At 42.7% G+C, this 72,089-nt stretch overlaps 3 protein-coding genes and 1 pseudogene across 10 annotated transcripts; 3 read left to right on the top strand and 1 right to left on the bottom strand.

The window, feature by feature from the left end:
* The first annotated feature begins 13,092 nt into the window (after positions 1 to 13,092).
* LOC135552134 (myocyte-specific enhancer factor 2D homolog) lies at positions 13,093 to 45,071 on the top strand. Of its 8 annotated transcripts, XM_064983553.1 has the most exons (13): positions 13,094 to 13,277; positions 27,046 to 27,427; positions 32,740 to 32,943; positions 33,347 to 33,490; positions 33,760 to 33,973; positions 34,671 to 34,727; positions 36,528 to 36,709; positions 37,103 to 37,132; positions 38,011 to 38,137; positions 38,599 to 38,752; positions 40,329 to 40,397; positions 40,885 to 40,932; positions 41,516 to 45,071. In XM_064983553.1, the coding sequence occupies exons 2-13, from the start codon at positions 27,374 to 27,376 to the stop codon at positions 41,940 to 41,942; spliced, it is 1,710 nt and encodes a 569-aa protein (XP_064839625.1). In that variant the 5' UTR covers positions 13,094 to 13,277; positions 27,046 to 27,373; the 3' UTR covers positions 41,943 to 45,071. The 8 variants fall into 8 exon arrangements, with proteins under 8 accessions (XP_064839629.1, XP_064839625.1, XP_064839630.1 ...); XM_064983557.1 differs by lacking the exon at positions 34,671 to 34,727 and having other exon boundaries at positions 13,093 to 13,277; XM_064983558.1 differs by lacking the exon at positions 37,103 to 37,132 and having other exon boundaries at positions 36,528 to 36,670.
* Positions 45,072 to 50,299: 5,228 nt separating this feature from the next.
* On the bottom strand, positions 50,300 to 58,185 carry LOC135552133 (transmembrane protein 79-like). The gene is made up of 5 exons (XM_064983552.1): positions 58,008 to 58,185; positions 56,629 to 57,480; positions 55,726 to 55,920; positions 55,274 to 55,502; positions 50,300 to 51,742 (listed from the first exon to the last, which is right to left on the bottom strand). Exons 2-5 carry the CDS (start codon positions 57,290 to 57,292, stop codon positions 51,550 to 51,552), a joined length of 1,281 nt encoding a protein of 426 aa, XP_064839624.1. The 5' UTR covers positions 57,293 to 57,480; positions 58,008 to 58,185; the 3' UTR covers positions 50,300 to 51,549.
* Positions 58,186 to 61,707: 3,522 nt separating this feature from the next.
* Positions 61,708 to 67,842, top strand: LOC135553322 (protein misato homolog 1-like; annotated as a pseudogene).
* Positions 67,843 to 68,947: 1,105 nt separating this feature from the next.
* Positions 68,948 to 71,847, top strand: LOC135551409 (leukotriene B4 receptor 1-like). Its single transcript, XM_064982627.1, has one exon. The coding sequence runs from the start codon at positions 69,052 to 69,054 to the stop codon at positions 69,937 to 69,939; it is 888 nt and encodes a 295-aa protein (XP_064838699.1). The 5' UTR covers positions 68,948 to 69,051; the 3' UTR covers positions 69,940 to 71,847.
* Positions 71,848 to 72,089: the final 242 nt, after the last annotated feature.

The following is a 72,089-nucleotide window of genomic DNA, read 5'->3' as shown; positions in this document are numbered from 1 at the left end:
GAAGGAAACAACACCTCCGCTTCTCTGATCCTCAACACAGGGGCCCCACAAGGGTGCATGCTTAGCCCCCTCCTGTACTCCCTGTTCACCCATGACTGCGTGGCTACACACGCCTCCAACTCAATCATCAAGTTTGCAGACAACACAACCATAGCAGGCCTGATGACCAACAATAACGAGACAGCCTACAGGGAGGAGGTGAGGGCCCTGGGTGAGTGGTGCCAGAAAAATAACCTCTCCCTCAACGTCAACAAAATGAAGGAGCAGATCATGGACTTCAGAAAAAAGCAGAGGGAGCACGCCCCTATCCACATTGACAGGACTGCAGTGGAGAAGGTGGAAAGCTTCAAGTTCCTCGGTTTACACATCACTGACGATCTGAAATGGTCCACCCACACAGACAGTGTGGTGAGAAGGTGCAACAGCGCCTCTTCACGAGGTTGAAGAAATTTGTCTTGGCCACTAAGACCCTCACAAACTTTTACAAATGCACAATTGAGAGCATCCTGTTGGGCTGTATCGCCGCCTGGTACAGCAACTGCCCACCTAACCCTAAATGAAAGGAAAATACATTGTGAGCAAAATTATGAATCATATCACTTTAGTAAATACTTTTTAATGGGTTAATGACCTTAGATTTGAGCATCTGTGGCCTCCATTTTAGAACGTTCTAATATACCTAAAATGTATCATCGGTGTTATCATCAGTAGTGTTACTACTCCTACTGGTGGCACAATGTTATCTTCATGGTGAAAGAAAAAAGACAAATCCAGGTCAAACCATTTTGAATCATATTAGTCAAATACAATATTTTGAAGGAGTAGGCTGTCATTTCCCGTAAGTCCATGACATATCATTCTACTAGCAATGCAAAAGGAGAGGGTCTTTGGCAAGTGCACAACAAAAGACGATTAGGATAAGGTTTAATATAGGCATAATCATAGTCGATGACGTGGTCAGATAAGAATTGTAGCAACCAAATAGGCTTCAGTGAGAAGTGGCTTTTGCTATGAGCACAGGGACCCAAAGTCCCATAAAACATGCTTCCCAGAGAAGTGAGGTGTGACAGCCTGTGAATTACAGGGGTGTGGGGGTAACACATCAAAGACAGTTTTAATTTGTTGAAACCTTTAAATGAAATGTTGAGAGGCCATTATAAGGGTTTATTATCCTCATAGACTAGACATAACATAGTAAGTGTAAATCTGGGACACTCAAATTAGTATGATGTTACATTTGGTATGGTTATATAAGACAGATGGTTACTTAGGGTGGTTGGTCGGGGTAGATGGTGGGCGTATAACACGAATGGCTAGCAACCAAATGGGTACAAGTTTGAATCTCATCACGGACAACTTTAGCTAATGAGAAACCTTTCAAATGACTTTTTAGGTACTTTGCAACTACTTAGCATGTTAGCTAACCCTAACCTTAACCCTTTTAGCTAACCCTAACCCTAACCTTAACCCTAGTAGCTAACCCTTCCCCTAACCCTAACCTTAACCCTTTAACTTAACTCCTAAATTAAATTAAATGTAACATAGCATACTAAATGGAGTGTCTCGGATTTATGTACAGAATAATACAAAGTGCTCTGAGACCAGGTTGAGTTTGTACATGCTTATTACACTTTTTATTTTGCAACTGTTGGTATTGAGTAAAAGGTCCCCCCTACACACACATTGTTTTCATGGCATTGTGAGTTGTTGTCCCCTGTCATGTCATTCATCATGAAAATAAATGACACAGTGGTGTGCATACATCCATTATTTCTCAGGTACTGTGTAAAAAAGACCTTGGTTAAAATAATATCAAAATATTAACCTCAATTTGACTGACTGGCCTCTCTCTCTCTATCTCTCTCGACACGAAAGAAATGCCAGTTCCTTGTTATGGCAAGATCCCCATAGTAATGGAAAAGAATATCAGTACTGGAAGGCGAAATTACAGGGTATAGGACAGGCTATAGAGGTCAAAGAAGGCGGTCTGAAGGCATCTAACCTCGGTGATTGAGTTGCCAGCATGAGGCCTTCTTTATTAGGACCGTTTGAACAGAGAAGCAACGGTGTGGATGGAAGCTCGAGCTAATGAACTCAGGCTGGAGCGCACGGACAAAGCGCTGAATTTAAAGGTTCCCAACCTTTGCCACTTTCAACTAACGTTCGGACAAATGTGAGAATCTATGGCTTTGTTCCCCTGTTCAAATGGCGTCCCGCACTAGGAAATTAGAATTGGCGTCGCTCTCGTAATATCTGATTGAAAGGTGAAAAACAGGTGCCCGTTGACGAGATTATGATATTAATACGTTAAATACATTGGTTATATTATTCTTACGGTAACTATAGATTTCGAATGCCTAGCATATACACCTCTCACTCATATAATAATTGATTGAAATGACCTAATTATTATTATGAAATTGCCCAATAAATTACTTTTTATTTTACTTTTTTTAATGGAAATTTCAATACATGACAGTGAAATCATTTGCGGGAGAATATTTAGGCTCATGATAATAATAGCCTTAATAACAATAGCCTTATTATAATAAACCCAGATAAAACATTCATAATGTTTGGTTAATTGAACAGAACCAGCATGTTCTCATGTTTATAAGCACATATATTTCGAAGTAGGTTACACAGTGCCAATTAGCCTAACAAAAAAGTTGCAATGGAACTAACATTGCATTGTGTTACGCGACGAATTTAAAAAAAAAATCTCTAATTGTAACAGAGAGTCTGTAACATAGAATATCGCCTATAGGCTACACAACTAACCACTAAGCAAACGCTGGTTTATTCAATATAGGCAATTTAAAATGAATTCCGTTTCAAGTGATTTTTTTTGTCTGTGGTATTTTACAACCTCATAAGTTACCTATTTGTATCTAGGCTACTAACTTTTTTTCTGTCAATGTTCCAAAACGCAAATAAAAATCACTTACAGTTTCATCCCATGTTGAAACCTTTATAGACTTTTGTATCACTGTAAGCGTGATATTGCCTATTTTTTCTTCACTTTCTGTCCATATCAGAAGTTTATTGGTAAGCTATGGCTCGTTAATTCGATCTATTCGATTTTAGTTATTTTGTCTACTGAGAATTAAAACAAATTAGCCTGGTTCCTCTCTAGGTTTCTTCCTAGGTATTGGCCTTTCCTGCATTACTTGCTGTTTGGGGTTTTAGGCTGGGTTTCTGTACAGCACTTTGGTATATCAGCTGATGTAAGAAGGACTATATAAATACATTTGATTTGATTTGATATTACGGTGGCATATTTGACAATCCTTTATGGTGGAAATTACAAGAATTCCAGTGATTCCTTTGGAAACGTAACAACGGATTATAAACACCATATATACAAAAGTATGTGGACCCTTCAAATTAGCGGAATCGGCTATTTCAGCCACACCCGTTGCTGACAGGTGTATAAAAATCGAGCACACAGCCATGCAATCTCCATAGACAAACGTTGGCAGTAGAATGGCCTTACTGAAGCTTAGTGACTTTCAATGTGGCACCTTCATAGGATGCCATTTTCCAACAAGTCAGCTGGTCAAATTTCTGCCCTGCTAGAGCTTCCCCTGTCAATTGTAAGTGATTTTACTGTGTAGTGGAAACCTCAAGTAGCAACAACGGCTCAGCCAGGAAGTGGACTCTGGAGCAGTGGAAACACATTCTCTGGAGTGAGGATTCAAGCTTCACCATCTGGCAGTTTGACGGACAAATCTGGGTTTGTTAGATGCAATGAGAACACTACCTGCCCGAAGGCATAGTGCCAACTGTAAAGTTTGGTGGATGTGGAATAATGGCCTGGGGCTGTTTTTCATGGTTCGGGCTAGGCCCCTTAGTTCCAGTGAAGGGCAATCTTATCTCTACACAATGACATTCTAGATGATTCTGTGCTTCCAACTTTGTGCCAACAGTTTGGGGTAGGCCCTTTCATGTTTCAGCATGACAATGCCCTTGTTCACAAGCAAGGTCCATACAGAAATGGTTTGTCGAGACCGATGTGGAAGAACTTGACTTGCCTGTGTAACAGGGTTGGTTATGTTTCCACTTGCCTCTAAATAAATGTGTATTTAATGTTCAAGCATTCTTATTGGTTGGTTCAACTCTGATGACAATAAGGTGTGTTGTGATTGGCCCCGCTTGCAGATAGGGGGAGATTGCGAGCGTCAGGTCTTCACAGTATGAAAATGCAGAGCAAGGGGAACAACTACTTCAAGGCCTCAGAGCGAGTCACGTCACCGATTGAAAACGCTATTAGCGCGCGCCACCGCTAACTAGCTAGCCATTTCACATCGGTTACACTTGCACAGAGACCTGACCTCAACCACACCGAATTGGAATGCTGACTGCGAGCCAGGCCTAATCGCCCAACATCAGTGTCCGACCTCACTAATGCTCTTGTGGCTGAATGGAAGTAAGTCCCCGCAGCAATGTTCCAACATCTAGTGGAAAGCCTTCCCAGAAGGCTGTTATGGCAGCGAAGGGGGAACCAGCTCCATATTAATGCCCATGATTTTGGAATTAGATGATCGACATGCATACTTTTGGACATGTAGTGTATTTTGCAAAACCACCATGTAAATGTGTGGCAGGTAGTCCAAAGGTTAAGTAACAGAAAGGTTGCTGGTTCGAATCCCCGAGCCAGAAAAGTGGAAAGATCTGTTGCGTTTATTACAACCACATCTAGCCGTAACCTACTGACATAACCACGGCTCTACGAACCAATTGCTATTTCGTTTAATATGAGATTTTCTCTAGCGACCCCATTTTCATAAAAAGCCTCCACTCGTTTGGGAAACCGTTGGGCAGGGGGACCATTGGGTGATGCAAGTATGTGCGAGGAAGCATGAACAGGGTGAGACTAAAATTGGTGAAATCTGAACTGTAGTCTGCGACATCGCTTTGCTATTGAGCAAACAAAGATCATTATAGTTTTCAGCCCGAGCAGGCGTTCCAGTCTTTCTCTGTTGTATTTTTAATATGTACAGTAGGTCTACCCATATGTGTCATATCCCTTTCTTGCAAACAATTTGGTATTTACATACATCAATGAGAGTCGATTTATTTTTTTGTAATTTTGAGGCAAAGTCTTCGACATGATTTCAGATAGAGATTATAGGAAACATGCGTTCTCACTATTTTACTATTAATTTTATGCTATATGTCCAATACAAGGCATGTTATTTTTACTATCCTGTCAACACAAGATCTTATCACTTGAAATTAGATACATCTGAGCCATGTATTTTGTTAATATATAATATATGTATCTGGTTTAAACTAGAGTTGGGATTAATTCCGTTTCATTTCAGGAAATAAATTGACAATCAAGTTTAAGAATTGAAAATAGTTTTAGAACAAATGTATTGTTAATGAGTAATATAATCAATTTAGGAGATGACTTGGACAAATACATGCTTCAGTGGAATCCGAAAATGCCAATACAATTTTGTCAGTGGCTTGTATAACAAAACTACAGTGTGGATTGCAGTCACTCCATAGACTGCTTTAAAAGGTAGGGAAACAAATATCTAAATATTTAAAATTGCTGAACTATCCCTTCAATTGAAACTAATTGACCCCATCCCTGGTTTAAACCAAAAGTATGAATATATCATTAATTCCTTATTGTGCATTAATTTGGTGAACTAAAAAATTCGCCTAAATATTATTATTTTTCTTATTTGAAATAACTCTTCTTGTTGTTTTTATTTATTTATTGAATCTCAAATGAGGTAGGCTAAATAAAGTCTAATACATTTGGTAATAGAGGTAACCTCAATTCAGTCAATTCTTCTGTAACTGTTACAGAACTGTTAAGCCACTACAACTGTCACTACTAATTTGCTTGCACTAATGACAATTTGATGTAGGAACAATTGTGAAACGCCTCCACTGTATACAATTATTATCTGTGGAGACGGAATAAAGATAATCACCATTCTAAAGACTATGCTTCCATCATGTGGTGTTTATGTGTATTTCACATGCCACCTGCTTTACTTATGCTGGAGGCTGACAATAGGATAGGATTCTGCGTCCCCCAGTTGTTTCCGAAGTTGCACTACACATATTTTGAGTTGAGACGTTCTCTCTTTACAAAAATCAAGAGTCAATATTTATCTGTTGGGTGGGGAATTCTAATGTGTCGATCTGTAAAGGTAGCCTATAATCTGCAATATTTACAGAATTTTCAATGGTAATGGTTCATTCGGCGAAAAAACGTACAATCGAAAGAGCATTAGCCAATTGTGACTGCTGAGGCCAAATGCAGTAATGTCAATCTACAGTTGAAGCCGGAAGTTTACATACATTTAGGTTTGAGTCATTAAAACTCGTTTTTCAACCACCACAAATTTCTTGTTAACCAACTATAGTTTTGGCAAGTCGGTTAGGACATCTACTTGTGCACGATTATTTCACTTATAATCCATTGTATCACAATCCCAATGGGTCAAAAGTTTACATACACTAAGTTGACTGTGCCTTCAAACAGCTTGGAAAATTCCAGATAATTATGTCATGATTTTTCCATGATGTCATGGCTCATGACATAATTTGAGTCAATTGGAAGTGTACCTGTGGATGTATTTCAAGGCCTACCTTCAAACTCAGTGCCTCTTTGCTTGACATCATGGGAAAATCAAAAGAAATCAGCCAAGATCTCAGAAAATAAATTGTAGATCTCCACAAGTCTGGTTCATCCCTGGGAGCAATTTCCAAACGCCTGAAGGTGGTACCACGTTCATCTGTACAAACAATTTTTCGAAAGTATAAACCCCATGGGACCACGCAGCCGTCATACCGCTCAGGAAGGAGACGCGTTCTTGGAGAACTGTCCTCTGGTCTGATGAAACAAAAATATTACTGTTTGGCGGGTTAGAGGGAAAAGGGGGAGGCTTGCAAGCCGAAGAACACCATCCCAACCGTGAAGCACGGGGGTGGCAGCATCATGTGGTGAGGGTGCTTTACTGCAGGAGGGACTGGTGCACTTCACAAAATAGATGGCATCACGAGGGAGGAAAATTATGTGGATATATTGAAGCAACATCTCAAGACTTGGTCACAAATGGGTCTTCCAAATGGACAATGACTCCAAGCATACTTCCAAAGTTGTGACAAAATGGCTTAAGGACAACAAAGTCAAGGTATTGGAGTGGCCATCACATAGCCCTGACCTCTATAGAAAATTTGTGGGCAGAACTGAAAAAACGTGTGCGAGCAAGGAGGCCTACAAACCTGTTTCAGTTACACCAGCTCTGTCAGGAGGAATGGGCCAAAATCCACCCAAATTATTGTGGGAAACTTGTGGAAGGCTACCCAAAACTTTCGACCCAAGTTAAACAATTTTAAGGCAATACTAGCAAATACTAATCGAGTGTATGTAAACTTCAGACCCATGTGATGAAAGAAATAAAAGCTGAAATAAATTATTCTCTCTATTAGTATTCTGACATTTCACATTCTTAAAATAAAGTTGTGATCCTAACTGACATAAGACAGAGAATGTTTACTAGGATTAAATGTAAGGAATTGTGAAAAACTGAGTTTAAATGTATTTGGCTAAGGTGTATGTAAACTTCCGACTTCAACTGTATGTCATAGTATAAAAATAGATAAGAAAGAGCAGCAGAGCTTCAATAGCGGTGTTGCCAGTGAGTTACTTACAGTATTATCACAATACCCCCAGTCTACATCCTACAATATCATTAAATAAGTACTGTAATTTCAATCTTCTGTCATGCCATCTATGCAGTTAGTAGTACTATAGAAAAATGATGTTGAACCCTGTACTTTTTTACATCCCCATTATTGTTGCTCTCATTTCCTCTGTCTGTCTGCCTCATTTGCCTGCCTGTCACACACACACACACAGCACGCATTCCCATCCCTATGTGCGGGTAATGTGGAAGTGGGCTGTGGGTGGGTGCTTTTGTTGGTTTTGTTGCCATGGTGACAGTGTGTTGCCAGGCAGCAGGCGGGATGCGATGGCCCTTGGGAGCAGCGGGTCACCGCACACTAAGGGTTCTCCGCCCACACACACACACACACACACACACACTTCAGAGGAAAAATGAATAGAGGAAGTGAGGCACCCAGGAAAGCACCCAGGAATGGTTCAAGAATAAACACTGGACTGTTTTGGAGTGGCTAGCAATAAGTCCATATCGGAATTCCGCAGTTGATGGAAGGCACCACTCAAACATTGAAGAATTGGAGCAGTTTGAGCTGAAGAGTGGGATATATTACCCGTAGAAAGGTGCAGCAAGCTCATTGATAGCTACAATAGGCATTTTTTGCAGTTACCTTCACCAAAGGCTGTTTAACCAAGTATTAGCGCCTGGGTGCCAATCATTTTTTCATTGTAATCTTAAGTTTGCCAAAACAAAATTGGTTCTGCAATGTTGACAATGTACAAGCAACGTGTGGAGAGCAAAGTTTTTTTCAATTTAAACTTATTTTATAAGAAATAAGAAAATTTCTAAGGTGCAACATTTGTCTGCCACTGTATGCTTGATACATACTGATGGTGTAATGGGTCCTAGGTGTAGCTGGTGTAGAGAGTCAGGCGCAGGACAGCAGATATGAGTAAGCAACATACTTTTACTCAAAATGTCAAATATACAAAGTAACAAATACACGCACACCATGACAGACCGAAAATACAATAAACAATCACTCACAAAATACCACATAGGGAATAAAATAAATATATATATCCCATTTAGCAGACGCTTTTGTCCAAAGCGACTTACAAGTCGGCTGGGGCCACTACTTTTGCATATGGGTGGCCCCAGTGGGAATCGAACCCACGACGCTTGGCGTTGCAAGCGCCATGCTCTACCGGAATCGAACCCACGATGCTTGGCGTTGCAAGCGCCATGCTCTACCGACTGAGCCACACAGAGGGAACAGAGGGTTAAAGAATAAACAAGTAATTAGTTGAGTGAAACCAGGTGTGAAAAGACAGACAGAACAAATGGAAAATAAAAAGTGGATCGGCGGTGGCTAGAAAGCCGGTGACGTCGACCTCCGAACGTCGCCGAACCAGGAAGTCGTGACAGATGGTGACTTGATGTGACATTTAAAGGCAAAGAGGCAGTCGAAGCTTTAGAACAAATGTAGATATTCCCCCCCCCGCTTTTTCACAGATCAAATTAAATCACAGATTATGTCTGTTTACATTATGAAATGATGTTCCCAGTCATAAACCCAATAAATATTACAGGAAATGTGAAACAAGTAATCCGTTCAACATGTTACATAAGGTTTATAAAAGCATTTAAGGAGGGCAATCCACCAACACACGCTGGTTTATCTGGGAATTTAGTTAATATTCCTTGAAACCCCATGATGCTAAAACAAGATAAGATTGGAATATCATCACTATTAAATCCATTGACTCATCAATTCAGTTATGAAGGTGAATCTTCTGGTCCCACAATACAGCCATAATATAGGTTTCCTGTAATAAGTGTACCAAATACTAATATTTGTTTCCATGTTTATTCTGAATGTGTAAAGACCTCTGTCCAATCTGACAGAGGGGTTACATGTTGGCAGAAGGGGACCCATCTGTTTGCAGTGTATTTCCCCTGTAGCCTACATAAGCTTCTTACTTAAAACACACAGTAATCTTCTCCCCCACCCCCGGACTCACTCTCTCTCTCTCCCGCTCTCTCTCTCACACACACACAAACTCACACACGCATGTCACACGGCACAGACACCACTCTATCTCAACTTTATCTCTCTCTCTCCTCTACACTGCTCCCTCCATATTCAATTAGTTAGGTTCCATTATACACTGAGTGTACACAACATTAGGAACACCTAATGTTTGCATTAATAGACTGTCCAGGTGAATCCAGGTGAAAGCTATGATCTCTTATTGATACCACTTGTTAAATCCAATCAGTGTAAATGAAGACAGCTTAAAGAAGGATGTGTAAGTCTTGAGACAATTGAGACATGGATTGTTTATGTGTGTCATTCAGAGCGTGACTGGGCAAGACAACATATTTAAGTGCCTTTGAATGGTGAATGGTGTATGTCAATAACCGCAAATGCTCCTGGGTTTTTCACATTCAACAGTTTCCCACACTCAACAGTTGGGTATCCTGTGGTTATCAAGAATGGTCCACCACCCAAAGGACATCCAGTCAACTTGACACAACTGTAGGAAGCATTGGAGTCAGCATGGGCCAGCATCCCTGTGGAACACTTTCGACAAGTTGTAGAGTCCATGCCCCGATGAATAGAGGCTGTTCTGAGGGCAAAAGGGGGTGCAACTCAATAATAGGAAGGTTTTCCTAATGTTTTGTACACTGTGTATTTTCATGACAGGTTTTAATAGGTTATTGTCACAGGACAATCCGCAAAAGGTCATGGTCATAAACCAAGAGTTTAAGCACAATAAACTGTGAGTGGATCTATGCCTGCAAAGGGTTTAAAGATGGCAATTTGTTTCTCCAGGATTGTTCATCCTGAAAGAAGTTGATTTGCAAATGCTTCATAAAACCTCATCAAAATACATGCACTGTCATGTGTTCTTAAAAACCTTGTGGTCTATAAGTTACAGACCCAGCGTACCCTGATTCACTCTGAATTCAATACTTTTCCGTCATACAATTGCCTTTTCTTTCTACTGTATTATCTACGACCTTCCTCAACTGTAGTGTGATTTAGAAGAATAGAAATTCTTGTGGCATCTTTAGAATCAGACAATCAAGATGCTTCTGCCCTTGACATCAATGGAAGTGTCGCAGATGGGGATCTGTGAAACTCACTCTTGAGTCTGAAATGTCGCCCCTTGCACAGACTTCTTCGGACAGGTAGAGACGCTTCAGGAGGGTGGTCACTAGAGTTGGGTGGTATCCAGGTTTTCATACCATTTCTTTACCATACGGGGGTGTACACACAAGGGGCGCTACAAAAATTAATGCTACACTACAAGGTGTCAGAAGCGTTCGACATGGATGCTGGCCCATGTTGACTCCAATTCCTCCTTCAATTGTGTCAAGTTAGCTGAATGTTCTTTGGGTGGTGAGCCATTCTTGATACACATGGGAAACTGTTGAGCGTGAAGAACCCAGCAGCGTTGCAGTTCTTTACACAAAACCGGTGCGCCTGGCACCTACTACCATACCCAGTTCAAAGCCACTTAAAACTTTTGTCTTGCCTTTTGTCACTCTCTGAATAGCACACATACACAATCAATGTCAAATTGTCTCAAGGATAGAGAATCCTTCTTTAACCTGTCTCCTCCCCATCATCTACACTGATTGAAGTGGATTTAACAACTGACATCAATAAGGGATCATAGCTTTCACCTGGATTCACCTGGCCAATCTATGTCATGGAAAGAGCCTGGCTGCTGGCTTTAGTCTGGCGAAAATCATAGCAAGCTAGCTAGTCTTTTTAGCTCCCCACATCTCCATGTGAAATAATCATTCTGATATCAGCTAAAAGTAGAACGTCATCATGTTTGGTCACAGAGGGGAAAAAAAAGCCCATGGCTAGCTAGTTGGCAACAGCAGGTTCTACCATTTCACTATAGCCCGGGATCAATCCTTATTGCTTCTAAACAAAACACCTTTTTGGGCAGATTCTTGTTGTTTGGTTTACTGTTTGAACAGTCACTGAGATTATATTTGGTTGGTTATTAATGCAAAATAGGCTACTCTTACAAGGAGCCGCCCCCTTTGTGACTAAAAACTACATTGCAACTCTGCTCCGTACCTTCAGTCTCTGTAGTGTGTGAGTTTACCTATAAAGCAACCAACTGTGGACAAAATCGAAGGTGTGATCCCGGGAGAGGTGCATCTGCAACAGCCGAAAGTCAAGACACTGATGTGGTTTTCCAACAGAAAGGCAGTGTTGCCATTGTTTGTAAAAGTTGTTATTTGTAATGCCGAAATAAAGATGTACTCAAGCCCCATACCTACACTAATAAACTTTAAATATACTTTGTATGTACATTGTACAATCAATTGGTGGGAGAGATTCAAATATCACATTAATTTGTATATATCCTCTGTATACATGAATTGCGGCAAAGTTGGTTCCTGTTTCAGGCATTTTAATTGTTTTTTTCCTGTTTCAGGCATGTCTTTGGTCACGTTCACGTGGGTGAAACAATAACACCCTAATAATTAGTTACAGTAGAACCTCCCACAATACAGGTGATGGTTGCAGGATTAAGATGGCGAAGAGCAACTGCAGAAATTTGCTGTTGACTGCAGTCAAAACTTCATGACCTTCCATCCCACGATTTGTGTACATTTCATGCAGTCGACATGTAGGCACAAATTGAAATATATTTATCCCCATATTGCAACACACTTTGAAAGGCGGTGACCATCTTGGATAAAGGGATCTGCTTGAATGCAATTGAAATGCAATTTGTTAATGAAGACAATTAGAACACAAATCCTGCTGCCTGAAGAATAGGCCTATACTGTTGAAATTGCTCCCTCTCCTGATCATGGAGGAGACTGCACAGATTTGTATTTATTTTACAGGTCACATATCCACTTTATTTGGCGTAAACTCTAAAACTCGGGGAGAATCTCCTTCTGATACTCTTTGCGTCTTCTCTCCTCGCCTCCTTCTCAACACCCATTGGAGGAGAAAGTCAGATAGGCGGGACCTCTGGCTTTTTTATCCAATGGGTTTTGAGAAGGAGCCGAAGAGTATGCAATTGAGATTCTCCCAATAATCTGAAGATATACTAACGTCCTATCTGCTGAATACATAATTGTAAAACAGCTAATGGCTCTTCTCCAGGAAAACAGGGTGGTAGGCCATTCGACCGTAGGCCACACAGTGACATTTGGAAAAGGTAAATACCAAAGCGGAGAGATACAAACACCCTTTTAGAACATGGCCGTCATCTCATCTCTTTCATGCCCTGCCCATGTACAGTAACTTCTACTGTGATTGGCCTTGATGTTATAGTATTAGCTTCTTATTGGCTTTTTACAAGTCACTAATGGCGTTGAAGCTATAGTATTAGCTTCCCTATTGGCTTCTTACAAGTCACTCATGCACTGGTGTCGATGACGTAAATTGTGCACTAGGTACACACTGTATCGTTTGGCTGAACTGAATAGTTACATTTTACGTTAAACGTTAAAGGGTTAGAGTGGATTTCTCTAAAGAGACATCGATCATGATTATAGCGCTTTGTCTTTTCATTACATGTCTATTTTAAGCAATTCCTATATCTTTTCACACCATTGTTGATGTGATATTTCAGGGTAAGTGGAATGATACATTTGCTTTCTGCGTATTTTTCCTTGTAAGAAAACGAATGCTTGTTTTAATCAAACAATTGTTGTCAGACGGATAGTTTATAATAGGCTAATTTGTATTGACAACATGATTCACCTAAATTGTATTTTGATTATAATTTGTCGGCCCAGTAGTCGAATTCATAGCTGACTAGATGGTTTGGTCGTATTTGTCGGAAGAGTTGAGGTTTTCAAGCAAGGTAGGCTAATGGCTGTCGGTCGGAGTTCGTCAGAGATCGTGAAATGGCCTAAAGAGCACCTTCGCTAGACGACAGATGAACCGTTCCTCCATGATGGTGTGAACAGTGAAAGCTCTCGGTTTAGAACGGAAGAGGTGCGTGCACGTTGACAACAGGGCCACAACCAAAATAAGAGCTAGAGCGAGCTGTCACCAGCGGATACATTTTCTGCCTATCAGTTGCTGCGTTAACATCAACTCTGAAAAATACGAGGTCAAATCATGACATTCGTGATCTCCAGGTCGTTAAGACTGAGTTTTAGAAAGAGGGCAGATTTGGATGACCGTTCAAATGTATTTTTTTCCCAGTCGGAGCTCGTTTTTTTTTCGACTTCCCAGTTGTTTTCAACGCGCAGAAGTCCGATAATTCCGAGTTCCGAACTCTCGGTTGGTTTCAAAACAACTGGGAACACTTGCCGCGTTCAAACAACTGGGAACTCGGAAATCTCCGACTTCCAGTGCGTTCAAGACGACTGGGAACTCGGGGAAAAACGAGCTCCGACTGGAAAAATCGTTTAAGCGGTCATCCAACTCGGAATTGCAAGTCGGTAACGCTGGCATTTTTATACAACTTTGTTTGCCAATTATTTTTCTAAGAAAATAATAGGTTACACTTCAGGCTACAAACAGTAGGCCATATATTTCCCCAGGATTAACAGCAATACTTTAATTTTCAATGTATCTGTCAGTGACGAAATACTCAGGTAGGCTAGCTATCAATAGCAAAACATTGATGTCAGAGCATGCTGATGCATGAAGTTTGACATTTTTAATTCTGCCATTTTCTTTGCATTTTAAAATCACTATACCTCTTCAAATCTCATGTCATTATTGCACTTTGTTGAACTTTGTTTGAATGTTATTCTTAAAACAAGCAACAAATCTCTCATCTGTGATACTGGGGTTTTGGAGATCATGTGGACTCTGTACCACATACAGCATTACTTTAATACATTCTATGATTACATTTTGAAGGAGAAGTTGTTGCATGATGCCTCTTATGCAGAGATGGGTCTTTTGAAAGTATCTGGAAGGCCTTGAGCACCATTCAAATATAACAGATTTTTACCTCACATGGGGGGGGGGGGGGGGTTTGCTCAGATCTCTGTGCACATTGCCATAGTACAGAGGGTAGGGATTCCCTAGATGTTAAGCCACCTAAATACTGTACTTTAGTTTATGCGTAGCGTCTTGATCCATCAGCAGACATTAATATTATATTCCGGGCCTTGATTTTTAGATTCATAGTGGAACATTAATCATTTCAATATCACGTGACCTGAAAGTTGGCAGCCATGTTGTGTGGATGGTCAAATCATTTTTTGTTGTTGTCAAATGCGCCAAATACAACGGGTGTGGACTTGACCAGGAAATGCTTACGTACAAACCCATTCCCAACAATGCAGAGTTAAAAAGTAAGAAATGTGCTAAATAAAAGGAAATAGTAACACAATAAAATAACAAGGTCTAGGGATACGAGGTAGTTGAGGTAATTGTGTGTAGAGTTCAGTGAGTGTGCCTAGAGCCAGAGCAAGAGAGTCAGTGAAAAAAACAAAAACAATACAAGGCTGTCAATGCAAATAGTCCTGGTAGCTGCTTGATTTAACTGTTCAGCAGGCTTATGGCCTGGGGGTAGAAGCTGTTCAGGAGCCTTTTAGTCCCAGACATGGCACCACTTGCCGTGTGGTAGCAGAGAGAAGTCTACGACTGGGGTGGCTGGAGTCTTACACAGACACAGCCTGGTATGTATGTCCAGTTGAAGTCGGAAGTTTACATACACTTAGGTTGGAGTCATTCAAACTCATTTTTCAACCACTCCAAACATTTCTTGTTAACAAACTCGAGTTTTGGCAAGTCGGTTAGGAACTCTACTTTGTGCATGACACAATTTTCCAACAATTGTTTGCAGACAGATTATTTCACTTATAATTCACTATATCACAATTCCAGTGGGTCAGAAGATTACATACACTAAGTTGACTGTGCCTTTAAACAGCTTGGAAAATTCCATAAAATGTCATGGCTTTAGAAGCTTCTGATAAGCTAATTGACATCATTTGAGTCAATTGGAGGTGTACCTGTGGATGTATTTCAAGGCCAACCTTGAAACTCAGTGCCTCTTTGCATGACATTATGGGAAAATCAAAAGAAATCAGCCAAGACCTCAGAAAATAAATTGTAGACTTCCACAAGTCTGGTTCATCCTCGGGAGCATTTTCCAAATGCCTGAAAGTACCACGTTCATCTGTACAAACAATAGTACGCAAGTATAAACACCACACAGCCGTCATACTGCTCAGGAAGGAGACGCGTTCTGTCTCCTAGAGATGAACGTACTTTGGTGTAAAAAGTGCACATCAATCCCAGAACAACAGCAAAGGACCTTGTGAAGATGCTGGAGGGAACGGCTACAAAAGTATCTTTATCCACAGTAAAACGAGTCCTATATCGACATAACCTGAAAGGCCGCTCAGCAAGGAAGAAGCCACTGCTCCAAACCCGCGATTTAAAAAAAGCCAGCCTACGGTTTGCAACTGCACATGGGGACAAAGATTGTACTTTTTGGAGAAATGCCCTCTGGTTTGATGAAACAAAAATGGAACTGTTTGGCCATAATGACCATCATTATGTTTGGAGGAAAAAGGGTGAGAAATGTAAGCCAAAGAACACCATTCCAACCATGAAGCACAGGGGTGGCAGCTTCATATTGTGGGGGTGCTTTGCTGCAGGAGAGACTGGTGCACTTCACAAAATAGATGGCATCATGAGGGTGGAAAATTATGTGGATATATTGAAGCAACATCTGAAGACTTGGTCGCAAATGGGTCTTCAAAATGGACAATGACCCCAAGCATACTTCCAAAGTTGTGGCAAAATGGCTAAAGGACAACAAAGTCAAGTTAATGGAGTGGCCATGACATAGCCCTGACCTCAACTATAGAACATTTGTGAGCAGAACTGAGAAACCGTGTGTGAGCAAGGAGGCCTACAAACCTGACTCAATTACACCACTGTTAGGAGGAATGGGCCAAAATTCACCCAATTTGTGGGAAGCTTGAGGAACGCTACCTGACACTTTCGACCCAAGTTAAACAATTGTATGTAAATTTCTTACCCACTGGGAATGTGATGAAAGAAATTAAAGCTGAAAAATCATTCTCTTTATTCTGACATTTCAGTCTTAAAATAAAGTTGTGATCCTAACTGACCTGAGACATGGCATTTTTACTAGGATTAAATGTCAGGAATTGTGAAAAACTGAGTTTACATGTATTTGGCTAAGGTGTATGTAAACTTCTGACTTCAACTGTATGTATGTATAGACTGCATTCAGCTCGTCTGGTAGGCTGGCATCACTGGGCAGCTCACAGCTGGGTTTCTCTTTGTAATCCGTTATAGTTTAGAGAGACGGAGTAGGATTTAATTTGTCGTGTAGTTACCAAAGTTGATTGTCACTTTTCATTTGTTTCTAAAACTCATTCACATCTCTTACTCACTGATCAGCATGGATGGTATTTATAGGATGGTGTCAAAATGCTAACTCTTCAGCTTAGCATCACTTCCTCCCCTATTACCAAGTGCGCGGAATGCCATTCACCTATTAAACTTCAGCCTATGAGCATGTCACTCTAAGGAAATTCCACCACGATTGCTGATTTAACCTATTGGCTCCCTCGTGCAATAATCACCATCCTTTCAATCAGTGGGCATGAATCTAGGGGAGTATTTGTCAACTCAACCTTGTCTATAAACTATCAAAATAAAAAATGTCGCACACTCCGAGTATAATCTCCCAGCAATTTAATGGGTATATACCCGAAACGTTGGTAAATACCCATTAAATTGCTGGGAGATTATACTCGGAGTGTGCGACATTATTTATTTTGATAGTTTATTAGCCGGTAGTCAGCACCTCCATACAAACTATTATTCTGGGTGTGCACCAGCTCATGTTTAAATTTTTAAAAACTCAACCTAGGCTCCAACTTGTTTTGCAGCAAGTCTTCCAAGGACCATCCACCTCCCCACCAGCTTAATAACCTCATGGCTCGTCATTGGTACTCTTTTCCCCCAGTTGGGGGGGGGGGTGGTGTCCCAAACCAGCTGGCCTGTCTCTGAGGAGCATTCCTCGGAGACGAGGTCTACCTCAGAATATAATAAGGAATTTCAATTAATAGTTTCTGTCATTCAGTTAAGCCTGTACTCGATTGAACTGTATTGTTTGATGGTTCGTCAGAGATCGTAGGGGGATTCCCTATAAGCATCTGGATTATTGTCCCGCTCCTTGAACGCGGCAGCTCTACCCTTTAGCTCAGTGTGGATGTTGCCTGTAATCCATAGCTTCTGGTTGGGGTATGTATGTATGGTCACTGTGGGGACGATGTCGTCGATGCGCCTATTAATGAAGCTGGTGACTGATGTGGTAAACAAATCAATTCCATCTGATGAATCCCGGAACATACTCCTTTCTGTTCGCTGACCAGTCCTGTAGTTTAGCATCCGCTTCATTTGGCCACTACTGTATTGATGACGTAACTGGTACTTTTTGAGATTTTGCTTGTAAGCAGGAATCGGGAAGATGGCGCTATGGTCAAATTTGCCAAATGGAGGGGGAGCTTTATGAGACTGCATTTTTCTGTTGTTGTTGCCTGTAGTTGCACAGGTGAGCTGCTGGTAGAAATGTAGGTAATACGGATTTCAGTTCACCGACCACGAGAAGCGCAGCCTCTGGATGTGCATTTTCTTGTTTGCTTATGGCCCTACACAGCTTGAGTGCGGTCTTTGTGCCAGCATAGGTTTGTGATGGTAAATGGACAGCTACGAAAAAAATGTAAATATTTTTTTAAATATTATGGTCTACAGCTTATTATGATGTATTCCAACTCAAGTGAGCAGAATCTCGAGACGTCCTTGTTCAGCCACATATTGGAGAAACAGGATACAGTTCTTCAGACCACATCGATAGGATAGTCTCGACTGGAGTAGGTCCAGTGACTGCACGTTTGCCAATAGAACGGAGGGTAGAGGCGGTTTGTCCACTCGCCAACGTAGTCTCGTCAGGTATCCCGTACAGCGGCCTCTTTTTTTTTTTTTAATGCCGTATTTTCCTTTTTCGAGTGTCAGCGATGAGCAGAATGTCCTTCACCGCCAACTCGTTGAAGTAGAGGTTAGAGATCGCTGCTCTGATGTTCAGAATCTCTCGTGGTCACGTGAAACAATGGCGGCAACATTATGTACAAAAGTTACCATCATTGCAAAGGAACAAACAAAATGGCCCAATTGGTCAGGTGCCCATAAAACGGCTGCTATTCCCTCCAGGCTAAGAACCAAGTCCCAAGGGTTCTTTGTCTGATCCCAATGCTGCTTCTGGGGTAAGAGTATGCCAAACACAGCCTTGTGCTTTGGGGCCAGTCTGAAGAATACTTGATCATGTAGATTTCCCACCTCTCTGGGTCATTAAATACATTCTTGAAAATATACTCGTCTAACCCAACATAGGTAATGTGCTACAATGTAATCTCATCATGGTTATTGGGAGCCATACTTACTTTTGGAGCTCACTGTATTTCATACTGTATTGGGACAGTGACAATTTGTTTTGGCTCTGTAATATAGTACTTTGGATTTCAAATGTATATAATGACTGAGGTTGAAGTGCGGACTGTCAGCTTTAATCTGAGTTTTTTTTCCATCCCATATCGGGTGAACTGTTTAGACATTACATCAGTTTGTGTACATAGTCCCCCCCATTTTGGGAGACTAAATATATTTGGACAAATTCACGTGCATTAAAGTTGCGAAAGGTTTAGTATTTGGTCCCTTATTCCTAGCTCTCAATGAATGCATCAGGCATTTGACTTTACAAACTTGTTGGATGCATTTGCTGTTTTTGTTTTCAGATTATTTTGTGTCCAATAGAAATGAATGGTACCTTATGTGTTGTGCCAAGTTGTAGTCACTGTTATTGTAAATAAGAAACACCTCTACATTAATTTGGATGGTACAAATTAATTGGATGGTACAATGATTACATATCATCTAATTGATGATGCCCAAGAAGATGGCATTTGGAGGATATTTTGACATGGGTGTTCGTCGAGGTTTGGCAAACCGTTGCCAGTAAATCCTCCAAAAACCAGCTTCGAGGGCATTATCAATTTTATACAATTGGTTACCAACATATTCAAATAATGATTGACATATTTTCATTAAAGTTATTTTGATGAATTTATTCATACTATTTCATCCTTCCACAAGATATAGTCTCGACACAAATTTAGGGTTGCTACCCAAACCAGCTGGTTTTTCCTTCTATCGGTTCGGTTGCTAGGAAACGATCCAGTCATTCAGTTTTTTTGTTCTGCATCTATGGACAAGACCAAGCCGTTCGTTCTAAATGTTCCACTGCCATACTAGCTGGCAATCGTTTTATCCCTTGCTTGCTTGCTAGCTAGCTAACTACGGCTAACTTAGTCACGTTAAAACGTGCTGCCAGAATAACCGCAAAGTAGCTTCATTTGCATTTATTTAAACTGTTTTCTAATGACATTTATTTGGATACCCCCATAACAATGAGGTGTGATATAGCCTGGCATAGAAAATGTGCTCACTCGTCAGGACACTGTTGTTCAGAGGAGCTAGCCAACAACACAGCAAATACAATCACTTCAAACTGAAGCTGGAAAGACTGCAAACTAGCCGCATCTTGTTCCATTTGACCTTTCTTCAATTGCCATTTCTTTGTATATATCCATAAAAATGGTGCCAACTGATTCATGATTTCTACTGATTTGATTTACTGGCTGAGAAACGCTTCCTGTCTGTCTCTTCCCCCGAATATGCTCATTACTATTGGACAGCTGCAGATTGAATTTCATTAATGAAACAAAGTTGCAAATGTCAGAGAGACAGACAGCAAGGTTTATACAATTCTCTGCAGTTGAAAACTAAATGTTAGTCTAAAAGAAATGTGAGAATGTCTAGATTTATTTTTATAGCGGCGATCAAGTTAATGACTTGTCTGCTTGGGCTGGTGAGACGGTGGATTCCGCAGTCAGATGGAACAGAGTAAATAGGCATTTGAACGTCATAGATTTAGCTGGTGGTAATTTGTGGAATAAATTTCGGCTGGAATGTGGTTTTAACCAGCATTCAGGATTAGACCCACCTGTTGTATAATCCTGAATAATGAGTGAGAAAGTTAGATGCATAAATACCATACCCCCAAGACATGCTCACCATTACAATAACACAGGAGGTTAACGTTGATAGTCAAGGCTATTCTTATTTGCAATAATGATCTGAACAACAAACCGGAAATGCATCCAACTCATTTGTAGAATCACAAGTTTGATGTAGTCATTGCGTGCTATGAATATGGGACCAAATAGTTAACTATGTACAAAACGTGCTGCGATTTCTACATGGTTCACCCAATATGGATGAAAATGACCTCAAATGGGAAACAGAGGTAAAAACAACTGTCACTGTCCCAATACTTTTGGAGCTCACTATAGTTTGCTACACAAAACATCAGCCAGAGTTAAACCAACTTTTGATTTTGTTGAATTCATGGGATGTAAAGAAAAAAATAATAAACAAACTGGTTAAATATTACAAAGAAAACAATAGAGCACACATGAAAGCTGTTATCAGAAATAGCCTAATATCAGAAACCAATGTGAACTTACAACCTTCAGAACACAGTATCACAATCCACTCTGCGCCAGCTGTGCTAATTGACAGACCAAGAGACTGTCACTTTGTGAGATCTTAGGGAAGATGCTGTCACAGACGGCCACGAGCCAGTTCACTAGTCAAGTAATTGTACGTGACACACCTCCCCACCAATCTATATCAATGAACTCAAGTTAACCAAGAAAATAATTTGTACAAAAAACATTAACCATGTTGGTCAAAAAGTTGACGTTTACAATGTGAATTGTAAACATGGTTTCTCTTCACCAAATCTTCAACAGGAACAGTAGCGCCCACTGATTTACACTATAGGATGAACTATAGGGAACGAGATGAAGGCTGGCATGGCTTGTTTATATTTACAGTTGGTCACAGTAGTAAAACGTGTTCCTCTTCTCCTGTCAGTTGTCTGGTTGAACTGAAGGAGCAGCAGCCCTGAGGGCTTAACGATATTTGTCCTCATATGCGTCATGATTGGATTGATCTCAGAAGAGATGAGGGAAAACTGTTGGGAATAACAGATGCTACACCTCTAAAACCTTTGTTAGATCTTGTATCGTTAAGAAGGCATGTCCATAGCATAGTGGCGCAAAATAATTGGGATTGAGAATGTTTTGCGGTTCTCTGGTGTGACAGCACTATGCAACCGGGGTTTTCTCTTGATCAAAAATGGGCTTAGGTGTTGGGTGTGGTGGTCTTTTTAGATGCGCCCCCCCCCCCCATATTGGCGGTGTAGCCAATTTCCTGCAATTCTACATGTCTCCATGGAGTTGAGAAATGGTTGCCGTTTTTAGAGCTTATGTCCTACAATTCTATGCTTTGCCATGGCTAATGATGTATTATTTTGCTCAAACATAAGAACAGAGTCTATTCTGCTAAATTGTTTTTGTAATTGTTTATTTTTTCCCTGACTGTTTAGCTTTTATTTAGGTGATTTTGTTTAGTTCTCCAAATATTATTTTAAAATAGAGTAGGTCATTTATATTTTCTACATACTTTCTGGTTGTAGTCATTTTAGGTTTACACTGAAAGGTTTTTCCATCCCGAATTTTAACATAAAATGTATATATTTTACTGTTTGGGTTCAGGTGACCCGCCCAAGGATTCAATGACAGACAAATCCCTTTTGTAATACTGCTCACCCTGTGCTCTTATGGTCACACGCTGACACACCAGGAACTCACTTATTGACCCAATTTAGTTTGCACCTGTCATGTTCCGCTATTGTGTTAAGACCTGACTGCCCTACCCTTGACAGGATCTGTGAACGCTCTTCCCTCAAGAGTTTGCTATGGGAAGCCAATGTGACAGGATTCATTGCAAAGAGACTCCATGTAGCCCTGGTGTGTGAGACTTCTGGCGCGTGAGGAGATTGAAGGTATCGGAGGTCATCTCCATCAATAGAAAAGGTCAGAGGAGAGGGATGTGAGGCGACCAAGGAAAAGTCTGAAATTCAAGAGAGCCATAATGAAATGAACATGAGAGGTTATAGAGGGAACCCAGTAGGCCTAGGTGAGTGTCCTGGTGGGATAAAGGGTGAGCGATCAAGCAGGTGAAGCTGTATCTAAAAAATACTAAATATCAGCTCTCTACCTCTCTGCATGTAACCCAGCAAAGTCTTTGCAAACCACTAAACAAAGACTCACGAAAAAAGACAGAACTGTCATTTTCTCAACCTTTCCTCCACTGTGAAGTAATAACGACAGATCCCTCCATTAGCTGGAGTCAGATAGCCGATGAGTACTATAAGCTGCCCACTTCAAGGCTTGGTCCTCGTTCTAGGGCTTTGCCCACATTTCATTGACCAATGCATAATCTGCTGAAAGGTCTGTGCCACTAATTACTGTACACCATTCAAACTGACAGATGCCTCGCCTGGCTTGATTGTGTTCTCTCTCTTTTAATAAGAGGACATTTTCACGGGTTGCGAAAGCAGTTTCAAGAGTGTGTCCAGGCAGGTCGATAGAACCAAGGTGACTGAAGGCCTGCCCTTGACAGATGAGGCGTTCTCTGTAAGGTCCATTTCAGACTAACATATTTTTCTGCCCAAGCCCATCCAGTGTCTGAGTCTGGGCTCAAGTTGAAAGCCACGTCTCTCCTTTAGCTCAGAGGTTCCTGTAATGTCACTGTCAGAGTGAGCTCGGTTCCGCTCTGGCTCAGCGTGTGTCGAGCCACGGCCTCATTATCTTTGCGTCTAATCAGTCCTCCAGCCAGCTCTTAATTGAGCCATCAGCGGCTTAAGGGGGAGGATGGATGTGTCAATTAGAGTAACGAGTGGGAGTAGCCATGCCAAGTGCAGCACAGGGAGGACATGCCTTGCAGAGCAGAATCCTTGTTCTGGTTCATTCTACGGCCAATCCAATAGACCAACTATAGCCGAATATGTCAGCAAAGTCAAGAACTTGTGAGGTTGCAGAGTTTTTACTCCTCGTGTGTCATTCACCCCCCTCCCCCATGCTGCTTGGGCCTTTGCTGCAATACCTCATGTTGAGGTATTTATGCAGGGCCAGCCTCTCAACCAGCTACAATTTGTCCCAGTCTCAATTTTGGACAATTGGGTTGAATATTTTTGTGTGGAGCTTTCGTAGCTGACTCGTGGTTATATTTTTTTTAATTTGGATTTTGTTCTGTGGTATACTGTTGGGGTTTGGCACATCCACAACTTATTCCCTGACCTCACCAGCCGCTGTTTACTGTTGTTCTGTCGAGAAAGGGGGCAAGTGCGGAGGCTAAATTGTAATATATTTATCAAAAAAAATATTTACCTGGAAAAGTGGAATCAAGGACTGATCTCATTTTCAGGAGAGGGTAGAACGTGAGTTCTACTGTCTAGGATTCCCATGAATATGGTGATGGTACATAAAAAAAGCAATTTTCTTGCCCAATATGGATATAGTCACCTATATGCAGTTTCCCTCGATGGAGTGTCACATTGTGCCATATGCTTTTATTTAGATGAAACACTCTGGAGCGAATGTCATGTTTGATAAAGGAAATGATCACAGGGAGGAACACTTGGGTGCTTTTGGAGGTAATTGTCCTGTCATGGCCAGTGTCTTCAGACTGTTAAGTGTCTGTGACCTACATAGGCAAAGCCCTCCTCTAACACGGTCTTTTAATGGCACTTGCCATCATACAAACACACAATTTAAGTTTGTTTTTAGTCGTGCTATTTGAATGGAGAGCTTTGGTGTATTTATCATTTCTGATGGGCTGTTTGGGCAAATTAGGTCATGTTTAATTTACTGTAAATGTGTTTGTTGTCAAGGCAAAGGGTGGCTACTTTGAAGAATCTCAAATATACATATATTTTGATTTGTGTAACACTTTTGGTTGTGTTATTTAATAGTTTTGACGTCTTCACTATCATTCTATAGTGTAGAAAATAACAAAAAACCCTGGAATGAGTAGGTGTGTTCGAACTTGACTGGTACTGTACATTGGCAGCACATTTCCCGCCCAGTCCTCACTTTCCCAAGGCCTTTAATGATTAAATAAAGCTGGTTTTGTGGAGGACCTAAGTGCTCTCCACCAGCTACAGAGAAGGCTTTGCATATTTTCCATCTGGCCTCACAATGATCCCACTGAAAAGCTAGGGGCTTGACGGGTCAGCGCTTGAAGGGGAAACGCTTTTGGCATTTACATAACAGCCACAAGGCTGTGTTCATGTGTAGATAAGTTGCGGTGGCATTATTGGACAGTACAATGACAGTCGCCTGTCATTTGGTGTAACAGTTAGACACCATCACATTGAATGACAGACAGGCCGATCATTCAGTGTAACCGAATAGTTCCATATTCAACGATATATGGTCGCTTAGCATGTTAAACCCATGTGTTTGTGTTACATGATTCCATATTATCCTGGAGTACTTGGTTGGTTGCTAAAGTGAGCTTTTGCTTGGCTACATCATGCCAAGTTTGTCATATCAGTCCAAGCCATCAAACAAGTGTGGCTATAGCACTGTGAGCACACAGTGAGGGGCCATGACAACCTTGCATGGCTGTCAGAAGAGTGTGAATTCTGAACACGTTCCCCCTCACATTGAAGCAGTGAAACATGCGACTTGTGAATATGAAGGTGGACGGCACAGACCCGTGTACTAAAGGACACAGGTGGGTTCTGACTGAGGTGGGGGTTACCATGGTCTGTGCAAATTTACCTGGTTCCTTTTCGGTCATTGGTTTTAGTGCAGTTTACCTCAACATCGATACTGGGGAGCCACTGTGTATGCAGGATTTCCCTCCAGCTGAGCATTAATTGGACTCAATGCACTTGGCATCTTGGGAAACTGCAATACTGTACGACACATGGAATACGTTTGGGACAGAGACGCTTTCCCTTATGCTTCTGATCCCAGTGTAGGGAGGGCACTCGGCTATAGCCTGGGTTTGTATTAAAACCACTCATGTATTCATAGAAGCCTAAACACCAAAAATATATGCACGGTACAAACCAGTGCCAAATAACAGAGGTTGTTCGTTGAACTCTGAGAACAACTAATTGAACACAGTTTTACAAAGAGCCCCGTAAGACACCCTCTCGAGATGTGGCCCCAGCTTACAACAGAGTCTTATGAGAGGAATATGAGGATGTAATTAATGTAATGAAAATGTATGCTGAATGGAAAGGAACCCCTGCTAAAAGAGTAAACGCATAGTGTGGACTATGGTGAAGAAGAATCCGCTTTGTTCCAGGTTCAATGGCTTTGGGCTTTGGCAGGAAGTGCCTAATGTTAAGGGGGATGGCTAATACCGGGCATGCGTAAATGTTCTTGGCAAATGAAGGTGATTCTGATATCTGTTTAGTCATTTTAGGTCCCTCTTCAGTATTCAACGCTTAAAATCACTGCAGAATGTTTTCGAACCACATTGCTTCCACCCACCAGTCTCAGGCCCCAAGAAACGAGGTTTGATTCCAGAGTAGGAAATTGGCCTTGTTGCTTCTTCTCATCTTGTCATTTCACTTTAGTCTATGAAACCATCACGCTACACGCTAATATGCTACAGACTTCTAATCTATCAGGCTCACCTGGAAGTTCAATCAACCCAAATACCCCCCCCCCCCCATGTGTGTAGTGTGAACACAGGTATTTTTATAGACGCTTGCTGTAATCCGTCCGTCTTTCCCTCTGATGTCCTTGTGCTTGGGAATTACTCTACTGGGCAGTTAGCGCTTAGTGCGCCACCCTGTTGTCACAGACCAGCCTTGATGAATTGAAGGCTGTCGCTAATATGATGGAAGCGCTAGCGGCGGTTAGCATGCCTTTCCTCAGTGTGAGGCTGCGGGATCACGCTCCGATGGGGAGGAGTGACAAGGGCAGGGTGACATCAGAGCCTTTCTGACATTGAGCTGCAGGGAGTATTTTACTTGTTTTTCTCTACGTGCCTAAACTGACTGACTGGAGCATAATAGGTGTGTGTGTGTGTGTGTGCGCTCAGACAGGTCAGACGGCATTACCTGGGCTATTGTCCTTAAGCCACAGGTTTTGAAAAATGACATGTTTCTCTTATGTAACTGGGTCCACAGTACTGTTAACAGTAAGTTGTAGTATTAGAAGCAAATCTGCTTTGTTGAATCAGTCCAATGAATATATTTTATATCCTGTGGTTACTTTAGTTGTCTTTCAGTTAGTTTTGTTCCCCCCCCCACAGTGTAGCATAGACCACAGTTTCTGAGGCATTTTGGTCACATACAACTGAAACACGGCAGCTGTTCTATGTAAACGCACCATAAGGGTTGTTTCCTGTGTGTACCTAAGGCATGTAGAAGTAACTCTCTCTCCCCTCCCTTTCCAGGAGTGACATCGTCCTCACCACAACAACGGTCAAGAAACTGGTGACCTGAGTGAACAATGAACTGAGGGCAACCCCCCCCCACCCCACCCCTACCCCTCCCCCCACCCCCCTCTCCACCAGCTATAGCAACAGAAAACCCTCTAGCCCGTCACCCCAGATCTGGGCAGAGGAGTGTGTGTGCGCGCGACTGCGTGTGTTTTCTGAGGCTGCCCGTGCTCCAGAAAGAGCTAATAGGCTAACCTTCCCCCTCACCTGAGAGGAGGCCCTTCTGACCTTTTGACCCTGTTTGACTGACCCCAGCCAACAGTCACCACCACCACCAGGAAGCATGGGGAGGAAGAAGATTCAGATCCAACGGATCACCGATGAGAGGAACAGACAGGTGAGACTGAGATGTGGCCGTGTCTCCAAAGTCTGTACCAACGCTATTGTTGTTGTTATTATAGTCGAGAAAGATGGGGCCTTGTTTCTTTGAATACTGAACAAAAACAAAAGTAGTCCTTCCGATCCAGTTATACCCAGGTTGACCCATGAATGTGTTCGCCCACCAAGGCCCATTTGTCACCATGGGCTAGGTTCATTGTTTGTACCGGTGCAAAGTACGTACCTGTTGAAATAAATTGACCAAAAACGGTCAAATATAACCGATGAGAAGGATAGAGCTTATGGTTAATAAGACTATAACGATTTTAGCTTGTTTCGTTATAAAAATAACAGGTGCAAAGTCTGCATGTATACCTCGGGGTATTTGGAAATGGCCACGGGATGGTTTTTCAACACCATCAATGCGGTTGGAACTATTTCTTTGAAGTGTTTCTGTACTTTTTAAGATTTGTAGTTGACTTTTTACAGAAATACATGAAGTGAACTTGTGCAATATGTTAAAAGATAAAAGCAGATTGCGTTCTTTATTTCACCTGTCACATTATTTGACATTATGAAGCTTACCATAGATCCCCAGAACAGTTTATTTAATTATTTTTAACCTTTATTTAACTAAGCAAGTCAGTTAAGAACAAATTCTTATTTTCAATGACGGCCTAGGAACAGTGGGTTAACTGCCTGTTCAGGGGCAGAACGACAGATTTGTACCTTGTCAGCTCGGGGGTTTGAACTTGCAACCTCCCGGTTACTAGTCCAACGCTCTAACCACTAGGCTACCCTGCCGCCCCCAGTTGAGCCAGTCACGTGTCTGTAAATAGCACAACTAGAGAAAGCGGGGGCAGGTGAGTCCAGCGGTGTGTTGACAGGGGTCGCATTTTATATTGAAAAGTGGTGTGTTTTTTGCTTCAATAGAGTGACCAGGGACGTGCAACTATTGTTTTGTGCTACAGATTTGGCAGAAAATAGCTTAATTTTCATCAGATGACCATAGAAGTGCAACACCTTGGCTGGCATCCACACAAGTTTGCTAAATGAGCTTAAAATGTTTCTCTTAAATCTAGCATTTTTACCAGAGGAAAGTAGCCTCACCTCAATCGGAGCATAGCCTGCTGAACTCTCATCAGAGTGGAGAAGTGCAGCTGAAGCACAGAATGATTCTGATGCTGTGCAGAAATTACAATAAGAAGCATTTAGATTTCTTATGTGTGAAAAACTGAATTCTGAGTTCTGAGTTAACTAGCAAGTTAAACTTAAGAGGTTGCGTCATCGAAGTAAGTGGCTGAATTAAGGTGATGGGGCATCAAATCAAATGTTATTAGTCACATGCGCCGATTGCAACAGGTGAAATGCTTACTTCCTAGCCACTGACCAACAATGAGGTTTCAAGAACATTTCAAATACGAAAAAGAAATACATTAACAAGTAATTAAAGAGCAGAAGTAAAATAACAATAGCGAGACCTATATATGGGGGGGGGGGGGGGTACCGGTACAGAGTCAATGTGCGGGGGCACTGGTTAGTCGAGGTAATATGTACATGTAGGTAGAGTTATTAAAGTGAATATTCATAGATGATAACAACAGAGTAGCAGCGGTGTAACGGGGGGGGGGGGGGGGGGGCAAATAGTCCGGGTAGCCATTTCATTAGATGTTCAGGAGTCATATGGCTTGGGGTTAGAAGCTGTTTAGAAGCCTCTTGGACCTATATTTGGCTCTCCGGTACTGCTTGTCATGCGCTAGCAGAGAGAACAGTCTATGACTAGGGTGGCTGGAGTCTGACAATTTTTAGGGCCTTCCTCTGACACCGCCTGGTATAGAGGTCCTGGATGGCAGGAAGCTTTGCCCCAGTGATGTACTGGGCAGTATGCACTACCCTCTGTAGTGACTTGCGGTCGGAGGCCGAGCAGTTGCCATACCAGGCAGTGATGCAACTGGTCAGGATGCTCTCGATGGTGCAGCTGTAGAACCTTTTGAGGATCTGAGGACTCATTCCACATCTTTTCAGTCTTCTGAGGGGAATAGGTTTTGTCGTACCCTCTTCACAACTGTCTTGGTGTGCTTGGAAAATGTTAGTTTGTTGGTGATGTGGACACCAAGGAACTTGAAGCGCTCAACCTGCTCCACTACAGCCCTGTCGATGAGAAGAATTGGGTGTGCTCGGTCCTCTTTTTCCTGTAGTTATCTCCTTTGTCTTGATCACATTGAGGGAGAGTTTGCTGTCCTGGCACCGCACTGCTAGGTCTCTGACCTCCTCCCTATAGCCTGTCTCGTCGTTGTCGGTGATCAGGCCTACCACTGTTGTCATCAGCAAACTTAATGATGCTGTTGGAGTCGTATCTGGCCATGCAGTCATGAGTGAACAGGGAGTACAGGAGGGGACAGAGCACACACCCCTGAGGGGCCCCAGTGTTGAGGATCAGCGTGGCGGATGTGTTACCTACCCTTACCAACTGGGGGTGGCTTGTCAGGAAGTCCAGTATTCAGTTGCAGAGGGAGGTGTTCCAGGGTCCTTAGCTTAGTGATGAGCTTTGAGGGAACTATGGTGTTGAATGCTGAGCTGTCGTCAATGAATAGCATTCTCCCATAGGTGTTCATTTTGTCCAGGTGGGAAAGGGCAGTGTGGAGTGCAATAGAGATTGCATCATCTGTGGATCTGTTAGGGTGGTATGCAAATTGGAGTGGGTCTAGGGTTTCTGGGATAATTGTGTCAATGTGAGCCATGACCAGCCTTTCAAAGCACTTTTACATATTTTTATTTCACCTTTATTTAACCAGATTAACAAGTTCTCATTTACAACTGCGACCGTGCCAAGATAAAGCAAAGCGGTTTGACACATACAACAACACAGGGTTACACATGGAATAAAAAAAACATACAATCAATAATACAGTAGAAATATCTATATACAGTGAGTGCCAATGAGGTAAGATAAGGGAGGTAAGGCAATAAATAGGCCATGGTGGCGAAGTAATTACAATATAGCAATTAAACACTGGAATGGTAGTTCGGCAGAAGATGAATGTGCAAATAGAGATACTGGGGTGCAAAGGAGCAACATAAATAAATAAATACAGTATGGGGATGAGGTAGTTGGATGGGCTAATTACAGGTGGGCTATGTACAGGTGCAGTAATCTGTGAGCTGCTCTGACAGCTGGTGTTTAAAGCTAGTAAGGGAGATCTGGTTCTCCAGCTTCAGTGATTTTTGCAGTTCGTTCGTTATTGGCAGCAGAGACCCGGAAGGAAAGACTGCCAAAGGAGGAATTTGCTTTGAGGGTGACCCATGAGATACACACTTCATGGCTACAGACATGAGTGCTACAGGTTGCAAGTTTTAGGCAGGTTACTTAGAGTTTTTCCGGCACAGGGACTATGGTGGTCTGCTTAAAACATCAGGATATCTTTTGATTTCTGCTCCTCCCCCATCTTCTCTGAGCAGAGCAGGCAGTCCCGTTGCCCTTGCGACTACAGACTTCACACACACACACAGGTGTGTTGCTCTAGAGCCAGTACTGTTCATTTGCACAATGGCGCTTGTAAATGTCCAAACTCACCAAAAATGACATTTGGTAGCTCCTACTTGTATATGTATCACTTTATGAGTTGGACTGCCTGTCTTTTACAATTACATTTTTTTTTTTGTTCTCGTTAGCCTGTTTAGCTAGCAGCCTCCATGGAAATTCGCTATTATTTGGGCTAATTTTGATAGCATTGTGGTAGTTGATGCCCAATGGGCTTAGTACACCCCCTAGTGTACTAAGCCGGTAATACCTTAAATCCCAGGTTGTATGAAGGATTATATGACATGACAATTTGGCTACTGCCCAACCCAAGTGCAAATGTATATCTTTCTCTATGTTAGTGTCACTGTGCCCATTTAACGAACATCGTATCAGTGTTGTAGTGTAATTTTTCTGTTTTCTGGGTTTGTGCAGAGTGTATCGTGGTTTGTTTGAGGGTGTTTTTGTGTTTGATGTGAATGGAGCGCTCGTGCCCCCATGGCCCTTTCTGAGAGTGCATAGTGTTTCAGGCCGAGCAGGCACAGAGTATAAACCAGCATGGAGTCAACCAGATCACACACAGCTCTGCGGACAGCTGCTCCAGATAAATCAATCCACCCACAGCAGCTGCAGGCCAGTGGACACAGTCATATCAGGGACAGAAGTCACTGATCTCTCTCTGTGTGTGTGTGTGTGTGTGTTTTGAAATGGTAAAAGTGTGTGAGTGAGATTGTGGCTGAGTACAGGGGTGTCTCTGTGTGCTACTGTTTTGGGAAAAATGTGCAATTGTACTGTATGTGCAAGTGAGTTTCTCATTTTTCAAGGAGTCATCTGTTACGGTTCTTGTTCACAAATAGGTATAGAGTTAACAACCACCACCCTGCTATTGGACTGATGTTCCGATTTTTAGATGAATTTGTTAGTCATGAATGGTTAAACATGAAAATAATCTTCCTGGTTGTACATAAGCAAAATACATAGAACTGGTACAAGGGCTATGGTCGGGTTATGTCAGTTATTCAGTGACAGATGTTCCTCATTCACATTCCTACATTCCTCCCCAATAACAATGGCGATTGCCTCCAGTAATTCAGAAATGTACACACACAACATGGATACACGAAACGTTCAAATCAAATCCAGAATTGCTGACCAAAGGTCATGTATCACTACAGTGGCGTTGCTTAATAGCGTATTACAAAAGCATAACCCCAGTAGATGTTACACCCTTCCTTGTCCTCTATTGCTCTTCCGTGTGCTTGTGCGCACTTGCTTGCGTGTGCGTTTTGTCGTATGTGTGAGAAGATAGGATATTAAAGGCCCTTATCAGTTTTATCATCAAATCATCTCATTTGTATGTAGGATCTGAGAAATGGGGAAGGGGGGGGGGGGGGGGGGGGACTGTAATTAGTTGGCAAAGTTGGGACATGTTCATTCGGCACAACTTGAAGAAAGCAGTCTGAAATGGAGGGAGATTTTTTTTGTGGCACAATGTTTTGAAGCATTTTGCTACAGTGTGCCCTAATGAAAACGTCACTGAAGAACCTGCCGGTGGCACCAATTTAAATGAATAGCAGGTAAAGGAAACCCGCACTGCCGGTTCACTCAGATTTGTCACGCTGCCGGACGTGTTAATGACATGAATTTACCCTCTACAGACACACCACAACTAATTTTCACGCCTTCCTTTCTGCAAGCTCTTCCCATCACACTCCATTATGTTATTGCGTAAAGGACTTTGTGACAATGCTGATGGCCAAAATGCTTATTAATAAATGTAAAAGAGAATAAATAAATCTCCTCCCATCCAGGTGACGTTCACCAAGAGGAAGTTTGGCCTGATGAAGAAGGCGTACGAGCTGAGCGTGCTGTGCGACTGTGAGATCGCCCTCATCATCTTCAACCACTCCAACAAGCTGTTCCAGTACGCCAGCACCGACATGGACAAGGTCCTGCTCAAATACACCGAGTACAACGAGCCCCATGAGAGCCGGACCAACGCTGACATCATCGAGGTAAAGCAATCACAAAGAGCCATCCGCCTCTAACCGTACCACTTTTGTTTGAGCCTGCCTGGAATGCCAGGTGGGCAGGATTTGCGCTTTTGTGACTATTCCTTTGGTCCCACTGCGCCAGGCAAGCTCAATCACGCACAGTTAACCGCTTTGAACCCAGTTCTTGGCAGAACAACGAACCGTATTTGTCGCCTTTCTGTAGCCTCTTGTGTTGTGGAACGCAAATAGCAGCCAGAGAGGGAATGGGAATGTTGTCTCAGAACTGAGCTGTGTGTCTTCTTGCCAGATCCGGGAGTCTGAAACTCTCGTGTTCACTAGTTCATATCCAGCCAGACTAACCTCCACCTTCCGTGTCATCTTTTCCTTTTGTCTCCCTCCGCTCTTTTTCACCCTGTCATCACAGACGTTGCGAAAGAAAGGCTTCAGCGGTTGCGAAAGTCCCGAGCCGGACGGAGAGGACTCCATCGACCAGAGCCCCCTGAACGACGACAAATACCGCAAGACCACCGAAGACCTAGACATCCTCTTCAAGCGCTACGGTGTCAGTGTAAGTATCTCCCTCTCTCACCATCTCACCCAATCTAAAAACCCTTGCTCTTAGCTTGCCACTATCCCCTAGTACGGCTGCTAGTACTGGGATAGGTCAAATAAGTGCACTGGCTGGTGGTACTCAAATAGAGGTTTGAGGAACACCGGTGGAAGCTCCCTTTCACCTAGAGCAGTATCAAACTGCTGTTCTTCCATTGTCTATACAATATCAAGAGGCCTGAAACATGGTTGAAAAGTGCTAACTGTCAATTCTCTCATCTCTTTCAGTCTTCAGTCCCGCCCCCCACATTCTCCGTGCCCGTCACCGTCCAGGCCTCTAATCAGAACGCATTGCAGTTCAGTAACCCCGGGAACGCCATGGTGACCACCTCCTACGTGACGTCGTCATCGCTCTCTGACAACCACCACCTGTCACCCCAGCCACCGGCGCTCCAGAGAAGCACAGGATCTCCCGGGTTGCCACAGCGACCGGCCAGCGCAGGTGAGCGAAAGAGTGGGAGGGCCTTCTACTGTGGCATGTGGAGGAAATTAGGTTGTCATCTTTTCTCTCCACACAAACTCTGTGCTTTGCCATAACCAGGGTCATGTTCATCATGACATGCAATGGAAAACGTTGGTGTAAAGTAATATACTGCTTACTATGCTATTATATTTGCTTCTATTACGTAAAATACACCTAAATCATTAGGCCTGTGTGATCTTGCAAGACACACTTGGACAGTAGGGCAAGTTTATTAATTGCGTCGATGCTTACCCGAGCCCCAAGTCCATAAAACTGTTTTGAGGACTGCCATTTTTATCAACCACTTGTACGATTTTCTGTCTGTGGCTGTTCTGTCGCATCTGGCCCGCTTTTAAGTGATTAACGCTCATTGAAATAAATGTATTTAGAAGAAAAGTATACAAATATTTTCAAATTCTAAGCTATTTATGAACGTTATTTAAAAAACAAAATACTTCCAAATACTTCCAAATACTCCTAGGACCTGAGTTCAAATGCATGGGAGCATTTATTTATACTTGCCAATACATTCCAATATTCAACTACTTGTATTTTCAAATCGAAAATATCTGAATACTTGTAATGCAGGTGAAAGTAATAAACATTTACATTCCGTATCTTACTAGTAGGAATGTTCATATTTTTCTTGCTCAGCCAGTGTTCATCATTTCAACAGGTGCTATGCTCGGCGGCGACTTGAACAACTCAAATGGCGGATGCCCAAGTCCAGTCCGTGAGTAACCTTGACAGACTTCTCTATAATACCACTGCTACTGACAATACTACGCTCTAAGAAATCGGCGTACCCAGTGAAAAACAACAAATTAATCCAATATCTTAGGCGCTCGACACAAATTCCCGTACTCTGATTTTGCGCCCACAATGATTGATTGAGATGCTCAAATGACGGAAAAACGTTTCCAAAAGTCTCAATAAATATCAGCATTTTGGAAATGCGGATGTTGCTTTAAAAAAAATAATTTTAAGCAAAGGGCCTGCTAAAAGACTAGGGAATGGCAAGTGAAAAACATTTGATGCTTGACACATTGCCAAGAGTAATCATATACTCCACCCAGGTCCTTAGCAGTTCCTCTCCCTCCCTTCTCTGTCATTACCGTCACTAATTACTGGGACTGCCCCGAATCATCTGGGAATGTTGACTGTCAGCTGGCGTGCCTGGAATCCCCAGCACTTTCCTGGATCGACACCGGGAGCAATGCAGGAGGGTGGCAGGTAGAGAGGGAGACCCAGAAGGTTCAGGTGTCACTGTCAACCCTCCCTCGGGGAGAAATCAAATCTAGCCTTTTGGACAGAGGGGGGTTACCTAGCGGTATGGCTGAAGCATGCAGTCCAGGGATAGCTGAGGATATGATGTAAAGACATTTTGTCATGTTGTGTGACGCACGTCAACATGTTTTTCTGTGTAATCAATGTACTTTTTGCCGTGGATTGTACACACCTTCTCACAGCTCACGAGCCATGCGAGATGACTACGGACACATGTATATAATATTATTTTTCAATCAAAGCATTGTTTGTCATCGAGTGTGTTTGTGTACATCCAGTCATATATTGCTATTTATTTTATTTTTAGGTGCAGGAGCTTTTTCTTTTTTCTGGTCATAATTTCTCAGTTTGTACCGACATACTGTTTGTAGTCAATTGAATATCATTATAGAATATGCATAAAATACATCCTCCAATTGCAACGTCGGCCTATGCCCACCACATTGTCTCAAGAAAATGTTATATTTCGAACGGAGATGGGCCGTCATCACTGCATCTGCAAGCCAATCATTTGATCTCAATCAGTTTCATGGGAATGTGCATTTAGGATCTTCTTGAGTAAATGTTTGGTGAGCGAATCAGAGCACACGGTGTTCAAACTTTTAGTCTTGTATTTTATTTTCAATCCAAGCATAGACTTTATCCTGCCTGGTGGCGCACACTGTTGAGTTTTGTCTGGTATGATCAGTGAGCTAACTATCCTAAAAGCTCCTAAGAAAATGTTTTTGGTGTAAAGTAATATTCTGTAGGTTTACTATGCTATTATATTGGGTTCTATTATGTAAAATACAAACTAATCATTAGGCCTACGTGATCTTGCAAGACACACTTGGACAGTAGGGCAAGTTTATTAATTGCGTCGTAGCTTACCCGAGCCCCAAGTCCATAACAAACTGTTTTGAGGACTGCCATTTTAGCAACCACTTGTAGGATTTTCTGTCTGCGGCTGTTCTGTCTCATCTGGCCCGCTTTTAAGTGATTATTGCTCATTTAGATGATCGCATTGCACAAACCATGAGGTCTGATCCTCCATCTAATTTCCTCAGAGACCATATAGGCTCTTTGCTGTATGTCATATATAAGGTCCTTTTGAGATTGGTGATCATGAAAGGAAATACTTAACATCTGTCAGAGGTTCCATCTTCTAAGTACACTAAACAATTATTGCTGTGCCTAGGTGTTGATTTACCTACAAGCTGTTTTGTCATTTATCTTTGGATGTTCTCTCTTCCTTTTCCCCCTTCAGCTAACGGATACATCAGTGCCAGGGCCTCCCCGGGCCTCCTCTCGGTGTCCAACGGCAACAGCCTGGGGAAAGTAGTTCCGGCCAAGTCCCCACCTCCGCCTCAGAGCCCACAGATGGTCAACAGCCGCAAGCCAGACATCCGGGTAATCACCACTCAGGGTGGGAAGAGCCTGATGCAGATGGTGAGCTCAACCATGCCGAACCAGGTCTAACCAGGGCCAACCAGGCTTTACCAGACTAAATATGGGACCCGTCTGTGTTTGGACACCTTTTTTAATTGCATCAACATAGGACTTTACAGAGGTTGTGAATATTCCCCTTCTACAAACTTTGACACTTGTTATGCACAGGTTTATCTCAGTTTCGTAACCAGTGAAATCTAGCATGGAAGTTCCAGATTGCCTATATATATATATATATAATCATTGACAAACAGGACCTTTTCTTCTCTATGAATACTGTCTTCTCTCCAGCATGACTTTTTAGTCAACGGTCGGTCTAAACTAGAGATGACTGTGTTTTGAGTTCAGAGAAAGGTCAGTGGTGTAATTATCTCCGCTCCCGTCCCTTTGCAGACAGATGATGAGCTGGAGATGGTGAGCGAGGTGAATCTTTCTCTACCGTCACTCGCATGTGTCGATGACTGTTGACCACCCCAGCCCCCACCTCCATTCACATGGTCACAAGTGTGCAACGCAACTTGTCATTTAAGGCCAAAGTATAGATGGTCTCTGTCTTTAGTCCAATGGCATGTGGCGGTATGGTCATGAGTTTATGGTTGCCATCTGACTGCATGTGGCTTTAGGGTCGAGGTTATGGGATTCCAGCATGACTGCATATCGTCATTCAACTATGATCAGTTTGTGTATTTTAAGGGGGAAAATAAAGGTAGCTTTCAAGCAACGCCAGCATCTATCAGTGGGAACGTTAGCAGGAACTTTGGACGATTTTTCGCCGCACACCTCATTCGGCTCATCGACATTGTTTGTAGGCCCATTTTCTTCCGTCAAACCATGACACCATTGGGTAGCATGACGGGTGTCATTTCCCTTGGCAGTTTGCCACCACCTCGCAGCACGTTCCCTGTCCATCTGGAAACTGCATGGGGTTACCCAAATGATGAATGGCACACATTGAAAGGGATAGTTCACTTTTTGAAGTTTGCTTATTTCCAGCTAGAAATTTTAAGTGAACTATAACTTTAAGGCTCGCGTTCACCTGGCAATGCCACCACTACTATTATGTGTGTTGATGCATGATGTCACACGATGTCTCCCAACACCACCTCTACCTAATACGAGAGACATTTTGAAAGTCGTAGCTTGTCATGAATCCAACCGTGTTGACATTCAAGCATGTCAAAAGTTCCATTCATTGAATACACAGGGGTTTTAAACATGTCGCTCAGTTCTGTCCAACACCAAGGTTGAAATTCTTTGTTTAGTTGGTCTAACAGTCTCCCTCTCATCTCCTTTCATCCCAGAATGCCCAGCGTTTGGCCGGTGCACAAGTGACCCAGATGCTCACCACACCGGTGGTCTCCGTGACAACGCCCAGCCTCCTGGCGCAGGGGATGCCCTTCTCCGCCATGCCGACAGCTTACAACACAGGTTACCTGAAGCATGAGCAGATGGCTACAAATGCTTATACATGCTTGTATTGTGTATATACCAGCAGAGGACGGGTCATAATGTCTGGAATGCAGTCAATGGAATGGATTCAAACCCATGTGGTTGATATCATTCCATTGACTCCATTCCAGACATTATTATGAGCCGTCCTCCCCTCAGCAGCCTCCACTGATATATACTGCACACACACTGTAGGTCAGGATTGCACAACTCTGTACACAGTCCTTCTGGTTTTCATTTCTCCCTGACACTTGATGTCATCGAAGATCAGTAGTTTCAGAGTAGCAAAGAGCGAGTAACAACGAGCTGCAAAATGCACCACAACTGCACAGAGAGTTTGAGTTCCTATATACAGTAGATTAAGTTTGATTTAATAAAAAAATGACAGCACATGTATGGAAATGTGCAACAGTTTTCCCTCTGTTTTTCGCTTCCCTCAGAATACCAGCTGACGAGCGCTGACATCACCGCTCTCCACGCCCTGGCGTCACCAGGCGGCCTGCTGCAAGGCAACGCGCCATGGCAACAGTCTTTATCCCAGCAGCAACATCAACAACAGCAACAACTTAGTCTGGCGTCGCTTAGCAACTTGGTGTAAGTCCATCCTTGCATTGCCACGTCACAAAGCAACCATGAAGCCCTCCTCCGTTCTCTACAAACCATTTGACGACTGTCGACCTGTACATCAAAAACACTGACTGATCATTCCTGTCATGTAGCATAGTGTCCCCGTGTCATTTGTAGCTGCTAGCAATTCACATTCTTTGGAAGGGGTCTGTGAATTTGTCTTTTTTCCCTGGACTTTTTCCACATCTTGTTACGTTACAGCCTTATTCTAAAATTGATTGTTTTTTTCCCCTCAACCATTTACAATGTCTTTTTTTTTTGTCATTATGGGAGATCACATTTTACAAGTTCAGACCATTTACTCAGTACTTTGTTGAAGCCCCTTCAGCAGCGGTTATAGCCTGGAGTCTTCTTGGATATTACGATGGGCACACCTGTATTTGGGGAGTTTCTCCCATTTCTTCTCCAGGAATGTTCGATCGGGTTCAAGTATAGGCTCTGGCTGGGCCACTCAAGGACATTCAGAGACTTGTCCCAAAGCAATTCCTGCGTTGTCTTGGCTGTGTGATTAGGGTCGTTGTCCTATCGGAAGGTGATCCTTCGCTCCAGTCGGATGTCATGAGCACTCTGGAGTACGTTCATCAAGGATCTCTGTACTTTGCTCCAGAGAAACTCTGGAGCTCTGTCTGTCAGTGACCATTGGGTTCTTGATCACCTTCCTGACCCAAGGCCCTTCTCCCCCGATTTCTCAGTTTTTCTAGGAAGAGTCTTGGTGGTTCCAAACTTCTTCCATTTTAAGAACGATAGAGGCCACTGTGTTCTTGGGGACCTTCAATGCTACAGAAATGTTTTGGAATCCTTCCCCAGATCGGTGCCTCGACACAATCCTGTCTCGGTGCTCTACGGACAATTCCTTCGACCTTATGGCTTGGTTTTTGCTCTGACATGCACTGTCAACTGTTTCATATAGACAGGTGTGCATTTCCAAATCATGTCCAATCAATTGAATTTACCACAGGTGGACTCCAAGTTGTAGAAACATCTCAAGGATGATCAATGGAAACCAGATGCACCTGAGCTCAATTTAGAGTCTCATAGCAAAGGGTCTGAATACTTATGTAAATTAGGTATTTTTGTTTTAGTCTTTTAATAAAATTGCAAACGTGTATATAAACAGTTTTTTTCTTCGTCATTATGGGTTATTGTGTAGATTGATGAGGGGGGAAAAACAATTGAATCCATTTTAGAACAAGGCTTTAACGTAACAAAATGTGGAAAAAGTCATGGTCTGAATACTTTCCAAATGCACTGTATTCCTTTCCTCTGACGGGGCACCAATATGGACTGTCCTATTGTGCTGCGTTCTTACTCCACACACCGCTTTACGATGGCAGCATACAGGAAAGCATATTTCCTTAGAACCTGCTACGCTGTTAACGGGCGGGTCTTCCAGGCCTTAAGGAGAGAAGTCACGGTTTGTCCCAAACGGCAGAGGTCAAAATGGATCCCGCTGCGAGAACCAATAGCCCAGCCGTGCGCACACACACACACACACACTCAGCCTCAGTAGCCTGTGTGACTGCGTGTTCTCTCTTGTCCACAGCATGTGGGGCATGGACAAACAGAGTGGGGAATTGTCTAGCCAGATCTCCAGTCTGGCAGCCAATCTAAGGTGAATGTGTGCCTTCGGGTGGTTGGGGACTGTTCTCTATTCTCTGTTTTCACACAATCCCTTTTCAGAACAATGTTATTCAGGACAGTGTCAATTATACTGTGCGCAAATTCTGGTATTATAAAGGGAGGGAGTTGGCTTTTCAACAGGGTGACATATTGACATATTAGCATTAACCATAGGACTGTCCAACATTGAATCCGGAAACACTGTCCAGAGACCACTTATGAAAATCATGAAATGTAATTTTCTGCACCTGCAAATGTTTTTCATGCTCCTATATTTGAAGAAATGGGTTTGGGCTCAACTTCAATCTATTTATGATCTCTCCATAAATGTATTATCCATCTATGCTTGTTTAAATTGCTGTATAGATGGATAGGTAGATTGGTGAATACCCATACACCCCTTGCACACCTTTCACATGCATAGCTACATACTGTCATTTCCTTTTGCAAGTGTCTCCAATGTTTCTTTCTCCCCACAGCGCCTCACAGTCCAACCTCCTCTTGGGTAGAGATGAGTGGTTGGGCCGGTACTGTATTTGTCCGTACTGTGTAATGTCTGTGCGCTTTTGGCTGCCCCGGCATGTCATTTCTGTGATGGTGGTTTTCAACCTTTTTCTTAATTAAACGGGTGTAAGGTTGAAAAATTCTGGAAACTTTACCACAGTTCCCAGGTTTTTCAGAAATTCTGGAATCGGGAATCCTCCAACCGGAATTTCTGAAAAACCCAGTTTCTGGATGATAATTTTCGATAGCTACCATGATCCCTTTGCCAAATCACCTGCCATACACAGGCAATTTCATGCTTTTTTTTAATGCTGTTGCTTGTTTTTGTATGGATTTTGGGAGCTTGAAGTTGAATTTTGCTTGTCAATTGCTTGGAATGGATTTGATCATTGACTCAAATGGTGTTGCTACCACTATGCCTTGTTGGTGCTCTTTGTGTCTGAAACTTCACATCAAAAGCCTGTCACTATGCTTGTTTTGCAATTGATTGTCAGGTGAAACTGACTCTCATCCATCTTGTCTTCCTTCTCTTTCTTAATTTCCATCTCTGTGCTGTGGCTCATTGTTTCCCCTCCCATCTCCTGCACTTCTCTCTCTGACGCTCAGGCCGGTGGGCCACATACCTCAGGGCGCCATGCTGACTGTCAACACCAACTCCAATGTGAGCATCAAGTCTGAACCCATCTCGCCCGGCCGAGACCGCCACTCACCGTGCCCCCCGCCGCCCTCCTCTGGAGGGGGCATCCAGACGACCGTGCCCCCGCCACAGTACCCTGGTTCCCTACTGTGCCTGGAGCCACCAACTGGCCGTTCCCCCGCCCACAGCCTCAGCAGCAACGGCAGCTCCTACGAGGGCAATGACCGGGATGACCCTGGGGCAGGCGGCGGCATTGGCGGAAGTGCAGCGGGCAACCGTGGCCGTTCCCTGCCTCCTGACTTCAGCCCTTCGGTGGAGCTCCTCCGGGCCCAGAATGAGGTGGAGCAGGAGGGAGCCAACATCAAACGCATGAGACTCGATGCGTGGGTCACATAGAGGCCACGCCGCCAATGTCATCGACCCCTGAAGCACCTCGAACACAGACCCCCTCCCCCAACACACACTGAACCCCCTCCCCTAACACGCACTGAACCCCCCCTCCCCACTGACATTTGCCACCCACCACCACACCCTTCCCTGCCTCCTATCCAACCACTTACCCAGCTGCCCAGGACTCAAAGCAGAGAGAACGGTATGGGCTTGCGTTCCACCTGAGGGGAGGATGGTGTAATGTGTTGGAATCTGTATGGGGCGGCGCAATGAATATGGGGGCTCAAAGAATCTCGATGCGGTCTTGCTCAAACTGAGTTTTGCGCAAGTGTCAATTCCCACGAAAAAATCAATCGGGACTTGAGTGGATGGATTTAAAATGGAACATTCTCAAATGTTTCGACTGCTCGTTGCTGTTTATGCCACTTGTAAAAGGGACTAGATTCGTTGGACGACAGTCGACAGGTCACGTATTTAGTTTGAGCACGACTATCGGTAACAGTATGATGGATGGCTTTATGCTGTATGCTCAACAAGTGCTGGTTGTTTTCACCGTGGGACTTCCTGCCATATTGACTGTTCAGTTCTGTTAGATATAATTAGCAGTTAGCAGTCGGTTTTCCAGAAAGCCCCCCCCCCTTCAAAATCCACATTGGGAATGACTCTGTTTTGACGAGCGCTGTTTGCGACGATTGTTGGCTCGGCTTCATCGGTGGCTCTGAGCGAAGAGACCCAGACGGGCAAAAACAGGATGTCCGGTCGGTCAGGGATACACAGGAATGGATCCTACCGCTGCCACCAATTTCCAACGCTCAAGCCTCAGGTGGTGGCACTCTGCGGTCAACTGGCACTGTCAGCCAAGGCCAAAATGAGTCCCTTGCCAGAGTGCCGATATCAACCTCTTCTCCTAAATGCCAAATGCCTCGGACGCAGGTAGAGGGACACTGAAGAATATTGTTCAGTTATGACTGACAGCCTCTGTGAAACAACAGTAAACACTCATAGCCTTTGTTTCTGCCCTCTCTCTGCTCAGATGCATTTGGAGTCATCATCACCTGTTTCCATTCTGATATTGAAGGAATTGTTGAAATCTTTGTTGCTCCAGAAATGAGGTTAGATGCAGGACACGCATCAGAGGACTTCTTAAGGCTCATTCTACTAGTAGAAGACCACAATGCAATGCACATTTTATGTTTTGTTTTGGACTTCTGGTTGCTCTCTTTAGGGAAGTATTTGGTATGTTGGCATTTTAGACCTGCTGTTAAAGGTTAGAACTGTTTAACTGTAGATCGTTTTGGGGGATGAAGAGTTAAACTTTGTATACAATCACCCATTATACAAAAGCGTTTGATGTTCCCTTGGCTTTCTGCAACTCTTGGCAATGTTTCAAAAGAGCTGTTTCAGCAGAATTCAAAAACACATTCTATATTTCTATAGCTTCAGTTGGCTTTTCAATACGGACGATGTGTGTGAATATGATTATATTTGCATAGACTTTGCTAGGTATCCCTAAAACAAACAATGTGGTCATTCTCTCAGTGAATCTGTTTGCATATGAGTGTGATTGTAATTTCGAGCTACGATGCAGGAGTCCTGCAGCAGTAGCCCGGGGAGTTTGTTTCAGTAACTTAATATAATGCTAGTGTTGATGGTGTGCACGTTTTCTCACTCACTCTTTAGAGGCCTGCTTGGCTACAGTGTCAACATGTCCTTTGGCCTCACGCTCTGAACCCAATCCCCTATTATCAAAGTCAAATGATAGACCACTATAACACAAGTTATAGAAATGAAATGGATTCTACTATTGAAAGCAAAGAACGGAGCACAATGTGACATTTGCATTGAATCATGGCATTCATTCTTAAAACGATCTAACTTTGAACTACAGTATACACTAAGGTTGCGCAAAAACAAAAGCGACTTTATTTAAAGTAATTTGCCGATTTTGAAACCACTTTTTGTCCCATATGAAATCATGTTTTCATATGGTTCACACTCTGCCGTCAGCTTGGTCAAATGGACTTGTCCTATTTAACAATGTAAGTAGGTGGTGTTGATTTCTACAAATGTAACTGCTGTCCATTATGCAACACTGATTTAGTTTCATTGCCTGCTCAGGTGAATCCCAGGGTTCAGTGTGTATGGCTGGCACCAGTGACTTATCTAGTGGGGTGCAACATTTCACATAGAAATGGAATGTCTAGAATGAAGAACAACAACAGGCCCAATTCGTTGACAAAGGGGCTTTCTTTTCTACACACTACATTTTAGTCTGAACTTGTCGTCACGACCACCTCAGTCTGAGGGAGAGGTCCCTCTTTGGTTTATGAGACATTTGACACCACACTTGATTGGTTTTAACACCCTGTCTATTGCAGGTCACTCATGTACAAAATGTTCTAGCAATGTAGTCTCGACAATCTATGTTAAATGAAAAACCTGCATCTTTTTTTTTTTTTGTGTAAAATGTTTTCTAGATCTTATTTTTCAAGTGTTAATTTGTGCTGGTGACAGTTACTTATTGTTGTATTATGGAGCTTTTATTTTTCTGGTATTTTGTGTAGGATATTCAACCTTTTTTATTTAATCGCCCTTATATACATGATATGAAACTGGTTTCCTTTCTTGAAACAACTTGCTAAAATTGCACGCTCAGTTATTGTGATATAGCAAATGCAATGAAGGAGAAGACCAGTTAAATGCTGCAATATTGATTTTAAGATATGAAAATATTTATGTGGGGGAACCTGAAATGAGCAATTAAAACGAATTACAAAATGTAAATGCATGGGATTATACGAAACGCTCATGTTACATACAACATTAACAAAATGCATCACAAATGAGTAAGACAACCTCGTATAAATGTAGCATAAGTCAAATATATGAAAATGATTGATAATATATTGTGTTCAGTTAGTCTGCTTTGGGTTTTTGTTGTAAAGACTTGTTTGAGAATTATATACATTTTGTGTATATTTTCATATGCAATGTATGCACTGATATGTTATGAACATTCTATACCGCTTTTACAAGTGTTTTGTTGTACCAAAGTATCCCAAGTCCCTTAATCTTATCCTTTTTGTGTATGTTTTACCGTATTTTATATATTAAATAGACAAATTGAGTGAAAAAGCGTATCTGTTTTGAACAGCAACGGTGCGTGGGTAAAATCAAAGGGGAAGCCAACCCAGGGGGGAAAAAGCCAAATTGCAACATGTTATCACACATGCTTTGATAATTGTTTGTACTATAACCTGTTAGTTCATATGGCTTGACGCTGAGATAGAGATATATCTCTATCTATCTAAGACCGAGACAAGACACGGTGGCAGAATAAATTCAACCACACATTTGTTTCATTACAAAACCGGAGTGCAACATCTGTCTGAAGTCCACAAAACATATTGCCTGTAACAAACAGTTGCTTGACTTTACTGTAGGTCATGTTTCTGACATTTTTGGACAACTGATTTTGGAACCACTGAGATACTGCAAGTCGCAATGAAAACAGGAGCCGCCTACACTATTGAAGCAACATTTCAACATATACTAAGCTTAGGTGATAAATACAGTGACAACTAAAAATATACCAAAAACTATTTGTTTAATCAACTTAAGGTACATATGTGGCTGTGGAATGGTACGGATTTCTGTGTCTCTGTCTGTCTGTGCAAGTAGACAAAACATGATGACTCACCCTACTTGAAGAGCAACGCCAATGCCATCCTGACTGTCGGTACACGCTTCTAGTTTGTTGTCCTATGCTACCTGGCTAAAATGCTTGAGCTCTAGCCTAACTTTCTTTCATGGGCAACGATGTGCCAGGCCAGCTACTTAACATTAGCATGCTACATGTCGGTGTGTTTTGTTGTCATATACAGTTGAAGTCGGAAGTTTACATACACTTAGGTTGTAGTCCATTAACTCATTTTTCAACCACTCAACAAGAAATGTGTGAACAAACTATAGTTTTGGGAAGTTGGTTAGGACATCTACTTTGTGCATGACAAGTAATTTTTCCAACAGTTGTTTAGATTATTTCTCTGTATCACAATTCCAGTGGGTCAGATGATTACATGCACTAAGTTGACTGTGCCTTTAAACAGCTTGGAAAATTCCAGAAAATTGTCATGGCTTCAGAAGCTTCGATAGGCTAATTGACATCAATTGGATGTGATCTGTGGATGTATTTCAAGGCCTACCTTCAAACTTAGTGCCTCTTTGCTTGACATCATGGGAAAATCAAAACCTCAGATTTTTTTTTTTGTAGACCTCCACAAGTCTGGTTCATCCTTGGGAGCAATTTCCAAAAGCCTGAAGGTAACACGTTCACCTGTACAATCAATAGTACGCAAGTATAAACACCATGGGACCACGCAGCTGTCATACCGTTCAGGAAGGAGACGCGTTCTGTCTCCTAGAGATGAATGTACTTTGGTGCAAAAAAATGTAAATCAATCCCAGAACAACAGAAAAGGACCTTGTGAAGATGCTGGAGGAAACAGGTACAAAGGTATCTATATCCAGAGTAAAACAAGTCCTATATCGACATAACCTGAAAGGCCGCTCAGCAAGGAAGAAGCCACTGCTCCAAACTTGCCATAAAAAAAGCCAGACTACGGTTTGCAACTGCACATGGGGACAAAGATCATACTTTTTGGGAGAAATTCTCTGGTCTGATGAAACAAAAATAGAACTGTTTGGCCATAATGACATCGTTATGTTTGGAGGAAAAAGGGGGAGGCTTGCAAGCCGAAGAACACCATCCCATCGTGAAGCACGGGGGTGGCAGCATCATGTTGTGGGGGTGTTTTGCTGCAGGAGGGACTGGTGCACTTCACAAAATAGATGGCTTCATGAGGGAGGAAATGATGTGGATATATTGAAGCAACATCTCAAGACATCAGTCAGGAAGTTAAAGCTTGGTCGCAAATGGGTCTTCCAAATGGACAATGACCCCAACCATTTTGCCAAAGTTGTGGCAAAATGGCTTAAGGACAACAAACTCAAGGTATTGTAGTAGCCATCACAAATCCCTGACCTAAATCCCATAAGATTTGTGGGCAGAACTGAAAAAGCATGTGCAAGCAAGGAGGCCTACAAACCTGACGCAGTTACACCAGCTCTGTCAGGAGGAATAGGCCAAAATTCACCCAACTTATTGTGGGAAGTTTGTGGAAGGCTAGCCAAAATGTTTGACACAAGTTTTAAAGGTAATGCTACCAAACACTCAATTAGTATATGTAAACTTCTGACCCATTGGGAAAGTGATTTAAATAAATCACTCTTCTGACATTTCATATTCTTAAAATAAAGTGGTGATCCTAACTGACCTAAGATGGGGAATTTTTATTAGGATTAAATGTCAGGAATTGTGAAAAACTGAGTTTACATATACCTTAGCCAAAAACATTTAAACTTCCAACTTCAACTTCACACTACCGTTCAAAAGTTTGGGGTTACTTAGAAATGTCTTTTTTTTTTAAAGAAAAGCAACTTTTTGTCCATTTTAAAATAACAAATTTATCAGAAATACAGTGTAAACATTTAATGTTGAACATGACTATTGTAGCTGGAAACGGCAGATTTTTTTAATGGAATATCTACATAGACGTACAGGGGCCCATTATCAGCAACCATCATTGCTGTGTTCCAAGGGCACGTTGTGTTAGTTTTAAAAGGCTCAATAGAAAACCCTTTGCAATTGTTAGCACAGCTGAAAACTGTTGTCTTGTCCTGATGAAAGAAGCAATAAAACTGGCCTTTAGACTAGTTGAGTATCTGGAGCATCAGCATTTGTGTATGATTACATGCTCAAAATGACCAGAAACAAAGAACATTCATCTGAAACTCGTCAGTTTATTCTTGTTCTGAGAAATGAAGGCTATCCCATGCGAGAAATTGCCAAGAAACTGAGGATCTCGTACTACGCTGTGTACTACTCCCTTCACAGAACAGTGTAAACTGACTCTAACCAGAATAGAAAGGAGTGGGAGGCCCCGGTGCACAACTGCACAAGATGACAAGTACATTAGAGTGTCTAGTTAGAGAAACAGATGCCTCACAAGTCCTCAACTGGCAGCTTCATTAACTTCTTCTCGATCTGTGTCCTTTCCATGGGATGGTTGAGCTAATGTTGGCTAATGCGATTAGCATAAGGTTGTAAGTCACAAGAAAATTTCCCAGGACATAGACTTATCAGATATTGGCAGAAAGCTTAAATTCTTGTTCATCTAACTGTACTGTTCAATTTTCAGTATGTATTAGTGAAAGAATACCATGCTATTGTTTAATGAGAGTGCACAATTTTGAACATGTAAAGTCATTAATAAACCATTTAGGCACATTTGGGCAGTCTTGATAATACAACATTCTGAACAGAAATGAAATGGTTTATTGGATCAGTCTAAAACTTTGAAGATACACTGCCATCTAGTGGCCAAAATCTAAATCGCACCTGGGCTGGAATGATACATTATGGCCTTTCTCTTGCATTTTAAAGTTGATGGTACAACAAATACAAAAGAACGGTTGTTTTTGTCTTTGTATTATCTTTTACCAGATCTGTGTTATTCACCTACATTTCTTTCAAATTTCCACAAACTTCAAAGTGTTTCCTTTCAAATGGTACCAAGAATATGCATTTCTTTGCTTCAGGAACCGAGCTACAGGCAGTTAGATTTGGGTATGTAATTTTAGGCAAAAATAACCGCAAAACACCAGTCTCAACGTCAACAGTGAAGAAGTGACTCCGGGATGCTGGCCTTCTAGGCAGACTTCCTCTGTCCAGTGTCTGTGTTCTTTTGCCCATCTTAATATTTGATTTTATTGGCCAGTCTGTGATATGTTTTTTTTCTTTGCAACTCTGCCTAGAAGGCCAGCATCCCGGAGTTGCCTTTTCACTGTTGACGTTGAGACTTGTGTTTTGCGGGTACTATTTAATGAAGCTGCCAGTTGAGGACTTGTGAGGTGTCACTAATGTACTTGTCCTCTTGCTCAGTTGTGCACCGGTGCCTTCCACTCTTTCTATTCTGGTTAGAGACAGTTTACGCTGTTCTATGAAGGGAGTATTACACAGCGTTGTACGAGATCTTCAGTTTCTTGGAAATTTCTCGCATGGAATAGCCTTCATTTCTCAGAACAAGAATAGACTAAGTTTCAGAAGAAAGGTCTTTGATTACAGGCTCAAAATGGCCAGAAACAAACCCACAAATGCTGATGCTCCAGATACTCAACTAGTCTAAAGGCGGACAGTTTTATTGCTTCTTTAAATCATAACAGTTTTCAGCTACTCTAACATAATTGCAAAAGGGTTTTCTAATGATCAATTAGCCTTTTAAAATGATAAACTTGGATTAGCTAACACAACGTGCCATTGGAACACAGTAGTGATGGTTGCCGATAATGGGCCTCTATCCCTATGTAGAAAAAAAACATTCAGCTGTTTCCAGCTACAATAGTCATTTACAACATTGTCTACACTGTATTTCTGATCAATTTGATGGACAAAAAAAGCTGAATTTCTTAAACAAGGACATTTCTAAGTGACCCCAAACTTTTGAACGGCAGTTTAAAATTTTATTCCCAGCCCCCGTCCCTGCAAAAGGACTTTTGCCTTTTGGTAGGATGTCATTGTAAATAAGAATTTGTTCTTAACCATCTTAAAGGTTAAATAAATAAAAGTGTTGAACTTCCATCCTCTCAGGCCAGGGGCACAATGTATTGATTTATGGGGTGGATCAGAATCACTATCATTGGCCAGTATTGAGAATTAAGTAAAACCACAAGTCCAAATCCCTATCTCCATCCATGGATAATTCAGGAAAGGGCCAATTTTATCTAGATAGCCATCGGAGGACAACGAGATGCAACAATTCAAGTTTTACTTCTGTCAATGACGTTTGTTTTCTGATGTGATTGGTCTGAAGCCAAATCCAAAATAGCTTCCCTTAACACTTTTGTTTTGGCGCAAAAGGACCATTCACAGCTGAGCGCACTCAGTTTAGCTCAACACTGATTGGCTATTATTTTATACTTTTATCAAGGGGGGGGGCAAATGCTTGTTGACTTCCCTTGCATTCAGTGCTATGGGCTGCAACAATGCCATGCTGTTTGACCAGACAGCATCATATGCTACGCATACTGAGAGGGGCGCTGTTTCGTACACTTTCTCCAGTGACATACATTCAGCCTCTTGCAAATCGAAGGAAATGTATGAAACACCGACTGAAGATACATTATTGTTTTTCTTGGTTAATTCCTTGGGGAAGCCTGGCTTCCCTTAGCATCCATGAATACACACCACTGCTTTTGAACTAGTTACTGTCAATCCTTTGGCTTCATGATGTCATGACAAAATGCAAGATTAGTAGCTACTTTATTATGTGAATCACATTCCATTAAGATAGTGTAAACATTGAAAGATAATTGTATTTCTTTTGGGCATTGTGAGCTGTCTGCCATATACAAACAGGACAATATGTGCATTGGTTATGGTACTGTACAGACATAATTAACATAACACATTCTTAAATAGCTGTCAATTATCCACATATTCTTCATTCCCATTCATTGTGGAAGTAGTAAATGCTGTACTATTGTAGAAAGAAAATTACATGTAAACATGGCACAGTTGAAGAAATAAAATATCCACATTGATTTTATGTTATACGCATTCAAAAAACTACGCCCTAGGTTTATACTTCAATGTTGGCACTTAAGTCTTCATACATTTTAATAACTTGGAAGACCACCCCCTTCAAGATGTACTGTATAGTGCTGACTCGTCAAGTCATCATAGCGCATTATGAAACCTTCCAGTGAAGCTCTGGACCATCCTTCAACAAAGCCATGAGATTAGAATAAAACACAATTCTAGTTAGTAAGGATATACTGCACAAAGTTGTGTTTTAGGCAACAAACGGAGGAAAACAGACAGGAAAGAACAACCTAGGCTTATCCAATAATTATTTTTTTAAACGCTAATTTTCCTTTGCTACATTAAAAATTATTTTAACGTTTTGTGCCTAATGAACACAACCCAGGCCTTACCTGTCTTACTTTATGGATGGTCCATTCCTCTTTGGCTTATGTACGGCATAAGACACTTTATATCACAATCATTCTACTACAGGTAACTTCATTGGGGTGGCTAACTGTTACTAGCCCCACGTCATCTTAATGCATTGTCCAGCTCTCCATAAACCATTGTTCAATGTGATCCAATATGTTCCAGATGAAGGACATGAAATCCCAGCTGAGGAACTTAATTCTTCTCCCTCGCTCCTTCCAAACAAAGACAATGAGTGGGTGCCAACAATTTAACTATTCACTCAAATTATTCAGTAGGGCAAAACACTGAGGAACTCGTGTGTTATATTGTTGAGAACAGACTTGCATCTCAGCATGTAAAGTAAGGAATACATTTCTATCTGCAATGTTGCACAACGTTTGCCTAAGGAACGTGCCTCTGATCTATCAGAAGGCAAAGTGTACATATGATACTGTAGGTATAAGTTACATGGTAATATCTAATCCTTTCAGGTCTACGTGTCTTGGGACTGGGGGTCCATTTAATCTTCAGGATTGTGCGTATCTACTCCTCTTCCTCCTAGCCCCACCAACTCTGCCTGGGAGGTGGGGTGGTGGTGGGCGGGGCCACATCAAAGACAGCCCCTTCACTGACAGACGAGCACACAAAGTAGAGGTTGGCGCCCAACATGACCAGTATGGGCAGGAAGGAGAGGCCGAAGCCCAAACCCCTCACGCTGCTGCCGAGGGTCACACACACCCAGTAGATCAGCCTGTAGGGTGAGAGATCACAACAAGATCAGCCAATTGGGTCACACAAACCCAGGAGATCAGCCTATAGAAGAAGTGACATTGGGTGAGTTTGTTTTGCATGGTCCATGGAGAAAATATACGGAGAAGGTATGTAAACACATACAGTACCAGTTAAAGGTTTGGACACACCTACTCATTCAAGTATTTCTTCATTTTTACTATTTTCTACATTGTAGAATAGTGAAGACATCAAAACTATGAAATAACACATATGGAACCATGTAGTAACCAACAACAAAAAAAGTGTTACATTTTTTTTTTAAATAGTGTAAGTAGCCACCCGTTGCCTTGACAGCTTTGCACTCTCTTGGCATTCTCTCAACCAACTTCATGAGGAATGCTTTTCCAACAGTCTTGAAGGAGTTCTCACATATGTGCAGCACTTGTTGGATGCTTTTCCTTCACTCTGCAGTCCAACTCATCCCAAACCATCTCAATTGGGTTGAGGTCGGGTGATTGTGGAGGCAGGGTCATCGGATGTAGCACTCCATCACTCTCCTTGGTCAAATAGCCCTTACACAGCCTGGAGGTGTGTTTTGCATCATTGTCCTGTTAAAAATGAATGATAGTCCCACTAAACACAAACGGGAAGGCGTATCACTACAGAATGTTGTGGTAGCCATGCTGGTATAAGTGTGCCTTGAATTCTAAATAAATCAGGGTGTCACCAGCAAAACACCTCCATGCTTCACGGTGGGAACCACATTTGCAGAGATCATCCGTTCACCTGCTCTGTCTCTCAAATTTGGACTCATCAGACCAAAGGACAAATTTCCACCTGTCTAATGTCCATTGCTCATGTTTCTTAGCCTAAGCAAGTCTCTTCTTATTGGTGTCCTTTAGTAGTGGTTTCTTTGCAGAAATTCAATAATAATGGCCTGAGTCACACCATCTCCTCTGAACTGTTGATGTTGAGATGTCTGTTACAGTGTCTCCTGACCCCTCCTGTCTCAGCCTCAAGTATTTATGCTGCAGTAGTTTATGTGTCGGGGGGCTGGGGTCAGTTTGTTATATCTGGAGTACTTCTCCTGTCCAATTCGGTGTCCTGTGTGAATCTAAGTGTGCGTTCTCTCATTCTCTCTCTCGGAGGACCTGAGCCCTAGGACCATGCCCCAGGACTACCTGACATGATGACTCCTTGCTGTCCCCAGTCCACCTGGCCGTGCTGCTGCTCCAGTTTCAACTGTTCTGCCTTATTATTATTCGACCATGCTGGTCATTTATGAACATTTGAACATCTTGGCCATGTTCTGTTATAATCCTCTACCCAGCACAGCCAGAAGAGGACTGGCCACCCCACATAGCCTGGTTTCTTCCTAGGTTTTGGCCTTTCTAGGGAGTTTTTCCTAACCACCGTGCTTCTACACCTGCATTGCTTGCTGTTTGGGGTTTTAGGCTGGGTTTCTGTACAGCACTTTGAGATATCAGCTGATGTACGAAGGGCTATATAAATAAATTTGATTTGATCTCTGTGAAGCATTTATTTGGGCGGCAATCTGAGGTGCAGTTAACTCATCCTCTGCAGCAGAGGTAACTCTGGGGTCTTCCTTTCCTGTGGCGGTCCTCATGAGAGCCAGTTTCATCATAGCGCTTGATGGTTTTTGCAACTGCACTTGGAGATACTTACAAAGTTCTTGAAATGTTCAGGATTGACTGACCTTCAGGTCTTCAAGTAATGATGGACTGTTGTTTCTCTTTTAACAAATATGACTGTCTTGTCACAACAACTGATTGGCTCAAACTCATTAAGGAAAGAAATTCCACAAATTAACTTAAGGCACACCTGTTAATTGAAATGCATTCCAGGTGACTACCTCATGAAGCAGGTTGAGAATGCCAAGAGTGTGCAAAGCTGTCAAGGCAAAGGGTGGCTACTTTGAAGAATCTCATATTTAGATTTGTTTAACGCTTCTTTGGTTACTACATGATTCCATGTGTTATTAGATCGTTTGGATGTCTTCACTATTATTCTACAATGTATAAAACAGTAAAAATAAAGGAAAACCCTGGAATAAGTAGGTGTGTCCAAACTTTGACTGGTACTGTAAGTGTTTACAAACATCATTAGGTTAGAAAAGACAAGGATAACAATGTCGGGTGAAAGTATGGATCGGTGATAAGCAATGTTCCCTCTGGGACTGGCACCCAGAATAAATATTAGCCCACAGAGAGAAGCACGAGATTGAACTTCACTCTCGAGTAGTGGTCGCCTACTGGTCAATCCAAGGCATTCCTAGTTAAACATTTCAGGAAAAAAAAAAGAAACGCCCCCCCCCCCTTATTTTTTTGTCTCAGGCTGTTGACGGTAGGTGCACCCAATTCAGCTGCCCTGCGTGCCGGGTAGACAACTGTTGCCGTTTTGTACCTTTTCATGTGTCTGAAGGTACAAACTCTGCCTTCCTGGCAGACCCAGAGAGCAAATCAATTGCACTATAGGCCTACCGCTGGTCAATCGGATGGCTCAATTACAGTTTCTGCAGTAATGTAGCAGGCAGAAAAAGAAAGCTACCGCAAAGTTTATGCTGTGAGATTTAAAAATGTGTAAAACCATGACTAGAGAGAGAGACTCAACACATACAGCAAAGAGCTGCTGATTTTTTATGAGTGAGTTCATGTTTAAGTTCTTACTCAGCACTGTCAACACTTGTAAGCCATAAAATGCACATTCTTCCCATTTCTACTCAGTGCTCCAACAAGCACTGCAGCAGCAATGAATGAGTAGGAAAGTGTACCCATAGGCTTGCATTGTTGTTATTATTATTATTAGCGGATTGGGTCATTTTTAGTATCGAGAAATATTTCACTTTCTCTGTGCATAGGAGTAATATGAATTTATGCATGAGGTAGAACTAATGCGGTGCGACTCGAGTTTTGCCATCAGATAGAAGAATGTGTCCCTTTTTGGTCAGTGTCAGTGGAGGAAAGGGAGAGCAGGGGGATGTTGACAGGCAGACCCTCAGTCTGCTGCTCCCTCCCTCTGCTGATCATCAGACTTAGGCACAATCAGCACAGAAAAATACAAATAAAAGCTAATTATTTGGTTGTGCCTTACAAGTAATACAACAGATCTATTACAGGTGTTATCATATAGCCTACCTCAAATTTTAAAATATACTTAAAAAAAATGGCCTGAACAATGCATTGGCAGGGCAACTCATTGCTTCAGTGCTCTTTGATTGGTTAATGTTGCACATGCGTACACTTTAAGTCATGTGTAAAAATGATCTGAGCGGCATTTTGACTCAGAAAGTGATCTTGACTCAGAAAAGTTTGGTGACCACTATTCTAGAGTTTTCCCTGTTAACACTATCAACGTTTCCCTTTACTGTGGTAGTTGTGATCTAATCAATGGAATATTTGCCACTTTCAATGCAACATACTGAAACAAAAAACTTTGCAAGAGATTTCATTGTAATAAACATACAACGCAGAACGCACTGCTACCACTGAGACTAAGTAGTGAACACACACAGGCAGTCACAGGCACTCACCTGCCGAAGGCAAAGACGATGGTGAGCAGGGGCACCATCTTGAGCAGGTCCTGGCTGATGTAGGTGGCCATGACGGCCAGCTGCAGGAAGTAGAGTAGAAAGAGGGAGAGCGAGTCGCCCACGTAGTGCCGGTGGACTGCCACCTCCCGGCTCTCCTCCCCCACCTTGGCCTCATAGAGGGGTGTTAGGGCGCCGTAGCGCAGCCGCGCCAACCCCTGCACCAGCACACCTGGGAGAGGGGGTGGGAGGGGAGGGAGGAGAAGAGATGGGTGGAGGGACGAGGAAGACAGTGCGGGGGGGGGGGGACCGAGATAGCAAGATTGGGAGTACCAAAAAGTGATAAAAACATTAGCATTGCCAAAAGCAAAGAGGTAACACACATTTAGTCTATTCAATAATCTCTAATAGGTGATAACATATCACAGCCCAACCCTAATAGTCCACAGTCTTACCTAGCATAATGGGTATGACAGCAAAGAAGGAGCAGCGCAGTGTGTACACCAGCCTGAGAGGGGCGCTGTCCAGGGGTGGGGCATCAAAGGGCAAAAGGGCATAGCCTCCCCACACAAGTAGAGGGAAGAGAACAGCTGCAGCACCAATACCCAGGCCAAGTTTCAGAACATCCCCACAACTACCACCACACATATCTAAATAACAGAGAAATCTGGGTTCAATAAAACTACAGCCAAACCTGGGGAAAATTGTGTTTGTAAAATACAATAACTCAAAGTATTAATTAAAAAAATTAAACAGCCATCTCTTTGGTCAATGACGATAGGAAGTATATGTAGACTTCTTATTATGCTGCCTCAAATTTTACATAACAATTTTCATACTAATTTCTCACATCCGGAAAGAGATTCATTTTGACATTTTATTCACTGTTGACACTCATATCCAGAGCGACTTTCATCTTAAGATAGCTAGGTGGGACAACCACATATCTCAGTAAGTACTTTTTCCCACAATAAAGTAGCTATCAGGGGTGACGGTGAGGGGGGGGTGCTGTGGGATTATTTCAGATACTCTTTTGAAGAGTTAGTTTTTCAGATGTTTTCGGAAGATGGGCAGGAACTCTGTTGTCCTAGCTTCAGGGGGAAGCTGGTTCCACCATTGGGGTGTCATTAGAGCTAAAAACGTGTCTAATCAGAGGGGAAAAGATCAGATAAAACGATTATGTAACCTACATTTTTTTAGAATCCAGTTGTGTTGATATACCATTTATTGAAAATTTTACATGATGACAAATGTTTTTTTTCTCAATAGGAATGTACTTGAATCCCTACACTGATTAGAACTTAAATGGAACTGACCCCAATTAGTATTAATGGTATTGGTCCGGCACTGGTACATACGTGTGTAGTTGTCCGGCTGCTCTGTCCACTGTGGGTAGTAGAGTACTGGTGGGGCTGTTGGTGTCTGGGGCTCTAAGAAAGGTCTCTTCTCAGTATCCATCTCTCCATATTTGCTATTTTCGAGTGGGAACTCCTCCCGTTTGCTAGATGGACGCACTATCACTGTCGGAGTGAAGACCTGCGCAACCTTCTCTGGCATCCAATTCACTGGGCCTTCCTCCCCCTCTTCCTCATCATCTGCAAGTGAACCATCCATTTCCTCACCTTGGCCTCCCTCCAACTCATCATCTCTCCATCTCTCTCCCTCTGGCATGCTCTCTCTCCATTTTGCCTTTCGCTCACTCTCTGGCTGGCTCTCCTGTCCCTCCAGAAGCTCTGTGCTCCCTCCTATCCTCTCTACCTCCTCCTCCTCCTCCTCCTCCTCCTCCTCATCTTCAGCTCCCTTGCTCTCAGACACCACACCTCCTTTCTCCCCCTCTCTGTCTCCCAACCACGGCAAAGTGCTAGGCTCCAAGGCAGCGGAGCTGGTTTCCTTTTTCGCCTCTTGCTTCTCATCCTCTTCCCCCTTCTCTTTTCCCATCCCCCTGTGCTCTAGGCCCTGTTGTTCCGTTCCAGGTGTTTGAGGTCCTGCAGCAGCAGACCCACTGGTCAGGTGCACGGACATCACTGTTTCTCACCTGTCTCTATCTGTATGATATTCCTGTCTGGGCTGTGTTGTGTGTGCAATTATTGGCCAGTGTGTCTTCCTGCAAAGTGACTATTTACTTTGCAGTTTCAAGATTTACAATTATATTCCATAAAACAAGTTGGTGCCAAACCTCATTCTCATAAGGTCAAGTTCTATTCATTCACCTGAAAGGGAAGAGTGATAAAACAATGGTTTGCAGGCACACAGTAAACAATCCATTTGATAAGCTAATGAGCTGAGAGTCATCGGTGAGCATTGAACTTTGAATCTTTAAAATGGATGAAGTGTACCTTCCTCTACGGAGTGCGATTTATCAACATTCTAAAGCCCACTGCACGCACGAGAGACATGTTGATTTATATTCTACTACTAGTAGCCTATCAATGAGATGCAGTTGTTTAATAATGAAACACCTATTCCTAATTTAATATAGGCGTAGTACGGAAACGGATTACTTTAAAAATAAGCAATGTCGCAATAACTTGTTTTGTGGGTCTGGTTTAGAGTATCTGATTTTGCGACAACATTGCGTTCTCCGTTTCCGCACTATGTCCATATCGCAAAAACGTTTTTGTGGGTCTCTCTGGTCTCCAGATACTGGACCTTATTCTACCTATCCAGTGCCATTAAATCCATGACATAAGGAACTTTGAACTGATGTACTTAGTTAGTCGTAGTTAGACTGACTTACCCGACGTCTAGACTGCATGCTGCTCCATAAGATTAAAATAGTAAAAACATGGAATTGGCCCAGGAAGTGTTTTTCAGATTTGTGTCGTAATGTGAAACTCGAGTAAGGTTGAGTTGTTTGACAGGTGCGGCAAGGTAAATCGTTGCAGGAAAGTTTTTGTGGTTACTCATATCATGTGATAACTCCACCCACGATGACGTTTCGTTTTGTAGTAGGCCACAGTGCACATTTTTTTATTTATTATTATTTTTTTTTTTTACAATGTCGATGCCTCTCATAATTAGGCTGTATTGGCTACCCATCATTGTATTATAGCACTGCCTATTTCATTGTCTAAATACATATTAAATACATGCTCTCAAAATAGGTTTTCCTCGCATTTATAATAATTACACTATTCAAACATAGATTTTCATAAATCGCAGGTAGGTTTATTACTATACCGCTCGTCACTAGTCTATCGACAGTCTACTGTACAAGGAGGAGACTGTCCCACTGCACTCCACTAATACATACTGGGACGGCAGGTAGCCTGGTGGTTATAGAGCGTTGGACTACTAACTGAAATCAGTTAACCCACTGTTCATAGGCCGTCACTGAAAATAAGAATTTGTTCATGACTTACCTGGTCAAATAAAATAAATACGGCGAAACGCAACAATTGTATTTTTATTTAAACAGGGAGTCATATTGAGATTAAACATCTATTTTACAAGAGAGCCCTGTATACATTACAATAAAAACAGAATAATATAACATACACATATGTGTATAAAACAATATAATTCAGCACACAATGACAAAATAAACACTATTTTGAAAACCTTTCAAAGAGTGAATCATATTCGTTCATGTACTTCTTATTATCCAATAGTAGACGCTATTGCCTTCATCAAAGGTGTGCTCCTTCTGAAACTTGCACCTGTTATAGTGATCTATAAATCTGTTGTCATGTTTGCTTGCCATGATGGAGCATCTTATTCCATATTCTAAGAAATCTTGTAAAATTAACAGATTTATGCATTTGTGATATATTTTTGATTAGAAACTGGGTGGTTCGAGCCCTGAATGCTGATTGGCCTACAGCCGTGGTATATCAGACTGTATACCACGGGTATGACAAAACATTTAGTTTTACTGCTCTAATTACGTTGGTAACCAGTTTATAATAACAATAAGGCTCCTCGGGGGTTTGTGATATATGGCCAATATACCACACCTAAGAGTCGTGCATAAGAACAGCCCTTAGCAGTGGTATATTGGTCATATACCACACATCCTCGGGCCTTATTGCTTATTTACCTCATAGACCTCAGGATGGGTAGCCTGTTTAGAGAAGTCAACTCTGGCACAATTCTAACTTCATCTGCACACATTGGTGGAATTTACAGGTTGATACACATCTGCATGTGCTCTATGGAAATTCTGGAAACTGATGATGTTTTTGCAAGCTAGCTAGCTACTATTTTAGCTAATCACAAGTGCAGTATGTGGTTAGCTAGCTAGCTAGCAATGTCAATAGCTAGCTATCGTACATTCAAGCTGAAATAGCCAGGCTAACAATACAGAGAAGAGTGGTGTTTTGGTGCACAAAGCAGAAGGTGCAGCGAAAGTGAGCGAGGAAAGGGTGTGGCCCACAGTTGACTGCAACAACCATTGACAGCCAGCTAATGTTATAGACAGCAAGAGCAAGACATAACTATAAATTCACTATTCTATTGATGCCACATGGCTGGGAATACAGATATGCATCTGTTGGTCATAGATACCTTTACAAAACAATGGGCCTCAGGCTCTCGTTACGGTATTTTTGTGCATTCAAATTGTCATCGATAAACTGCAATTGTGTTTGGTGTCTATAGTTTATGCCTGCCCATACCATAACCAAATTGCCAACATGGGGCACTCTGTTCACAACGTTGACATCAGCAAACCGCTTGTCGACACGACACCATAAACTTGGTCTGCGGTTGTGAGGCCAGTTGGATGTCCTGTCAAATTATCTAAAATGACTATGGTAGAGAAATTAACATTACATTCTCTGGCAACAGCTCTGGTGGACATTCCTGCAGTCAACATGACAATTGCACCCTCCTTCAAAACTTGAGACATCTGTGGCATTTGTTGTTTTATGTGAAAAAACTACACATTTTAGAGTGGCCTTTTGACCCCCAGCACAAGGTGCACCTGTGTAATGATCATGCTGTTTCAGCTTCTTGATATGCCACACCTGTCAGGTGGATGGATTATCTTGCCAAAAGCGAAATGCTCACTGGCAGGGTTGTAAACAAATTTGTGCACAAAATTTGAGCGAAATAAGCTTTTTGTGCATATGGAAAATCATGATGATCTTTTATTTCAGCTCATGAAACATGGGACCAACACTTTACATGTTGTGTTTATATTTTTGTTCAGTGTAGATTATAACATTCCATGTAGCTAGCTAACACAACAAGGAGAGAGAGAAAAAAAGAGCTAGACGTTTTGGTAGAAATAGCTATGTAACTCTGCTGTGAGGGCGATGGCAGTAATGGTTTGTTTATTATGTTTATTATCCCTCTCTCTCCTTCTGTTTGTGTTGCACCAGGATGTCTCGCGGACCTATGACCCAGACGAGCCCCCAGATCGAGCTCCAGAATGATGTTCTCACCTACACCCCCTGCCTGATCACCATCGACCTCAAAGTTAACCCATGGTAACCAGAAGGGCATGATTCAGAAGAGCACCACGTAGCCGAAACGTTCTGAAGCACTCAACTTCTTCCTTGAAATGTCACACAGATGGCTCACTGAATGTCTCTTAGAGGTCACAGATTGAGTAAACATGTCATGTTGAAGGTTTTACAAAGTTTGCCACAATTACAGTGTACATCTTTAGGTATGACAGTGACATAAATGGGCACTAGAGGTGCTTATCATTGAAGTAAGAGGATAACTACAGGGGTAGATATAGATTGAAAAACAAGGTTGGTTACATTTAAATACTGCATAAACATCCTCTCTGTCCAATCTACTGGTAGCCTTCAGATGCTGAAACAGGAGGGGAGTCTCTATGAGCCTGGGAAGGATCCCACCGCTCTCACGTGGTGCATCTGTCTGTTTGTGTGTGTGCCTGCCTGCCTGCCTGTGTGTGTGTTTCCCTCAAACCTTGTCTATGTGTCTGAAGTAAATAACTTTTCTTTGCAGGGAGGGCAATGTAATGGTGCCCAAAGAGAGCCTGCCAACAAATGACTCCTTTCTCCCAGACCTGGACAAGCTAGACGTATGACACACAAACACCATGCACACTACGTCTCTTTCCTAACGTTGTTTAAAAATAAGATAGCCCAAAAACATCCCCTAGCCTTTAACCCCTTAGCCGATTGCATGTCTGAAGGAACCAGATAGGTGTAAACAATATTGCCGAAACTCCCTGTATCCCGTTGGAAGGCTAGGTGGAGCCGCCTCCATATTACTTACACCGGTCCAATAATTGCTGTTCTTCAAACACCAAAGGGTTGGGGCTCAGTGCAAGAAAATTGGAGTTGTTGTTGGACCAGGCATAACACTTCTCATTCAAGTGTCTCATTCGGACAGTTCATTTTATGTCCAGAAGGGGGAGATATTGGCTGAGGTTGATTTGGACCCAACGCCAGTGCCTCACTGTTCCGGTAAGGGTCGAAAAACAAAGCATTTTGCCACAGTGCAGGTGCTCTGTGGCAACAAAAAAAAGGTGATTTATAAGTTAGCATACTATTATGGGTGTAAGCCTGTATGACCAGAAATGTGGTCAAAGAGGATCAGACCAAGAAACGAGCGGTTCTCTGTCACTCACACACTTCCTTTTCACCGAACCGAGTTTCCTGTGTAGGGGCGGTTGCCATGGAGACGGTGAACAGCGGCTTGGAGCCTACCGGCTGGAGAGCAATGTGAGGGTATGGTCAGACTTCTTGAGGAGCCACCTGCACCCTCACACAATCTGTCATCCACGAGTACAACCACGATGGGTGAGAGCAAATAGTAACAGACAAAAATAGTAACAGCCAAAGATGCACACCCAAAGAGTTGACGAGGTGGAGAACAGATAATGGACTTGAAATATTATTAAGAAAGTCACATATGCTACATTATTCTCAGTGCCTTTCTTAGGGTACATAGAGTCATATTGTGTGGCTGGGTCGACTCCAATTATTTTACACAGAGTACGTTAACCGCCTACCGTAGAGCTAAAAACATTGAAGACAGTGTTGTCCAATCAGACATCAGCCAAGGCGCAAACAAGACCAGCCTCCTGCATATTCCCCCGGCAACAACAGGTGTGGCAATTGTACTCAATGCCAGTACACCAAACGCATGACCGGGTCGAGACATAAAAATCTACAGTACCATCCATTGTAATTCTCGCAATGTGATCTATGTGATTCGCTGACTGTGCGGCTTATTTTACGTTGGAGTTACACACGAGGTGGCAACATTGACCACAGCCTGAGTACCAACCAGTATGGTCTCCCATTAGCACCACCAGCTGAAGAGAGTTTTCTACCTAATTGTCTTCCCCATGCCCTATATGAACTTGTCCATTCCCTTTGTGATTATTCTGAAGAAGGTCTTTTAATCTTGTCTAATAAAACGATGTATTGGTAAGCGAGCGGTGCGCCTTTTCCTGTCGAATGATGTCCACACAGAGTGCGTTTCCCATATACCACAGCAGAACTAACTTGGAATTCTTAGGAAAATAACTTCATTTTGGCATTGTGTCTCTAGGGAAGCCCACAATCTGGAAGTGTTTGGCCAAGGGGAGGCCCTGCTTCAGGGCTCAGTGCTGGAGGATCGAGAGGACAGACTACACTTCTTCATAGAGGGCTACCTACAGGTAACTGACTGGTGATCCTCTACCATGACTCTCCATTACGGGTTATCACCAACCCTCATTCTGCAAAAGTACAAGACTGGAATATCTAAAAAGATCCATATCCACCCAAATATACTTTGTTCTTTACAAAGGCCCCATTTGGTACAATCACTCCTTGAATGACTGATTTTCATCAGTTTGTCATCTCTCCTTTATCCATTCCTTCTGCCATTCCTCTCCCTCCCAGGGGTTCCAGGTGCTGTGTGACCTGGCCGACGGCTTCTCCGGCCTGGGTTCGAAGGTCACTGAGATGCTGCAGGACTCCTATGGGGGACGGGGCATCCTGAGCTGGGAACTTGCACCTGTTAGTCACCCAGACACAGTGAGTGACAAGAGGGAGGTTGTTTGCAGTGTATTTTCAGGCAGTTCCTCAGTCAGCACTGTTTTTTTCGACAGGGTCATGTTCATCAGGGCACACAATGGAAAACGCTTTGCAACGGAAAATGAGCATTTCTTATTGGCCAAGTCCAGGTCATCCCTTCCTGTTTCAATCAGCTTTCTTCCGTTTGGTGCCTAATGAAGATGACCCATGTAATGCCTTTGGTCTTATTCTCCGTAAGCTTGTTTTTATTTCACAATTTGCTACAGATTTAATGATTATAATGTAATAAGGTTGTCCGTCTCTCATAGAGTAATTGTGTTTTATGCACAACTATTGTCTGGTGTTGTAAATAAGTACAGCTGCCAAAGCGCTCGTATAGTGCTATGACATTGTGTAGCTTTCCTCGGACCCTGATGAAGAAGCTCTACCACCTGTTGAACTACTCCTTAGGCATGGTCCACATGGCCAATAACAGCTCCTTCTTCTGCCTTTTGACCCTGAAAGGTGGGCTGGGCAGACAGCCCGCCCAACCCCCCTCCTTCCCCCAACTCAACTACGGCATGATTCAGACACACCACTCTTTCTATCATCAATCAAACTTATTTATAAAGCCCTTCTTACATCAGTTGATGTCACAAAGTGCTGTACAGAAATCCAGCCTAAAACCCCAAACAAATTAGTGGATTCGGCTATTTCAGCCACACCCGTTGCTGACAGGTGTATAAAATTGAGCACACAGCCATGCTATTTCCATAGACAAACATTGGCAGTAGAATGGCCTTACTGAAAAACTCTGACTTTCAATGTGGCACCATCATAGGATACCACCTTTACAACAAGTCAGCGTTTTCCATTGTGTGCCCTGATGAACATGACCCTGTCGAAAAAAACAGTGCCCTGCACCTTTAGGTGCTGTTTTATTTTTAATTTACCTTTATTTAACTAGGCAAGTCAGTTAAGAACAAATTCTTATTTTCAATGACGGCCTAGGAATAGTGGGTTAACTGCCTGTTCAGGGGCAGAACGACAGATTTGTACCTTGTCAGCTCGGGGGTTTGAACTTGCAACCTTCCGGTTACTAGTCCAACTCTCTAACCACTAGGATACCCTGTCGCCCCTGTTATTGTGAAGTGGAAACATCTAGGAGCAATAACGGCTCAGCCGCGAAGTGGTAGGCCACACAAGCTCACAAAATGGGACCACCGAATGTTGAAGCGCGTACGAATCGTATCAACACACTACGGAGTTCCAAACTGCCTCTGGAAGCAACGTCAGCACAAGAACTGTTCGTCGGGAGCCGTATGAAATAGGTTTCCATGGCCGAGCAGCTGCACACAAGCCTAAGATCACAATGTGCATTGCCAAGCGTCAGCTGGAGTGGTGTAAAGCTCGCCACCACTGGACTCTGGAACAGTGGAAACACCTTCTATGGAGTGATGAATCACATTTCACCATCGAAGTCCGACGGACTAAACTGAGTTTGACGGGGGAAATGCTACCTGCCCCAATGCATAGCGCCAACTGTAATGTTTGGTGGATTAGGAATAATGGCCTCGGGCTATTATTCATGGTTCGGGCTAGGCCCCTTAGTGAAAGGAAATCTTAATGCTACAGCATACAATGACATTCTAGAGAATTCTGTGCTTCCAACTTTGTGGCAACAGTTTGGGGAAGGCCCTTTCCATTTTTAACATGACAATGTCCCTGTGGCCAAAGCGAGGCCTATACAGAAATGGTTTGAGATCGGTGTGGATGAACTTGACTGGCCTGCACAAAACCCTGACCTCAACCCTATCGAACACCTTTGGGATGAATTGGAACGCTGACTGCGAGCCAGGCCTAATGGCCCAACATTCGTGCCTGACGTCAATAATGCTCATGTGGCTGAATGGAAGCAAGTCCGCGCAGCAAGGTTCCAACATCTAGTGCCTTCCCAGTAGAGTGGAGGCTGTTATAGCTGCAAAGGATGGAACAACTCCATATTAATTTTGGAATGAGATGTTCGATGAGCAGGTGTGCACATACTTTGGGTCATGTAGTGTATATAGACTCGATTGAGCTGTAGTGCAAATGATTGACATCGCTCTCTCCCCTTGTTGCTTGAGAGGATTTTTTGTTGTTGTATGCCACCCCTAAGATGTCCGACAACCCCAGAAATGTGTCTTTTTGTCTCCTCCATCCGTCACTCTGGTACCACTCCAGCTCTGTGCTGGCTCTGGCCCTGGACTCCCTCACTGTGCCCTACCGGCTGAGGTACAACAGCGCCTCCATGTGGGAATTTGCCGAAGCACTGGCCGTGTCTGGGAGAAAGGAGAGTGCTGGGTGCTTTCTTTGACCAGGTCTCTACTGTATGTCAGAAAATACTGTATCCCAATGAGACTAATCTGGTTAGTTAAAAAAAAGAAGAAAAAAAAGGTTTAATTAGGTACAAGTACTGGTTGGCTTCAGTTATCCCCTCAAAGAAACCATTTGAAGGGATCGTCCAGGACACAAGATAATCATTGTCTTCCCCACATAGCCTACTATACATTTATCAGGTTTACTGTGTGTGAGACATTCGGGTTTTAGTCTGTTCTCTTCCGTTTGGTGCCTAATGAACATGACCGAGGTGTGTGCGCGTGTGTGTATGTTTCTCAGGTGGTGGCTGCGTACGGAGCCCTCCCCTTTTCCTATGGCGCAGGGCAGCTCTCTCCCTGACACCCTGGGTGACTGCGCAAACACGTTGCTGTGGAAACCCCTATCGGCTTGCCCCGAGCAGGGCGACGGCCATGATTGACCGACGCTGCACACAAGCTGCTCAAGGGTTTACAGTTACAGAGTTTGGTTAGGTGAGTCAAAGAACATGGCTGTTATGTTACTATTGCATTACTCTGTCGACTGCAAGTGTATTTCTGCAGCATGGAGGCCTATGTGGAGGCTGCTGAGGGGAGGACGGCTCATAATGATGGCTGGAACGGAGCGAATGGAATGGCATCAAACATTAGGAGACCATGTGTTTGTATTTGATACCATTCCACCAATTCCACTCCAGCCATTACCACAAGCCCATTCACCCCAATTAAGGTGCCACCAACCTCCTGTGATATGTACATCTGGGTATTCCAGCACATAGGGTTTAGAGTTTTAGATGCAAAACACCAATACCACTCCGGATGTGTATCAGATAAGTGATTTTTGTCAGCGTTATTCAAAGGTTGAATTAACAGTGTTGCAGATGTATTCAATGGTTCTGAAGGTGTGTGGAAACGTTGCTGATGTTAATGTGCGTTGCTGTAACGTTGCGGTCCCATCTCCAGCCAGCTGAGACCAGGGATGCAGCCGCCCACCCCGCTGCATTGCCTTGATTGTAGGGAAGACGTGCTAGCCTCCTACATCAATGCCCACTACCCTGCTACGCCTTGGTGAGTGTCAACCTCACATACACACTCCCATACAATACCACATGTATTCAAACACAAACACACCAGCACGGACAATGTCACACACTCGCATACAGGCAGGCTCGGAGACATGGCCACATGCACGCATTAAACACACACTACTGTAGTATTTTGATAGCCTACACCGAACCAATCCTGCTGATTTTAAACCAGGAACATCGCAATTTACCATTTCTTTCTCCCCTGTGCAGTTCAGTCCAGCTTGTATCAAGCCCCAGTAAACTGACCCCGCCCTTCCCACAGATATTCAGCCAGTCCCTGGGTCCCCAGGGCTTTCTGCAGAGTCAGGCCCCTCCCCCCCCAACTGTGTAAATCTAATCTTGATGTTTCTGGTCCATTTATCTGTGGTTTGTCCCATATCTCTCACTCTCTGGATCTCTGTCTGCTCTTATCGAAGTCTGTCTCTATCTGACTCGGTCCATGCCTCTGTTTCTGCTATCAAGTTTTATTAGTGGTGTGTACACTTTCCAATGAAATGCTTACTTGCAGGTTCCTTCTCGACAATGCAACAACAATTATAAAATATACCAATATGAACACAACGTAAATGGCTCAGTAGAATGAAGTGTGTGTGTATATATATATATATATATATATATATATATATTTTTTTCTTCTATAATACGGGAAGGCAAAATGTATAGTACAATATTTACACATGTATCAGGGAAGGGGGATTGGGGGCCAAGTGTTTTAAATTTGGTAGTAGTATAATAGTAAACGCCATGTTGTCTGGCTACACAAGTGATTTGTATGTGGATATTCAACCCTTTGTCTTTCTCCCCGTCAGTCAGGTCTATTTCTCTCACTGCCCAGATCTCTGCCTCACAATATCTATCATATCTATCACTAAATGATCTATTTTTATGCCTCACTATGCTTGTACCCAACAGTCTCTCATTATTGGCAGGTCCTTCCCTCTAACATTATTTTATTCTCTTCCACAGCGAGGTCCCCTAGTCTCCTCCTCCGGGTGCACACCTCCCTGCACTCGTCTCCGGCCCGTGGCTGTTGGAGCTGCAGCGTGGTGCCAGCGCCCTGGACCCCCGCCGCATTGCCCCCAGCTTCCTCTCCCGGGGTTACCGAGCTGGCCGACCTTCAGGAGTATCGGGAGCAACTCGGCCTCCTGGTTGGCTGTTACCGCGACGATAGCAGAGGCATGATGCGACGATCGATTGACTGACATCCACAAGAGTCCTTTTCTCTTTTCCGTCTTCTGCATTGTTAGCCCAGAACGATTCTGCACACTCCATACCATCCGAATAGATGGGTCTCGATGGACCGCGACTGGAATTGACAGACCCACCCGTCCACATTGTATAGTCACCAGAGGATCACCTCGAGATCATACAGACTCACTTAGACTTGATAAGGGTTGGGGATTCTGGTTGGAAACAATGGACTCGCTGTTTGAGATGGTGACGGAGAACTGTTACGATAGAATATTGAGGTTTTAATTGACAAAAGATCATAGTTGGACAGTGAAACTAAGTCCTTATGAAATAAGAGAGAAAATAGGGTGATAGAATAAGAAAAGGTCGATGAGGGAGAATATGGTAGGCTACATATGAGAACTGATAGTCACTTCCCCCTCAAGTTTCAGAGTTTATTCGCCATGTGCACAGGATACAACAGGTGTAAAACATGAGTGAAATTCTTACTTTGATCTCTTTCCCAACAATGCAGTGATAATATAATTTAAAAAAAAATAAACCACAAGAATGTAAGTGTGTGTACACATAAATGTTAATCATACAAATGTCCAGTTGTCAATAGTTTCCCATATTGGGATAACAAGATGGCAATCATGGTAAATGTATGCTAGAATCTGTGGCGGTGAGGAAATTAAAAGTGCAATTATGTTTGAAATGTAGTTTTTCTATTCATGTCACTAGCTGGCAGCATTGAAGTATGGACATACATTCACGGACAGGTAAGAAAAAGCTGTTCCTTTAAGCACCAGAAACACCATTACGCATTCATCTCTGTAAAAAAAGTTAATAATTTAAACAAGTTAAAATCATTAACGTTAAGAATCATTTAATGGGGGCAAAACATATTTAAAGATCTGTGTGGACGGCCCCTTACGTCTACAAGCGGCGTTCGATGTTTTGCCTATAGTTTGAAACAATCTTCTCTGTCGTGTCTATTTGTGAGACTCGTGTTCGCTCCAGCCTGAATGACAAAATGGAAAGTATCTGTTAACCACAAACCCACAGCTCATTCGGAGGAAGCTGGCCAGAAGCAGTAAACCCCTATCGTGTTTCATATCACCATGATAAGAGATCAAGAGAAGAGAAACTTGCGAGGATTTCAAAAACGAGAGACATAGAATTAGATGTCTAAAGTCTGTCTTCCAGATAGCTATTAGATCAATTATCTTTCACCGACTATGGACAACCTCAACTCCTCCAACACCTCCAGCTTGGACCCCACCTCCCCGGATTCGGGCCGCCTGATTTCGAGCATCGTCCTGGGGTTGTGCTGTGCGTTGGGCCTCCCTGGTAACATAGCTGTCCTGGTGTTCATCCTGCGCGGCTCGTCCCGACGCCCCAACTTTACCCTGTGCCTCATACTGAACCTGACGTCCTCCGACATCTTATGCCTGGCCACTGTGCCCATGTGGATTTATTCTCTCCTGCACGGCTGGACTCTGGGCAGTGCCACCTGCAAGCTAGCCACCTTCCTGCTCTACCTCAGCCTGTACGCGAACGTGCTAACGGTCACTCTACTCGGTGTCCAGCGCTGTCTCCAGGTGTTATACCCGCAAATGTGGAACCGGCTGGGGCGCAAGGGGAAGGCGGCGCTGGTCCTGGCCCTGTGGGGGCTCGCCTGCGCCCTGACTGCCCCCGCCGTGACCACTCGCTATGTGGGTGATGGCGAGCTCAAGTGCCGGAGACACAGTGAATCCGATGCTGAAAGAGCAGCGGTCCTCGTCTTGGAGACCTTTCTGGGGTTTGTGGTCCCATTTTTTGTGCTGGTCACGTCCTACTGCTGCCTCCACTGGCGGGTGAACCAGACGGCGCTGTTCAACAGCGCCAGGTTGACGCGGCTGGTCACCAGTGTGCTGGTCGCCTTCTTTGTCCTCTGGGTCCCCGTGCACATTGTCAACATGGTGGACATTGCCGGCATGATGCTGCGGGCTTCCCGGCCAGAGGCGTCGGCAGTGCTGCTGCGCCACAGGAGCGCGGCAGCACGTGTCGTCCGGAGCTTCACATTTGTCAACAGCTGCCTGGACCCCTTCCTGTACGCCTTCGCCTCACGGAGGAACTGGAAGTAGCCCAAGCGGGAAGCAGGCCACAAAGATCTGAATTCGTCCTCTGCAGGTGCGACAAAAGGGATGTGGCTGGCATGCCAACCCATAACTCTAACCCTACCCATAACCGTAACAAGTCCTTTCACCCCTGCTATTTGTCCTCAACAAAACCCGCATTATTTGGTTGCTGAATCTGGGTCTGTTTAGCCTTTACTTTTTGTGTATCCATAGATCGCCAAAGGGACTAATCTAGGCTACCCTATCTCCCTTCAAGCTTGACCACTGTTGGTGAAATCGAAAATGATATTGCTTCCGTGAGCTTTCTCATGCATAAATAAATTGGTAATGTTTTCATGATTAACTCGATTTTTCGTTTCTCTTGCAGTACACGTAGGCTACTTCTGATTTGGTTCAGAGGAGGCCCAATTTCCCACTCTAAAAAAATAAACTAGGGCATGTGTTAGATTGGCAAACTAGAAATATGTTTGCATTAAATGCATTAATCGTGTTATGTTCATTGTTTGTTGTACATGACTCAAAGAAAATCCTGATGAATTAAACTAATTCATGTCAATCCAATGAGAATGAGGTCCCTCAAAACAATGACTCTGATATGGTTAGCTATTGAGCATGCTCCAAGCCTACCGGATGCACAAAAAGTTCGTAGGAGTGGGACTTTCACCTAATCGTTTGGCATCCTTGATATTAAGGGTAAGTAAATTCAGATATATCTACATGAATTTATTTAGTTCAATAGGGTGAATGATAAATAGTTATTTGAAATTTGAGACATTTCTCAGGGGGTGTTTGTTACTGTTAGTCATTCTTCAATGTCCAGAGAATCTGAAGTTATTGCGCAACACGTATCCGCGGGCTCATATGTTGCGTTTCCTGCCTAAGAAATAAATGTACATGTATGACTGCGTCTCTCTACAGTGTATGTAACTATAGATATTGTAATACTTATTCACAAAATAAATATTACTTCTGTTGTATTAACTTTTTAAAATAATATCGATTTTTTTACCAGATACATCACAAAATAAAGCAGTGTCCTCGTGCTCTGAGATTTGTATGCACCTCCTCGACAATACATGATAAGTTAATATTTTTGTCATTATAATTATCTGTTATCATATTTACACTTGCGTTTTAATGATTTAGCTGAAATGCCATGTTAAATATTTTGTGCTATCTACTTTTTATTTTGTATTTGAAGAAATACGGTATATTTATTTTTATCATTTGCTAATGCATATTCTTATTTTCATTTCAGTGACATATGTGGCATTGCAAACGTGTCGCCAGGGAGGGTAGTACGTACAAATACTTAACATTATAAACTACATCATTATAGAAGAAGCCAAAATTATCTGTGCATACAGTTGAAGTCAGAAGTTTACATACACTCTGGTTGGAGTCATTAACTAGTTTTTCAACCACTCCACACATTTCTTGTTAAAGCTTGGGAAATCTTTTTGTATCCAAATCCGACTTTAAACTTCTTCACGACAGTATCTCGGACCTGCCTGGTGTGTTCCTTGTTCTTCATGATGCTCTCTGCGCTTTTAACAGACCTCTGAGACTATCACAGTGCAGGTGCATTTATATGGAGACTTGATTACACACAGGTGGATTGTATTTATCATCATTAGTCATTTAGGTCAACATTGGATCATTCAGAGATCCTCACTGAACTTCTGGAGAGAGTTTGCTGCACTGAAAGTAAAGGGGCTGAATAATTTTGCACGCCCAATTTTTCAGTTTTTGCTTTGTTAAAAAAGTTTGAAATATCCAATAAATGTCTCTCCACTTCATGATTGTGTCCCACTTGTTGTTGATTCTTCACTAAAAAAATACAGTTTTATATCTTTATGTTTGAAGCCTGAAATGTGGCAAAAGGTCTCAAAGTTCAAGGGGGCCGAATACTTTCGCAAGGCACTGTAATTGGTAAACTCACATGGTGAACTTTTTGGTCAGAATGAAAAACCACCCTGAGTGTGTGTGGGGTTGCCTCATTTCGTGTTTTGATTTGGTTGAGATCTTGTGTAGATGTTGAGTACTAGTCTTTTGGGCTCCAGAGACCTAAGTATTGTCTACCACACCAATAACCTTGCTCAAAACTTGCAGTTTGCTATCAAGACTGCAGAGTTATTTTTTTCAAACTGCTGCCT

Source organism: Oncorhynchus masou, chromosome 13 (assembly GCF_036934945.1).
Source record: "Oncorhynchus masou masou isolate Uvic2021 chromosome 13, UVic_Omas_1.1, whole genome shotgun sequence".
NCBI classification, from domain to species: domain Eukaryota; kingdom Metazoa; phylum Chordata; class Actinopteri; order Salmoniformes; family Salmonidae; genus Oncorhynchus; species Oncorhynchus masou.
The sequence above is the reverse complement of the archived record's forward strand: the minus strand, read 5'-3'. Positions and strand labels throughout refer to the sequence as shown.

What these genes read in the sequence shown, in the direction of transcription:
- LOC135552134 (XM_064983553.1), top strand. Translation starts at nt 27,374, where the DNA reads ATGGGGAGGAAGAAGATTCAGATCCAACGGATCACCGATGAGAGGAAC. An exon ending in ACAGCGACCGGCCAGCGCAG is followed by an intron (nt 33,974 to 34,670) that starts GTGAGCGAAAGA and finishes TCATTTCAACAG; the next exon opens with GTGCTATGCTCGGCGGCGAC. An exon ending in AGAGATGAGTGGTTGGGCCG is followed by an intron (nt 40,933 to 41,515) that starts GTACTGTATTTG and finishes TCTGACGCTCAG; the next exon opens with GCCGGTGGGCCACATACCTC.
- LOC135552133 (XM_064983552.1), bottom strand. Translation starts at nt 57,292, where the DNA reads ATGTCCGTGCACCTGACCAGTGGGTCTGCTGCTGCAGGACCTCAAACA. An exon ending in GCAGCCGGACAACTACACAC is followed by an intron (nt 55,921 to 56,628) that starts GTATGTACCAGT and finishes TCTGTTATTTAG; the next exon opens with ATATGTGTGGTGGTAGTTGT. An exon ending in ATCGTCTTTGCCTTCGGCAG is followed by an intron (nt 51,743 to 55,273) that starts GTGAGTGCCTGT and finishes CTCACCCTACAG; the next exon opens with GCTGATCTACTGGGTGTGTG.
- LOC135551409 (XM_064982627.1), top strand. Translation starts at nt 69,052, where the DNA reads ATGGACAACCTCAACTCCTCCAACACCTCCAGCTTGGACCCCACCTCC.